The 72089-nt window shown below is 39.1% G+C and overlaps 4 protein-coding genes and 2 pseudogenes across 4 annotated transcripts; all 6 read left to right on the top strand.

Annotated features, from left to right (window-relative positions):
• The first annotated feature begins 5825 nt into the window (after positions 1–5825).
• On the top strand, positions 5826–6770 carry LOC131408714 (olfactory receptor 51F2-like). The gene has a single exon (XM_058545763.1). The coding sequence runs from the start codon at positions 5826–5828 to the stop codon at positions 6768–6770; it is 945 nt and encodes a 314-aa protein (XP_058401746.1).
• A 6878-nt stretch (positions 6771–13648) lies between these two features.
• Positions 13649–14617, top strand: LOC131408721 (olfactory receptor 51E2). Its single transcript, XM_058545768.1, has one exon. The coding sequence runs from the start codon at positions 13655–13657 to the stop codon at positions 14615–14617; it is 963 nt and encodes a 320-aa protein (XP_058401751.1). The 5' UTR covers positions 13649–13654.
• Positions 14618–28527: 13910 nt separating this feature from the next.
• On the top strand, positions 28528–29620 carry LOC131408715 (olfactory receptor 51I2-like; annotated as a pseudogene).
• Positions 29621–39455: 9835 nt separating this feature from the next.
• Positions 39456–40412, top strand: LOC131408708 (olfactory receptor 51I2-like; annotated as a pseudogene).
• A 12831-nt stretch (positions 40413–53243) lies between these two features.
• On the top strand, positions 53244–54200 carry LOC131408709 (olfactory receptor 51I2-like). The gene has a single exon (XM_058545758.1). The coding sequence runs from the start codon at positions 53244–53246 to the stop codon at positions 54198–54200; it is 957 nt and encodes a 318-aa protein (XP_058401741.1).
• A 9969-nt stretch (positions 54201–64169) lies between these two features.
• Positions 64170–65119, top strand: LOC131408712 (olfactory receptor 51I2-like). Its single transcript, XM_058545761.1, is given in 2 exon segments — positions 64170–64851; positions 64854–65119. Coding segments are annotated over 2 exon segments (948 nt in total).
• Positions 65120–72089: the final 6970 nt, after the last annotated feature.

Raw genomic sequence — 72089 nt, 5'->3', positions numbered from 1 at the left:
AATTTTGAACACCTACTGCATGCCGAGCACTGTATTAGGAACAGTGCACATTCTACCTTATAGGTGAGGAAACTGGATCAAAGAAAGTTTACATTACTTATAGGTGAAACAATAGTTTTTGAGAGCATGAGCATTGGAATTAAAAAGAATGGGGTTTAGAATCCCAGCTCCGGCATTCACTAGTATGTGTGATCCTGAATATGTTTGATAACCTCTCTGATACTCAGTTTCCTTATCAGAAAAGTGGATTTAAAGTGAATTTAACAATACTCGCCACAGGGTGTTATAATAAGAATCAAAAAATAGAATTTTTATAAAGTGCTTAGCACAGTAACATTCAAAGAACAAGTTGCAATAGATGATAGTTACTGTTATGAGTAATATTTTTTTATTAGCACTGCTATACAAGGTTTCAAAACTGGTTAGTGTTTGAGCTAGTATCTGAACCCAAATTAGTCACACATTCTAGCCATGCCATTGGCAATGGCTTGGATAATATTGATAATGCCATGTGGCCTATTTTGGTGGTTAAAGTCATAGCCACAAGCTACAGCTCATGACAGGGCAATGAAGAAGAGCATCACTGTGATCTGAGCAGACAGGAAAATTAGTTGAGAGACTATAGCCTATTTATCACAAGAGAAAATGAAGGTTGTGTATGAATTAGAGAGCATGGATTGAACAGATTCAAGGCTGATGGCAGTACAAAAGAGTAGCTTGGGGGAGTTTTAGTGCCTCTCCCTAATAATGTTCATTAGTCCTCTTTTATTCTTTGATATGAACAGTTACATTTTTTCAGTGAAAGAAATGCAATGAAATACAGCTTCAAGTACCCACTACCAAGCAGGTTGCTATTACTTAGCCTTCACATATAGACCTCCTGACGCTCTAGTTTGTGACATTTCAGAAATAGAATCAATACAAATTTAATGAATATTTGTATATAGAGGATAAGAGAGAGGGAGAAGAGTGTGTGAATATTTGTGCGAACAAGGGAGGTAATTCTAATTAGATGATTTGCTAGAGTTTGATGCCATTTGCTGATAAATGATGCACGAGAGAGAGCCAGGTAAGTAATGGGGGAAGGAATGAGTTCTGTTTGGCTCATATTGAGATTAAGATGTCTGAGAGATTATGGGTGGAGATGTCCCTCAAGGGTAGATAAAATAGTGAACTTTTTATTCAAGGACACTAAGCAGAGAGATTTGATTTGTTCTCCAAACTACTGCAGGTTATTTTTCTAAATTGCCAATTTGATCTCCTCACTCTAGTTCCATGATTTATTACTGCCTTCAAGTTTAAGCCAGAAACCTTATCACAACTCTAAAGATTCTGTCAACGTTTGAAATATAGAACTCAGGAGACGCCATAATTAGATTTCAGATTTGTGAGTTGTCTGGATATAAGTGCTATTTAAAGTCATGGGAATAATGAAGATATCCCAAGGAGGGAATATGGAGAGCAAGAAAAAGAAGAGGTGCTTCTTGGAAGAAAAACAGACTTCTAAAGAACACACCACCATTAGAAGACAGAGAACAAAGGCATTGTTTGGTAAACTGGGGGTGGGGGGGAACCCACAGAATAGCTATCATTGAAGCTAATGAGCGAAAGTTTCAAAGAGGAGGTGGTCAACACTGCAAAACAGTGAGATGATGGAGAGGAAAACAACTCTGAAATTACACTGGACTTGGTATTTAGAAAGTCATTGGTGACATCGGTTGGAGAATTTTCTGAGTCATTAGAGAAAGAACCCAGATTATTGCTCAGGGTAGAGGAATAACAAACAAAAGCAGACTGTTCTTCAGAGAACATTTTTTTTTTTTTGTCATTATAAAAGATATGACATGGGGCTGGCCCCATGGCTTAGCAGTTAAGTGCGCGTGCTCCACTACTGGCGGCCCGGGTTCAGATCCAGGGCGCGCACCGACGCACTGCTTATCCGGCCATGCTGAGGCGGCATCCCACATACAGCAACTAAGGATGTGCACCTATGACATTCAACTATCTACTGGGGCTTTGGGGAGAAAAAGGGAAAAAAGGGAGTAGGATTGGCAATAGATGTTAGCTCAGGGCCAGTCTTTCTCAGCAAAAAGAGGAAGATTGGCATGGATGTTAGCTCAGGGCTGATCTTCCTCACAAAAAGTAAATAAATAAAAAAATTAAAAAAAAAGATATGGCAGGGAATTGAGAGAGAAAGAGGGTTTATGTCTTATTTCCCTCACTAGTTAAGCACAGTGGCCAATTATGACAGACGTTCAATATATCTTGGTTGAATGTGTTGAAAATATCTATATAAAAGTGTGGGAGGCTTTCATTAATGTGTTGGGGTAAAACTTGAGTATTATAGAATGCAGAAAGTGATCTATTGGTATTAAATAGGATATTAAAGAAAGAAAGGAATTTTGTTGAAGTTAAATTAGAAGAGATGGAGAATAATTTGTTTATTTATTATAAAAATATTTGGAAATCCCTGGCTCTTGATGCTCTGTAGATAAAATCTAAGTTTCTTATCCTTTCCATGGAATTCAAGATTTTTATGTCCTGGCCTTCACTGATTTCTCTAGCTTCACATTTAAGGCTCCAGCATGTAAGTTTTCTTGTAGTTATTCAACAAACTGTCTTGTGTTATCATTTCATTCAGACTCAGCTCATGTTATCTATGTCAAGAACATCCCTTTCATGCTTTTCATCCTTGTGAACTCGCACCCACTCATCAAAACTTTACACAGTAATAATCTACTCTGTTAAGTAATCTTCATCTATTCTGTTAAGATTTCTTGGAACTAATCCCATTTGACATGCACGCAGACACATTCACGTACACACACACTCAGAATCTGTCACTCCACACTATCTCTGTCTTGTCTCTGAGAAACGTCTAGTCTTTAGGCACTCCACAACTAGTGGTGTTTCTTTGTCTCTACCTCCTCTGATATGCACTGTGCCTAATACAGTGCCTGGTATGTAGTAGATATTCAAAACTGGTAATGTTTCATTTTTCATTTTCATAAGAGTCATTGGGCTCTTGTTAAAGATAAGGTATTTAGGCTTATAAAGATTCAGCTTCTGACAATCTCTCTTGTTTTCTCAGGCACCAAACCACTATTATTTTGCTTGCTTCATATCCTTAGTGCTGACACAATACACAATGAGTTTCTAGTATATGTTTGATACTGAAATGAACTAAGTGTTTATGATGGATGATCAAGAGCTTAGGTGAAGTAATAACTATGAAATGGAATAAGGAATTCTCTGTGTCTGAGCCCAGCATGGATGAAGAGAGGGTACAGGAAGATATGGTTGTAGAGCGATGGAAAGGAAGGAATTTGAAGGAGTTCTTTTCTACCAGGCTCAGCACAGATCAGTTCAACCTATACTGTGTTTTTCTTCTGATCTCTCAGCAAGAAAGGGAAGGAAAAAAACTGACAATAAGAATGAAAATGAGCAATGAATAAAATGTTTGTGTTAATGTAATAATGTGAAGGGAGCCATGAAGAAGTTAGGGTGAAAGAGAAATTGTTCAGATAGCAATTCATTTAAAAAAGAAAAACATAAAATTTCCTAGAACTCAATGGCAAAAATTACAACTCAATCACTGCACCGTGATAATCATTGTGAAAATCACCATGATAGCCAGAATTAATCAGCATATATGGAGTCCCTCTGCACTCCCATAGCTATTTGTATTATTCATCATTGTACACTAGATATTGAAGTTATTTATAAACACTACTATTCTTTCTCCCTCATTTGATTATAAGCTCTTTAAGAGAGGTTTGTTTGTGATATGTCTTAGATTCTAACACCACTGTGCACAAAGTAGGTACTCAGTAAGTGTCTATAAGAGTGTAAGGCAGGAGCAAAGGAAGAGATGCTACAAATTTATTATGGCTCAACACTTTCACATACACCATCCTAAAAACCTTAGCATACTTCATCTTGACTTGCATGAAACGCAGAAATCTTTCAAGCACTGATTTCCCTACAAAGCCTCTCCAAATACCCCAAACCTTTTGTACATAGAATTGAAGTGTTCTCCTTTTTCAGAATTGCTTTACCTCCCAGTAACCCCAGGAAACTGTTAACTTAAAAAAAACAAGTACCAAGTTCTGTGAATTAGTTATAAATAAACAGGTCAAAAACTTGTGGAAAATGAGAGGTGAACCTACTATTTTAAATTTTCTTAAGTACTAATCACTTAAACGCATTTTTAGCTTGTCCTTCTGATCAATATGTATTTTTTAAAACTAAGTATAATTCCTAAAAATGTTTTTCAGAAATCAACCTATTTATGAAAACTGCTAATAGAATTTGTTAGCCTTTCACACTTTCACAATTAATTGTGAAATGCATGCCAGTCTAGCAAGACTGTATCCACTTTGTTTCTATATTATAATGTCGGTTAAATTCATGACACTCAATAAACAGTCATTGGAAGTTGTGTAAAAAAATATGTTCCCTTTCTTAATGAATGTTCCCTTTCTGTTAACTCTAATTTCCATTATGAGGTTTGATAATACATTTTTTGATAGTAATTTCATTGGTTTCTGAGGACACTCTCATTACTCTAAACTTGAGAGTCTAAAGTTATAGTTCACTTATTTGGTGAACTCATGTAATTTAACGCTTCTTTTTTTCTCTAATTATCCATTAATTTCAATTTAAAATTTCCCAATCTTTAAAACTAAGAGATTTATTTAGGGAATTTTTGAGGTGGCACTTTATCGGGGTGAACTTGTGTGGTCTAGAAACACTTCAGCTCCCCTGAAAAACAGTTACCTTACAATTGGCTGTTCTTGCTGATTGAGCCCTCTCCAGACACAGCTCTACTCTCTCTTTTTCCCCAGACACCTTCTTCCAATGCATACAAACTCATCTGCCTAGTCTACAATTCTCTACTCAGTGAAAAAAGAAATAGGATGCTTGTAATAAAGTTACGTATTTCCCTCCAAAGCAAAACAGTAACATTCTATTAGGTATCTCCTGAGAAGTGTGTCTTAACAAAAAGGATAATGGAAAAAATCTGTTCTGCAGAACAACTAGTCTTCAGGCATATTGAAGAGAGAAATACAATTGAACATAGCAGCACATTATATCACGTGAGGGGCAGAGGCCTCTGCAGGTGATAGGTCTGTGTTCTAACTTTCTATCTCTCCCAAATACGATGCCTGTGTCACATTGCAAGTATCACTTTAAAGGTTAGATAGAGTAGGCACATGCACATGATTACATTGGTACCTAAGCCATTTATTATTACTTCATATGTGTTACTTTGTATTGTAACTATCTCTTTCTCAATATTTTCTGGCTTCCCAAATTGTCTGTAAGCTTCTCTGATTTCTATACTTGTGGCCAACGTAATATTGCTGCTCTGTGGCCCCAATCTATTTTCCTCTGATGCCAACTATAGAGAAAAACTAGCCTGCTACCTCTTTATCACAATTTAAACATTCCAGAGAGAATGGAATATGATTGACCAATCTTGCATAAGGTGACTTTTCTTAGTCCAGTTATCTCTGGCTTAGAGGAGTAGGAGGAAAGATCACATAGTATAAAAATAGCTACCATCAAAGGGCCCCAGGGAAGATAACTCGTGGGCTGCGGCAAATACAAAATACAAAAAAGGTACCTACCACAGTAATTGAAATCATACAATGCTGTTATCAATTTAAATGAGCCATTCATATTTACACAGTGTATAGATATTCATCTTTGGTTAGCTTTTGGTTGGGTAAAATGATCTGTAGTTGCATTAATAAAAAAATATATATAGTTTTTTTGTTGTTCCAGAGTTTCATCTTGGATTTCTGTATTTTCAATCCAGCATGTCCAACTTCCAGAATACCACATCCTCTTCCATCATTTTCCTGCTAACTGGTGTTCCTGGATTGGAAGTCTTTCAAACTTGGATCTCCATTCCCTTCTGCTTTCTCTATATAACTGCTCTGTCAGGAAACAGCCTGATTCTCTTTGCCATTGTCGCTCAGCCCAGCCTCCATGAACCCATGTATTATTTCCTCTCCATGCTGTCCACCACAGACCTTGGCCTGTCCATATCCACTCTGGTCACCATGTTGGGTATATTCTGGTTCAATGCTAGGGAGATCAGCTTTAATGCCTGCTTGTCACAGATGTTCTTTATTAAACTCTTCACTGTCATGGAATCCTCTGTGTTGTTGGCCATGGCTTTTGATCGTTTTGTGGCCATCTCTAATCCTCTCAGGTATGCCACCATTTTAACTGACTCCAGAATGGTTCAAATTGGAGTGGCAATTGTTATCAGGGGGACAATAACGCTGACTCCAATGGTAGCACTTCTTAAAAGACTGTCCTTCTGCCGCAGCCACATACTCCACCATTCCTACTGCTTCCACCCTGATGTGATGAAGCTCTCATGCACAGACACCAGGATCAACAGTGCAGTTGGGTTGACTGCCATGATCTCTACTGTTGGTGTGGACTCAATCCTCATCCTCTTTTCTTATATTTTGATCATTAAGACTGTCCTCAGTATTGCGTCTCCAGAAGAGAGAAAGAAAGCCTTCAGCACATGTATCTCCCATATTGGGGCTGTTGCTATTTTCTATATTCCATTGATCAGTCTGTCCTTTGTTCACAGATTCGGGAAACAGGCCCCAGCTTATGCACATACTATGATTGCTAACACCTACCTGCTGGTCCCTCCTGTAATGAACCCCATCATCTACAGTGTGAAGATAAAACAGATACGTAGAGCTATGATAAAAATTCTCCATTCCAAAAACACATAGAATCATAGAATTCTAGAGGTGGTCTATGTCAGGTCACGTTATCAATTAAAAAACAAAACTGGTGCTTGAAGCTACGTGTACAAAATTTAAAATTAAAGCTGGAATATATTTAGAATATCAGCTAAACTGATCCCTTTATTTTATAAATGAGGAGCTAGAGACATGGGAATGGGAAGAATGAACAGCTCTAAGACTAAAATTTCTCTTCCCCATCACTGTTTGCTCTAAACTGTTGTTTATCCTGCCAATAGCCTTTCTCTTCTTACTTCATCCATTTCACAGCGGTTAAAGACATATTATGAAAAAATCACTCCTTTATGAAAAATAAGTAGTATTTTCTAACTGTAATAATAATTTTAACCAACTTTTATTTCTTTAACCAGTCATTGACCAGTTCTAAATACGTTTTACGTATATTAACACATTTTATATCCATAATAACATTATAAGGTAGTTACTTCCCTTATCAATGAGAAAATTGAACCCCAAAAATGTTAAGCAAATTGCTTAAACAGCTAGCTAGTGACAGAGCCATTTTTCACATCCATGCAAACTGACTCCAGCATTCCCCTCATTCTTAACTTTAATGCTATATTGTTGCGTGTAATATAAATATATATGTATATGTATTTGGTATATACACATATTTATCGTTCCATGTGATTTGTACTGGGGTACATGAAGAAGTCAAACAAACCAAAAACACAACTCTGTCCTCCAGAAATTTTCAACTAAATTACTGAGGAAAAACCCAAAACAACATTTTCAAGCTTCTCAAATGCATTTCTACCTGATGTTCTTTCCCAACTAAGCATATTCCAGAATTTTTCTCTGCCCTCCATCAACTTTCTGCCCTAGCAAAAACTGAAAAGAGACTATGAATAGCAAGTGAATTACCATTTGTGTCATTTAATCAGAAATTTTTAAATTTGTGGCATATATTTCACGTAATGGCTTAATCTAGCAAGTTTATTTTTTCCAACCTGGATATATCCATTAATTCTCAGATTTTTAAAGCATATATTTCAACGACACATTGGTATCACTCAGTAAAGGTGGGGCCTATATCTGGTATCAGATCCATCAATAAAGTAGAAGTAGTCATTCTTATCTACAGGGAAATTTATTAAATGACTACAGTATTGGCTATTTTATAATAAGGATGATGTCAAAATCCTCAATGTGTTTGACAATAACATTTTCAGTCTCAATTATTGTTAGTCTTCATCTCCCTGATCTTTGTATGTTGGTACGTCCCAGGACTTTGTTCTCAGACTTGTTTTTTTCTTTTATATTCCCATTTTTGGTCATGTCATCTAGCATCATGGCTTTAAATACCACCTGTATGCTGGCAAATCTCAAATTAATATTTATAGTCCAGACTCATATCCAACTGCCTATGTATCAGTATCTCCACTTGAATATCTAATAACCGTTCTAAACTCATCATGTCCAAAAACATATCCTAATATTTGCATCAAAGAAAAAACAAGCTCAACCACAGTCTTCCATGACTCAGAAACTCTGCCTTTCAAATTGCTGAGATAGAATGCCCGTCTGTCTCTCCCATTCCACATCAAACCTGTCGGCAAATGCTGATGACTCTTCCAGATATTAATGTCTGAAATTCAACTACTTTCTACCACCTCTACTGCCACCACCATGATTCAAGCCATCATCATCTTGGACCCAAAATATAATAGTCTCCTGGTGGATCTTCCTTCATCCACTTTTGCTTTACAGTCTATTTGCCCACAGTAGCTAGAGTGATTATTTTAATACACAAGACAGATCCCATCACTTACTCTGTTCAACGTTCCAGTGGCTTCTTGCCTTACCCAGGGAAAATTCACAGTCATTATAACAGCTTACAAAGATCGATATGATGTAACTCTCCTCCATCATTTCAACTTCACCTCCTACTACTCTCCCCTTTATTCACTCTACCAGACCCATACCAGCTTCCAAATATTCCCTTAAACTCACCCAGCATGCTTCAACATCAGACTTTGCGCTTGCTCTTCTGCCTACTTGGAATGGTCTTCCCCCAGATAGCCACGTGACTTACTGCCTCACTTCAAGCAGGTTTCTGTTTATGTGCCACCTTATTACAGGGCCCTTGACATTATAAAAAAAAATAATAACACCACCACCTCTCCCTCATTCCTGTCTGCATTCACACTCTTCCTTACCTACTTTGTTTTTAATTTCTAGCACTTTCATCCCCGACCCAAAAATGTTACATATCTATTTATTTCTTTTATAGTTTCACCATTACAAATAAGGTCTTTGAGAATAAGGACTGTTTCATTTATGCTGTTTTCCAGACCCTAAAACAGGGTGTTCCACGTAGTAAAAATAATAAAATTTCGGAATGACCTGACTCTATTTACTTCTCAAGTCTCACTGCTTCCCCTTTATACAATGCTCCAGGCACAAGAAACAACTTGCATTTCCTTAACCCTGGTGGCTGTATCTCACTTTCAAGCCTTTGACAAGTGTTACCTCCATCTATAGCACCCTCATCCTCTCCCTTTGCCTGACTTAGAAGTGACTGTCCTTCAGAGACTTTTCCCTGACTTCTCAAGTCTGCCTTATGTCCTTTCCAGGTGTTCCTGCAGCACCTTGTGCTTCTTTCTCATGACTTCCCTTTTCAGACTCTACTGCAACTATTCTCCCCACGACAGACTCTGTGCTCACTTCTCAAGACCAGAGACTGTTTCTTACTCACTGTTGGAAATAAGCGAGAAAGTTCAGATGATGTAGGCCTACAGATTGGATTTTTGTTTGTTTGTTTCCATGCACTGTATAAGATGGGGTACAGAGAAAAGGAGGAGAGAAAAAGAGCAACTTGCATTAGAGAAGAAGGTTGAGGGTACTCAGAGTCCTAAAAATGGGAAGGAGAAGAAGGAACCTTCCTCTCAAGAACCAGACAGCCAAGATGTTCACCCTACTTCTACAGATGTTTCTCCCCCTCCTTCCCTCTCCCACAGTAACATGAGAACAGCCCCACTGTCCAACAATCTTGGAAAATTATAGGCTTCCATCCCTAGGAGTGGGTAATTTGGACACTTTGGGAATGGGTGGTTTTCAGAGTAAATGTTGTCTCTGATGATGGTGAGCAAGTTCACAATGAATTGGAGACTTTCCTAAAAGCCAGAGCAGTAGTAGACACATGGCCACTGTTGTAGCTACTTGAACTCAGAGCCCAAGTAAAAATCCTTAAATGTCCTGAAAGTCCTCTGAGGCCCTATATGGTCCAGCTCCCATTACCTCTCTGACTCCATCTCTCTACATCTCTCTACTCTCTTGTTCTTTCTGCTCAGACACACTGGCCACCTTGTTGTTCTAAACCACCAGACACACTCCTTTCTCAGGAACTTTGTAGTTTCTGTTCCTTCTTCCTAGAGTGGTCTTCCTCAGATATCTCCACGGATATATTCCTCACTCTCTCAGGCTTCTCTTCAAATATTTCCTTACGTGAGGCCTTCCCTGGCAACTTCACTTAAAATTTCAACTGCCCCCTTGATATTTATCTGTTCCCTTCTTTGATTTATTTTTTCTCCTTAAGATGACTTAACATGCTATTTAGTTTTTCATGTTAACTCCATTTATTGTCTGTCTCCCTCACTAAAATGTATACTCTATGAGGGTGGGGATTTTTTTTGTCTATTTTTCTTGTTATATTGTAGACCCTTGATGAATATTTGTTGAATGTGAATGAATAGAGTCAGAATTCCTAGTTATCCAACCAATATTATCACTGATTAACCGTATAACCTAAGGCAAAGAACGTTTATCTCCTCTATCCTTTACCTGTAACACAGGTGCCATAAAGAGTGGCTTCCCTACTTCAAGGTCTATTTCATCAACTGAAAGAAAAGCTGGGAAAAGAAAAGCTGAAGAAGTGCATGCCCTCGTTTTGAATTATGGGACTACATTTTTGTGTACCCATCTTAGTTTTTAAAATGTCTGTAAACTCCTAGAGCCCAAGGATATAACTATATACCCACATTGGCTGCTGTGTCTAGCAAAGTGGCTAATGAGGAAAAGCACTAAGCAGCGTGGCTAACTGAGCTTAAGTTACTAGAAAGAGTGGAGATAGGCTGCTGAGAGCCCTACATGTGTGAGTGTGGAGCGATGGCAGAGGCAGTGGGCCCTTTGTGATTGCCTCCCCACAGACAGAAACACTGGAGAATGGCAGTGACACACAAGTGGACATGGAAATATTGTCTTCTGTCTACCAAGCCCCTGGGGCCTCAGTCCATGCTCCCACAGCCTGTTCCCGTGGGCCCCTAGGAGGCATTATAAATAGGCCTGTGCCTGAAAGGGCGAGCCAGCTCTAGCTGCTCTCTCAGTAGGACTGCACTGTTTTCAAGTGAGTGCACCCTCACCTGAGGTTGGGCAGCCCAAACTCCTGCCATCCTAAGGGACCTTGAAGACCCCACGGACTACCTCATGGCAGGGCAGGAGGAGGCCATTGTGTCCCACCCACACCTTCATAGCCTGAGAAGAAATATCCCAGACCATTAGCTGACAGTCCAGAAAGGCAAGTGAGAATGAATGCAACAGCCACATTCAGACTCAGAGAAGCTGAAATTGGATCTTTAGGCAGAAGGCCAGACAACATGGGAGGGAAACATGAGATCTTCTAGGATAGGTAACTGGGGAGATGAGATGGTGGCCCAAAGTCTTAGACTATGACCAGCAAAGCAGAAAAGATGCCCTGCGGAGAGAGGAGTCAGGAGAGTATCCAACTTTGAGGCCAACAGAGTCCCTCATATCTGTCAGTGCTGTAGGCAGGAGCATGGGCAAGTGACCTTGAGAAAGGGGACATATGTTACTATGCTCCCCTGCTCCCCCTTTATGCCTGCCCTGTTTTTCACCTGCTCCCCATTTCTCTTGGACACAGAGGTCCAGTGATATGGCCTCCTTCCAGGGAAGGTTCCCTAGCATTATGTCATACTTTTCAGCCTGATTTGTTTGGATTTCTGAATCTCCCTCCCCGAGCTATCTATGATAGATACATAGATGGTTGGATGGATACAAGATATAAGCTGTCTTTTATTTCACTGAAGGATGTAATTATTTGCCTTTGAAAAGAGCTTTTCATCCTCTGACAGCAGTGAGTGGCCAAATTTGGAATCTGATATTTGTCAAGGAGGGTAGCTGTTATGTCTTTGCACAAGTTCTGAGGATAAAGAAGAGTAAATAGTGGTCAGAGATGTGGATTTTGTGACCTTTGAGCCCTGGATCTGTTCTTCCTTGCTTATCCATGTTGGGGGATAATCAAAGTTAAATCTTTTAGTTCTGATTTTATCATATTATATTTTAAGACTGCTGGTCTCCAAACCCTCTCCACTAAGGCCAAATGAAAGAGCATCTCTCAGTTGCAGTAAGGACCCAGATTAGGAGTGAGGAAGAATCCTGGGGAGATGGACAGGTTAACCTGAATATCAATGATGAGAATCAACTGCCAAGTTTATTCCCAAGATTCAGAGGCTCTTCTTAAAGCCAAGCCCTTGGCTCTTTAGAGACAACTAGTTCTAAAGACCATGGCACCTAGGGAGCTTAGAATGGAAAGCATTTAATGAGGTCAGAGGTATTTGGGTAGGGGTGCAGGGCCACAGCAATACTGGGCTTTCAAAAAGGAAATGTCTCCTCTAATAATGAATGACTTGTTGGCAAAGGTTCCAGGAAAGACAAAGCTCTGGGAGTATCAGGACTCAACCCAAGTTCTCTATGGGGCAATGAGAGTGACCATGGAGGCAGCTTTCAGGTGTGCGGGAACCCATCAGCCAGGAGCAGAGAGAAGAGCCTTCACAAGGAACATGACAGGCAGCTAGGATCTGTTGGATGCCACATACCCTCCCAGCACCTTCATCTCCAGAGAAGTCATTGGAAGGAGCTACTGCCTTTCTGTTGATGACCCCAGATGAGTTTCCTTTTTTCCTTAACAGATTGACTTTTGCCTTTATTTCTTATGTTTTTTTTTTCTTTTCACTTTTTTTTTTTTTTTTTGAGTACTGTTGTATTTCTTTTCCCCCTCGCTGACCTTAAACTTGGAGACCTGGAATCCTGAAAATTTGGAAAAAAAAAAAAAAAAAGAAAACCTCCGTACCCTCACTGGCTTGGTATACCCTTTATTCTCGTCTCTGTTTGATTTCTGCTCATGTTTCAAGACTAAACAGAAGTATCATTTTTTTCAGAAAGGTTCTTCTGATCATGCCTCTCCCCCTCCCATGCATTAAATGCACGCCTTATGCTAACACCTATCCCAAAACTCTAATAATTTGGTTACTTGTCTATCTTCCACCATAGTAGGCAGGGAATCTGAAGGGCAAAAGATGTGTCTTTTACCTCTGTATCATCCAGAAAATAACCTTGTACATAGTAGGTCATATGAGTAAATTCTTATGGAATGAATAAATAATTGAAGAGAAGGAGAGGAGAGGAAAGGGGATGCAGCCCTGTCTGGAATGGGTTCCCAATATCTCTTAACACCTATCTGAGAAAAGGACCACCCAGGGTCCACACAATGAAGGTACGGGCCAGGAGAAGGAGTCTGAGGGAACTTGGGAAGAATACACTTTGGGATAAGCATTGTTCTCCCCAGGATCCCTTTAAAAAATGTAAATGGACCTTGAGAGTAGTGATTGATAAATAAATTTGAGCTGTCACTTTTCCCTTTGGAAGAGGACTTCAGGGCTTATCAGAGATCCTAAATGGCTTCAGAGAGTGGGAAAATAGAGGAGGGAGAGCTAAGGTACATTCAGTTCCCAGATTTCCAGGGCTGACATCTTTGACTGTGCTCCATGTCCTAGCAGGCTAGCAGGCTGCCAGTGTGACTTCATCCTCTCCAGTGCCACTTTTTAGTGCCAGCTATGAATTCCTGCAACTTCACACATGCTACCTTTGTGCTTATTGGTATCCCAGGACTAGAAGAAGCCCATTTCTGGATTGGCTTCCCCCTGCTTTTAATATATGCCATGGCAGCGTTTGGAAACTGCATCGTGGTCTTCATCGTAAGGACGGAGCGCAGCCTTCATGCTCCCATGTACCTCTTTCTCTGCATGCTGGCAGCAATTGACCTGGCCTTGTCCACATCCACCATGCCTAAGATCCTCGCCCTCTTCTGGTTTGATTCCCGGGAGATTACCATTGATGCCTGCATTGCCCAGATGTTCTTTATTCACGCTCTCTCAGCCATTGAGTCCACCATCCTGCTGGCCATGGCCTTTGACCGTTATATAGCCATCTGCCATCCATTGCGCCATGCCGCAGTGCTCAACAATACAGTAACAGCCCAGATTGGTATGGTGGCGGTGGTCCGTGGATCCCTCTTCTTTATCCCACTGCCTCTGCTCATCAAGCGGCTGGCCTTCTGCCACTCCAATGTGCTCTCACACTCCTATTGTGTGCACCAGGATGTGATGAAGTTGGCCTACGCAGACACATTGCCCAATGTGGTCTATGGTCTTACCGCCATTCTCCTGGTCATGGGTGTGGATGTCCTGTTCATCTCCTTGTCCTATTTTCTGATAATACGAACAGTTCTACAATTGCCTTCCAAGTCAGAGCAGGCCAAGGCCTTTGGAACCTGTGTGTCACACATCGGCGTGGTGCTGGCCTTCTATGTGCCTCTCATTGGCCTTTCAGTGGTGCACCGTTTTGGAAACAGCCTTGATCCCCTTGTGCATGTTCTCATGGGTGATGTCTATCTACTGCTGCCTCCTGTGATCAATCCCATCATCTATGGTGCCAAGACCAAACAGATCAGAACTCGGGTGCTAGCTATGTTCAGGATGAGCTGTGACAAGGACCTTCAGGATGTGGGAGACAGGTGACCCTTACCACTCTACTTTCTCTTATCCTTAATGGCTTGATATATTGATTTCTTAATGCTAGCTTAATTCCAGTTGCCTATAAGCATAGCAATGCTTGTCTGGTTTGGCCACCAAATTCTGCTTCTGCTCAGGGTGAAATTTGGGGAGCTAGGATTCCCTTCCATAGGTCAAAATGTTACTGATATCCTTATATAAAAAGTTTAAATTAGAAAATCCACCAATGCCCCAATAAGTAATTAAAAAAATAAAGAAGAGCGACAAAAAATACAATTGGCTTTGAAACAAGAGAAAAATTATTCTATCTGACTAATAATCCAAGAAACCTATATTAAAACAATAATTAGGCAGTTTAGGCAGTTTTGCTTATTAAATTAGCAGTTTTTATTAATGAAATTCACAATGAAAAAGGAGATTGTGTTGAAACACATATTCTTGAGTGTCACAGCTGATGGTGTAATTGGCAATATATAGCAAGAAATTTTTAAAAATTGCATGCTTTAGTGCTATAATCTCACCTTTGAAAATTTATCCTAACAAAATATCCCTAAACATAGAACACAGGTTTTTCAAAAAATATATTAGTTACACCATTATTTAGAGTAATCATATATTAGAAATTCTTGGATATGATCTATAAAAGTAAGGAAAGTAAACTCAAGTATTGTCCATTCACTTAATGGAATATTATGGGTAATAATCCGTATTAAAGGAATATTATGTGGACCTTTAAAGACTCTGCTATAAAATGAAACATGTATATAATGTTAAGAAAAACAATAAGGACACGTGATTGAAACTACCTTGAAAAACAACCTATGCCTTGAAGGAAATGTGCTCAAATTACTAATGACTTATTTTTGATCCTACTTTCTAAATTTATTTGTTATGGAGGTCTTGTTTAGTTGACACGTACAACTTTTAAAATGGGGAAAATGAAACTAATAATTTACATAAACCAGGGCTCGTGCCAGACCTCAGTGCTGGTTTACTACCCATTACCTGGGAATTTAAGCCCTATGTAATAATAACAATGGATATATCTTGAGTGCTTACAGTCTTTCAGTCACCATGATGAGTGCTTTATATGTTTTACCTGATCTTCACAGCAACTTTATGTGGTAGGTACCATTTTTGTCACTGATTACAAGTGACAGAAATGAAACAAGATAATTAAGTCACACTTTTGTGAGTGCTGTGCCAAGATTTGAAATTAAATTTGATAGCCAAATACAGTTATTTACAGTCCATGTTATATTGCTTCCTGTTTAACATGTGCCATTTATTTCCTCAGCCTGTGAAAATCCTGTAAAGCTTATGCTGTGTGCCTTAGAAGATGAATGACTGTATTTGTGTTGAGAGGTAACCGCACCCTTGCTATGGGCAACAAATCTAGATTACTCCTCATATTCTACAGCCACCTTGCATGTTCTACAGCCTGCTTCTTTCCAGATTAAGGGAGAATATTTTTGTCTATTTATCTCTTACATCTTCTCAATCATGTCTCTCTTTCTTTAGTGTAAGCTGTATCTTTCAAATATTTTGAATGTCTGAGTTTTAACATAGGTATAAGATATAATAAAATTTTATTTTAAATTTTGCTAAATGTTATGCTTATTACTTTTACATGTATAGAATCCAAATCTCAGATTTGGAGATGTGGCAACTTCCCTAGTCTTCTTTCCCACCAGTGCCGGAATTTGAATGCATCTTTTCTCAAGGTGGGCTATTCCCATTGTGTTGTTGAGCAGATCTGATGAGAAGCTGAAATCTCACTATCATTGTGCCTATGCATCCCCTCGGTAGCTTCACTGAACAAATCTTGGGTAGGGGACTTGAGTGGATAAACCATGGAGGAGACTCCAACCTACGGGCTCTTTCTTAGGAAGAGGGAACCCCAGACACTTAACCTCTCTCCTGGAGAAGGGCCCTCCTGGCATATGTATCTGTGAGCTTCCAATTGTGGTTCCCTGCTCAGAGACAGTAAAGTGGTTTCCAAAGTCATGCAGCTAATAAATGCAGATAGACCAGGGCTGAGACAAAGAGGCAGAATGGAAGAAATGGGTGACTTCCCTAAAGAAATGAAGGGATGCCCATGCTCTGTAAAAGTGGAGATTCAGGTATTGGGCCTCACCCCAAATAATGAGGTCAGGGGCCTCAGTTTACGACGTTGAACCCCCTTATGTCTCTCTCCACAATCTCCATCCTCTTCCATCTCCCTGTGCATTATTCTACCTCAAATCTTGCCCTCCTGCCTACTTCCATATGCCTAAGAACATGGCCAGATTGACAATTTAATAATGCATGTATCTTGCTCCCAAATCTCTTACTGTATCTACTGCAGCCCAACTTATTCATATTCTACTGCTGTCTCCCCTACCCTTCTCTCTCCCCTAAGATTTTCATTTTTTAAAAGTTATCCAAATACTTGTATGCCAATATTCATAGCAGATCTATTCACCATAGCCAAAAAGGGGAAAATAACCCAAATGTTTATCAACAGATAAATGGATACACAAAATGTAGTATATACATAGAATGGAACATTATTTAGCCATAAAAAGGAACAAAATTCTGATACATTCTAAACCATGAATGGACCCTGAGAACATTATGCTAAATGAAATAAGATAAGGTGCTTAAAATAGGCAAATTCATAGAGACGGAAAGCAGAATAAAGGTTACCAGGAGCTGGGAGGAGGGTAGGAGGAGGAGTTATTGTTCAATGGGTATAGAGTTTCAGTTTTGAGATGAAAAAGTTCTAGAAATGGATAGTGGTGATGATTGTACAACAGTGTGAATATACTTAACTCTAATTATACACTTAAAAACCTGTTAAAATGGTAAATTTTGTGTTATGTATTTTTTACCACAATAAATAATCATCAAAGAAAGAATGGAAAATATCTCATTATCAGTTTAATATCAAGACCATGTTGAAATGACTGTATTTTGGATATGTTGGGTTAAAGAATATATACTATTAAGGTTTTTTAAAAGTATCCCAAAGAGGATTTAATCCCTCATATTGAGAGGAAGACAGAACCCTGGGGTAGAATTTGGGATCTCTGAGCTATAGTTCCTATTCTGCCACTAGGTGGGTAACCTTGTCTAATTCACATAAACTCTTTGAACTAGCTCTATAAAATATAATGATTAAATTACATAATCTCTAAATCCCATCCCCATTCTAAATATCATGTGATCTGAACATTAAGAAGCCACGAACAATTCCAAAGGGACTGTAAGGCTGAAACCTTCAAGGGATTCCTTCGGAACTGCTTTCTGACTCACCTAAGAAAGCTAGCCCCCTTCCTTGAGGCCACACCTGCTGTTTGCCCAAAAATGGTATTTATCAACTTGATCTCCTACCCTCTGATTCTGCCAATTATGGTTCTTCCAAAAATCAAAACTGTTCTCAAAGATTGGCAATGTTCCAATCGAAGAGATAGGCTTTCTAAAAGGAAACCCAGTCCAACAGAAAGAGCAAACGGTTCTGTGGCTCAAGTCAATTCACCCTCTGTGAGGCTTGTTTTCCTCATCTGTTTATTAGAGATGATAATAGTATCTACCTCTCAGTGTTTTTGTGAGAATTATCTGCAATAATCCATGTACAAAATTTAGCACATAGTATGAATTCAGTAAATACTCATTATTCTTACCATGGATGGGGTGGGTAATAATCTCTGCTTCATAGCGATATTGAAGGGATAGAAATGCAGCAAGCAAGCCAAACAATATTTTTTGGGGGGAGGTGAGAAAGATAAGCCCTGAGCTAACATCTCTTGCCAATCCTCCTCTTTTTGCTGAGGAAGATTGGCCCTGGGCTAACATCCATGCCCATCTTCCTCTGCTTTATATGGGACACCGCCACGGCATGACTTGATAAGCGTGGCTTGGTGCACACCAGGGATCCTAACCTGAGAACCCCGGGCCACAGAAGTGGAGCATAGGCACTTAACCGCTGCGCCACTGGGCCGTCCCCTAAACAAAATTTTTTTTGAACACTCATCTGGTCACATTAGCCTGGGACCTTAACGTTTAAGAACTGGGCTTTCTCTCTCTCTCTCTCTCTCTCTCTCTCTCTCTCTCTCTCTCTCTCATACCTATCCCAGGACTAAGGTTGGGGGATGGGAAAAAGTAAGGGAGCATGGTGGATGGGGGAGTTGGGATTTAAATGAGATTCAGATGAGATTGAAGTGGCTGATGTTATGCACTAAAGGAGGAAGACCAACAGAAAGGCCATAGTTTTCAATGTTGTCCCAGGAAAATGAGATTGCGTTCTAGAAGGTGGCAAACTAAAGGGAAGTTAGGGCCATTGCTTACTCCTTGATCACGTGGACAAGTGTCCTGAGAGTGTTTGCCTTATGGTTCCCATTTATCTGAAACGGCTTCCAGAAGGAGGTCCTCTGGGTGCTTGGGGAGCTGAGTTAACTCATAGAGGTGGTCCCAGGCCACCCCTGTGTGAGAGGCCCCTGGGTCTCAGGCAACTGCTCACTGGAGTGAGAATATCTTTCCCAGCAAAAAAGTGTCTCCAGGGACCGAGGACCGTAAAAACACTGCCCTGTTCCCAGCCATGTTTATGTTGGCCTGGTCAATGGAGTGCAGCAGTTTAGGTAGCCAACTCCCCTTGAGAGCCAGAGAGTCTGAGGTTGCCCCGTAACTAGGACAGCTCCCATCTCCCAGAAATTTAATTTAGCCCCCATTTCTGAGCAGCATATCATTTATCCCAGGCTGGATTGACAAGAACTAAGGACAGAACATATGTTTGTTTGTTTCTAGGCATAGAAATTTCTCCAAGTCTTTTTTTATTATTGGAAGACAAGATTTACTCTCAATACGTATTTATGACTAAAGAGTACCAGCATCACATATTTGAGATTCTTTCCGATGATGATCACCGCCAAATCTCCAGCTGGTGCCAGAATTCATGCCCGGTGTCCATTTCTTTGATATCATTCAATGTTAAACATTCAAGAGTTGTTTACAATTTTACAGGCCCTGTAAAAGGTGAAGGGAATACAAAAATAAACAATAGTGGATATTATAGTGGGTGTCAGATATTATCCAAAAAGCAAAAGATAACAAATGTTGGCAAGGGTGTGAAGAAAAGGGAACACTTGTGTACTATTGGTGGGAATACAAATTGATGCAGTCACTATGGAAAATGGTATGGAAGTTACTCAAGAAATTCAAAATAGAACTACTGTATGATCCAGCAATCTCACTTCTGTCTGAGTATATATCCAAAGGAAACAAAATCATTACCTCAAGAGATATCTATACTCTCATATTCATTGCAGCATTATTTACAATAGCCAAGATATGGAACAACATAAGTGTCTGTTGATGGATGAATGGATAGAGAAAATGTGATATATGCGTATTATATATAATATATGAAATATTTTCAGCTTTGAAAAAGAAGGAAATCCTGCCATTTGTGACAAAATGAATGAAACTGAAGGGCATTATGCCAAGTGAAATATACCAGACAGAGAAAGACAAATATTGCATGTTATCACTTACATGTGAATCAAGGAGGAAAAAAAAGTCAAACTATAGAAACAGAGAATAGAAAGGTGGTTTCCAGAGGCTGAGGAATGGGGAAATAGGGAGAGGTTGCTAAAAGAATACCAACTTTCAGTTATAAGATGAATAAGTTCTGAGGATCTAAGTATAACATGGTAACTATAGTTGATAACACTGTATTATATGATTGAAATTTGCTGAGAGTGGAACTTAAATGTTCTCAGCTGAAAAAAAAAGGTAACTATGAGAGGTGATGGAGGTATTAATTAACTCAATGGTGGTGGGAGTCCTTTCACAATGTATACATGTATCAGATCATCACATTGTACACTTTAAATATATTATAATTTTATTTTTCTAATTTGTTGAGGTCATATCGGCTTATAACATTGAGTAAATTTCAGGTGTACATTATTATATTTCATTTTCTATATAGACTGCATTTTGTTCACCACCAATAGTCTAGTTTTTATCCATCACCATACATATGTGCCCCTTTACCCCTTTTCCCTCCCTCCCACCCCCTTCCCATCTGGTACCCTTAATCTGTTCTCCTTATCCATGTGTTTATATTCCACATATGAATTAAATCATACAGTATTTGTCTTTCTCCATCTGACTTATTTCACTTATGATAATAGCCTCAAGTTCCATCCGTGTTGTCACAAATGACACTATTTCATCTTTTTTTATGGCTTAGTAGTAGTTCACTCATCCTTATCCTTCTTCTTTATCCATTCAGCCATTGATGGGCACCTGGTTTTCTTCCATGTCTTGGCTACTGTGAAAAATGCTATAATGAACATAGGGATGCATAAATCTTTTTGAATTGTTGATTTCATGTCCTTTTGATAAATACCTAATAGTGGGATAGCTGGATCATATGGTATTTCTATTTTTAATTTTTTTAGAAATTTCCATACTGTTTTCCATAGTGACTATACCAGTTCACATTTTATTTGTTAATTATACCTCAATACATACAAAAATTAACTCAAAATTTATCACTGACCTAGATGTAAAAAAACAATTTAGTGTAAGCGTAAATCTATAAAATTTTTAGAAAAACATAGGAGAAAATCCTCAGGATCTAAGGCAGTGTTCTTAGTCTTGACACCAAAAGCATGATTCATTCAAGAAAAAAATAATAAATTAGACTTTTTAAAAATAAAAATTGCTGCTGCGTCAAAGACTCAGTTAAGAGGATGAAAAGAAAACTTACAAACTGGGAGAATGTATTTTCGAATTATTTATCCAGCAAAGGATATATCTAGAATATATAAAGAACTCTGAAAATTCAACTGGAAAAAAACAATCTAATTAGAATTAACCAAAAGACATGAAGGACATGTCATGGAAAAAGATATACAGATGGCAAATAAACACATGAAAAAATGTTCAAAATTGTTAGCCAGTAGAGAATGAAAATTAAAACCACAGCAAGAGGCCAGCCCCAGTGACCTAGTGGTTGGGTTTGGTGTGCTCCATTTCAGCAGCCCAAGTTTGGTTCCCGGGCATGGACCTACACCACTGGTTGGTGGCCATGCTGTGGCAGTAGCCCACATACAACACAGAGGAAGATTTGCAGCACATGTTAGCTCAGGGTGAATCTTCCTCAGCAAAAAAAAAAAGAAAAAAGAAACAGTGAGATATCACTACACATCTAGCAGAATGGTTTTTTTTTTAAGGTGAAAACATCAAATGTTGGCAAGGATGTGGGGAAACTGGATCACTCATACATTCCTGGTTGAAATGTAAAATAGAATAGCCAGCTACTCTGAAAAACATTTAGACAGTTTCTAAAAATACTAAACATGAAACTAACATATGGCTGAGCATTTGCACTCCTGGGCATTTATCCCAGAGAAAAGAAGAGAGATGTTCACCAAAAAGTTGTACACAAGTGTTTATAGTAGCTTTATTCTTAATAGCCAAAAACTGGAAACAGCACAGATGGTCTTCATCAGGTGAGTGGTTACACAAACTGCAGTACAGCCATGCTCTGTAATATTGCTCAGCATTTAAAAGGAAGGAACTGTTGATACACAGAACAAGCTGGGTAAATCTCCAGAGGATTATGCTGAGTGGGAAAAAACAAACAAAACCCACAATCCCAAAAGATACCATACTATATAATTTCATTTGTATAACATTTTTGTTATATAAATTTAACATTTTATATATAAATTTATATATAAATATTTATATATATTAAATAAATTTATATATTTAACAATTTATATAACATTTTTGAATGGATGACATTATAGAGAGATAGAACACATTATGGATTGCCATAATTAAAAAAGGGAATGGGGAGGGGCCAGCCCAGCGACGCAGAGGCTAAGTACGCGTGCTCCGTTTTGGCGGCCCAGGGTTTGCATGTTCGGATCCCAGGCGTGCACTAACGCACCGCTTGTCAAGCCATGCTGTTGCAGCATCCCATACAAAAAAGTAGAGGAAGATGGGCATAGATGTTAGCCCAGAGCCAATCTTCCTCAGCAAAAAAGAGGAGGATTGGCATTGGATGTTAGCTCAGAGCTGATCTTCCTCACAAAAAAGAAAAAAAGGGGGATGAGGAGGGAGAGAAGTAGGAGTGTCTATAAAAGCACAACATGAGGGATCCTTGTGGTGAAGGAAATGTTCTGTATCTCGACTGTAGCAATGTTAATATCCTTATTTTGATACTGTACTTTTATTTCCCAAGATGTTACCATTGGGCAAACTGAGTAAATGGTACATGGGATCTCTGTATTAAGTCTTACAACTACATGTAAATCTACAACCATCTCAAAACAAAAACTTTTTTCTAAAACAACATCTTAAAGGGTCTTAGGTTCCATGCTATGGCATTTAGATTATTTTTTCCTGTTAAGGGATGGGCAGCCAACAAAGTGATTAAAAGAGAGGAGAGGAGATTGACATGATGCCCCATGTGCCTTAGAATGGTCTCTCTGACAGAGTGTGGATGTAGGAGTGGAAGTGGGTAAGAGAGAAGGTGGGTTGGACAAGAATCTTAGAGAAGACACACTTGATGACCTCCATTTCCTGTGTGAAGTTAGGAGCTACTGAGAGCAGAGATGGCAGGTTGGATAAAGAGCTTGAAAAGAATGGTGACAGTTTAAAAACTGAAAGGAAGGAATTGAAGAGTGATGCTAGAGTCTCAGCTCAGGTTAATGACCACACATTTGTTTTGATATAAGATTTCAAAGTTTTATGGTTTTTCCATAAGTTTACTTATCACCTCCGGAGGAGAAAGGTAGACAGACAAGCTAGACCCAGTTCAGAGTGAGGGAGAGTGCAGCCAAAATCAAAGAGAAGAAAAGTCAAAAGTGCCCACTGAAAGCAGCTCCAGGTGAATGACTGTAGTCCAAATTGGTTTAGGAAAGAGCTGAGGACACAGCTATTTTGGGGTGGAATTCTCCAGAATGTGAGAAAGAATGGAAAAAGAGCTTGTATGCAGTGAGAAATAGATCAGGAATTTGAACCCAGGTCTGACTGGCTCTGTAGGTTATGTTCTTTCCATTGTCCAAGTTCCCTCCTTTTTGAACTTGTCTGATTCAGCAGCTCAGTCCCAGGCTAAGAGTGTGGGCAGAATCTGTGCCAGCCCCAGTCTGGACCTGCAAGTCCTGGGGTCTGTCCCAGAATGAGAGATGATTGTTTAGAATAGGGTCTGTAAGCCTTTTAGAAGTCTGCTCCGTCTCCACTTCCTCTAGGAAGCCTTCCCTGACTCCTTTAGGCCAAGTTAGGCCAACACTTCTAGGCTCCCAACATATTGATGCATATCCCTACCCTCTGCAAGGACTGGGAACTCCTGCAGGACTCCTCCTGGGGCCTCACTGGGAATGTTGTCCTGGAAGGATTTCAAATGCAGATGAGATGTTGACAGTCTTTGAAGATAATTAAACATGGTGGGATTTTGTAGAATCTATGATCCTGTCTCCCTTTGCCCCTTATTATTTAGTCACTCCAAACACTTCCTCTGATTCCAAAGTAAACCCACCTTTTCCATTCCCCAGGGACCTGAGTGGAGTGATTCTTCTCTGCCCCAGGCTTGGCCTTCTCTGGAGATAGGCACTGCTGCCAAGCTATCCCCGTGCAGTGGGATAAAACCAAATCCCTCTTCCACAAAGACATCCTGCAGGATGTGGAGTGGCAGAGCAGCCTGGGACAATGGCCAAGGTGAGTAACCTGGAGCCCCAACACACCCCCTTCTTCACTTCCCAGATGGATGACTGCCAGCACCTCAGCCTCAGATGGAGATATCAGTGGGAAGGGTCTGGAAATAATGCAGAAGGAGGAGAAATAATCAGTCTTAGACAATGAGAGATAGTAGTCCCATGTACTGCTTGAAGAAGACAGCCTGAAGAACACTGCCTTCCTGAGGTTTGGGGAGTTTACAGCTCAGAGATGAACTGGAATTCTAGACCACACCTCCAAGGAGGTATGTCCTTCACCGTCTTGAGAGGGAGTAGATAGAGGATGTGTCAATGTCCATCTGGCATTCTGAGGTCATCTGAGCACTGGTTCAGTATCTCAGCCAAGCTTGTCCTTGTCTGGACTGGCATTTCTCTGCAGGCATGCCTTGTCACACTCATCTGCTGAGAGGGCCCCGGGGTGGCCACCTCATGAGGCAGAATAAACCTGATTGCCAGGACTCTGTGAACCAAGTGGGGAAAAGAGGGCTGGGCAGCCTCACCTTTTCTCAATTGCCTTGTTTTCAATATGGTTCCTCTTTCACTTCTGTCTGGCATCTCTGAGTCCAGAACCTTGCTAGTAGAATTTTCCAGAAAGTAATCTGTCTTCTGCAAGAGTGTACAGTACAAGAGAGGGAATCTTACAGCTGCTCTTTACAAAATCATCCTGTTTTCAATCCCACTCCTCACTCTTGCATTTATCTACTCTAACCCCTTAGGCTTTTTCAAGTGGATCTGTAGCATAACTTCCTCTCCATAGGAACTCAATCTTCTATTTCTACAGGTTTCTTACAACTCTTCTTATTTTTATCGATCAACCATAGTATTGTTGATATGCCTTATATCACATTCTGTTCTTCTGTTACTATGAGAAAATATTTTTTTATTATTTACTATCATTTAAGTGGGGTTTTGGAGAGAGTGGAGATAAATGTTTGTGTGCAATTCACCATGTTTAACTAGAAAACTCTTCCCATTAAATGTTGTTACTTGTTATAGAGAAAACTATTGATTTGCTAATATTTTCTTATGAAAAAATTCAAAAATACTCAAAATTAGAAAGAGCATAAAATCAATCTCTATATGACTATATCCAGCTACCATAATCATCTGCTCGCAGCCACTCTTGCAGCTTAGCGCCACACAATTCCCTCAGGTGTCCCCCACTCCCCCAATTATTTAGAAGTCAATCTAAGTCATTATGTCATTCTTATTTTGAAAATATTTTCAGATATTAAAACACAGCCATAATGCTATAATCACACCAAAATAAAACATCATTATCAAGAATTCAACCAGTATTCATGTTTCCCCAATTATTCCAGAAAAGTATTTTTGGTTCTTAGTTTGCTCACTTTTTATATTTGATTCGCTCAAAACAATATCCTAATGAGGTTCATATGTTGCATTTGGTTGATATAAGTCTCTCTTAATCTATAGGTTTTCCCTCTTCCTTTTTTATTTTCTTGTAATTTATTTGTGGAAGAAGCTCGAATTTTGTTCTGTCAAGGTTTTGGGGTTTTTTTAATTTGGATCTTTCTCACTGCACCACTTGGTGTCTTGTAACGTGTCTGCTTGGCTGCTGTCTCCTATATTCTCTATAAATTTGTAGTCAGATATGAGTTAGGCTTGTTATTTTGGTAAAATATCTAATTTTCTCTCATTTTTCTGATGCTATCAGCACTTGAAGATTTTTTTGCCATTATTTCATTGGATTTGTAAAAAAGAAATACTTTAGTTCTATTATTTCTTAGTAGCTGGAACACTTCTGTAGAGAGAAACTTTCTTTCATCAATTTTTTTTCTTTACACCAGACAACAATTTGTAGAAAAAAGGCAGGTTATTTGCAGTTTTCAGAGTACTGACTACCTAGCCTTGGTGACCTCATCCTCACACACACACACACACACACACACACACACACTTAATGTATTTCAGTCTACTGCAGTAATTATTCTCTTTGATGATCAATTGACCCATAGTCGGCAAGTGGGAGCCTCTTAAGTTGACTTCTTTGTCTTTTTTAAATGATCCTAATTTTCTTTGGTTGGTTCCTTGTTTTCTAGTATTAAAAGATATCCAAGCTCATCTGGTATATTTCCAGCCCAAGGCTTGAAATCAGCCATTTATCAAAGGCTATCTGACTCCTTTTGGGGGAGTAGGGTGTTTAGAGACCACGTCTAAGCATTAGGTGTGTTCCTTGCTACTGAGTTGTTCTTGTTTGTCACTTTCTGTGAATAAAGCTGAGAAATACATATTAGTTAAAAGAGAAATATTTCTTGAGCATATTCTTATATTTCCATCTCAACTTTATGATTACAGCATTTTAATTAACTTGTTTGATTTTAGATATGTATCCTTTATTCTTAATCTGAAAATTCTAGTTCCAAGGGCATTAAAATAATTACTCAAATGATTTATCCTATAATAATGGTCCATATTTGAAATAATAATTAAAATATTGACTTTGATGTATTTTTTCCTTTTCCACCTGAACAACATTCTAAATGTATTAGGAATACTAGATTACATCAATTTTTCCACAAGTCTCTGTATACATTGATCCTTTTTTTGTGGTCTAGTGGTCTTAAGAGATTTCTGGGCTATCTGACATTTTTCCATTTTGAGATTTGTGGCTTCTATCAGAGTGCTTATATAATTTTCATTTCTCCTTACAATATAATAACTGTAGCTAGATACATCTAGATTTGCTTATTTGTCAGTATTTATTTTCTGGTACATTATAAGCAATTTGATATAAAGGTTTAGGTTTTTTTCTTTCATCTTTCAGAAAAATATTTTTTGATACATTTGAATATTTTTCTGTTTGTCATTTTTACTTTACTCCTATTCAAGAATGCCTATGTTTCCAATTCCACTGTTTATTTGGCATATCTATTATGTTACCTCTAATCACTTTTATCATTGTTTTAATTTAATTTTGTTTTATTATTCATAATTCTATTCTATATCTCTGAGTATTTTAAGCAGTACACCTTTTCGTAATGAAAATATTTTCTATTTCATGATAGCTTTTATAATTTTCCTCATGTTATTTTCTTTGGTTTACATTTTGATTTTCATTTTCTTTTTTATTATCAACTCATTATTATACTCTAATATCAAAAATTTTAATTTGGTTCCTGATTTATTTATTTAGAAAATTTTTATAAAGAATTTTCTTCTCTTTCCTAAATAATTCCTTATCTCAAAGAGTATTTTCACATATCTTTAACTTGTTTTATGCCTTTTAATTTTTATGAACTATGTCTGCACAAATTCTATGTTGGAACTTCTCCGTTCCTCATCTTTGAATGAGGTGACTTCCATTAGAACTTGATATTTGCTCAGAAATAGTGTCTGAAAGAGAAGGCGTGGAGGGTGACAAAACTGACACTGTCAGCAGCTTTACTTGACTATGCTTTCTTTCAAAACCTTCTACCAAAAGATGCACAATTCTCTGCTCTAGAGGCACAATGTATGTCACTCCCGTTCCAAAAGAAAAGAAAAAAAAAAGGTCAGCCTTACGTTCAGAGTGAGCTGATTCCATTGGCTAAATACGGCATAACTGTAGACCCCAGCGTTCATACTAAAATTCCTTTTGTCTCACAGACCTATTTTTGATGGGTTTTAAAATCTCTGATAAAAGATATTCCGGTGGCTGTTTCCCTTATGTTCTTTTATTGAACTACCTTTTGAGTGTTTTTTGTTTGCTTATTTACTTGTTTGTTTGTTTTGGGGGGGATTTAAAGGTGAAACCAAGAAAAGAAAAATAATAAGTCCATGCTGTCAACACATCAGGCATCTACAGTATGTTTGGAATTTATTTCCATAGGACCACTGTTGCTGGCTTAAAATAGAGATTTCTGATTAGACTCTATAGAATTATCTCACATATTTTTAAAGAAAACATTACTTTCATCAATATGCAAAGAAATCAGTGTTCCACCCTACCAAATGATATTTCATAGTCAATCAGCTTAAATAATAGTTATTCTCCAATTTGCTTTTAGATAGAGTATGTTCTTAAATCTCCTTCACATTTCATATTTGCTATCGCATGTGAACTCAAGTCACCTAACATCAGAGTCGGTGTTTTTTCCAATAATTTTGTCTTGTCTTCTTAGTTTTCTGCTCAGTTTAAAGAGGTGACATCTTGCTGGAGAACTCATCTGTCCTCCAAGGATGCTCCCTTCCCAGTCCTATGTCAACATCTCTTTCTTCCAGCCACCTGCCTTCCTGATGAATGGCATCCCAGGGCTGGAGGCCATTCACGGCTGGATCTCCATCCCCTTCTCTGCCATGTATACTGCAGCCCTCACTGGAAACTGCCTGATCCTCCTGGCTGTGAGGAGGACTCCCAGCCTGCACCAGTCCATTACTACTTCCTGTCCATGCTGGCCGTCGCTGATGTGGGCCTCACCTTGTCCATACTGCCCACCACCCTGGATCTGCTTTGGTTTGACCATCAGCTCATCGGCTTCAATGCCTGTCTGGTCCAGATGTTCTTCCTCCACTCTTTCTCTGTGGCAGAGTCCTCAGTGCTCCTGGCCATGTCATTTGACGGCTTTGTGGCCATCTCCAATCCCCTGCGCTATGCAGCTGTCCTCACAAATAATGTCATTATCAGGATTGGGCTGGCCATTGTAGTTCGAGCCACTGTGTCTCTCTTCCCACTGCCATTCTTGCTGAAGCGACTGAACCTTTGCCCTGGCAAGATCCCCCTGTCCCACTCATTCTGTTTCCATGCAGATGTCATGAAACGGGCCTGTGCTGACATTACTGTCAATATCCTTCTATGGGCTGTACATAGTTATGTCCACAGGAGGTATAGACTCCTTGCTTGTTGTCCTGTTTCATGCCCTTATCCTTCGCACGGTGATGGGTTTAGCCTCTCCAGGGAGCGTGTCTGGGCCCCCGACACTTGTGTTTCTCATATCTTAGCTGTTCTGATTTTCTACTCCCCAGTCATTGGAGTATCCATGACCCACTGTTTTGGGAAGCACCTACCCCTCATTGTTCATGTTCTTGTTGCCTATGTGTACCTAGTGGCGCCCCCTGTTCTCAACCCCATCATCTACAGTGTGAAATCCAAGCCCATCAGGGAGGCCATGCTCAGGGTGCTGATGACGTAAGGCTAACAGAATCTGAGAGAAAACATGGTAGGTCAAATTTTATGTCCAGATAGCCCTTATTCAGAGCCTTGACCTAGATGCATTATCAAGAGTATGACAAGTAAATGGATAATCTCAGACTGATGGGTGAAGAACAGTCTTGATTCTTCATTCATTAACATCAGATTTTTTTTAGTGTTTACTTGTGCAAGAATCTGTGTATTAGAGCTTATTAAAATGATATTAAACTTTAATATTAAAATTTAGAAATATTATAATGAACCATACATGATGTCCTCCCTCTGTTGGAGGACCGAGGTCTGTAAATACACAATTATAATAAAGTTTAATGGGGCTGCAATAGGTACACACAAAGTACTATAGGAACCTGGAAGAGGGTTTACTGCCTTGACAAGAGGAAATGAGAAAGGTAGCAGGTAAGAAGGAGGCTGAAATGTGAGTAGGAGTATGTCAGGTAGAAAAGATAGGCAAGGGGATGTAAAAAAACCCCTTGAAAAAGGGAAAAGAATGTAAAAAACACAAAAACTAAAAACTGAGCTGTGGAATAATTTGCTATGCTCCTGGAAAGGTTAGTAATCATATGTGGCTCAGAATAATCTTTGTGTGTGCTGGAGGGAGAACGATAGGAGATGAGATAGAAATGATGGGCAGTGGTGAGGTTTCTTGGGGCTGCTCAGAACTATCGAAACATTTGATCTTCATTTTTTTTGTTTAAAAGCCAGCCATGGAAAGGCTATTGCATTGTTAAAGGTTGAACAGTCTTAACTGTGCATTACAGATTAGGAAGGTGAAAGTGGAGGAGAAAAAGAACCAAGGAAACCATCTAAGAGGTTGCCGTAACAGACTAGGAAAAAGAGAATGGAAGCTAAAATAAAGTCAGCGTCATCACTGGTGGAAAAAAGTAGATATATTATAAAAAAAATTATCTCTCCATTTCCTTTCTTTGTCTTCTGAAAGTGCCCAGGAGCAATGACACCAGTAGCAGTGAGCAGAGCTAGCACCCACCTCCTGCTTTCTAAATACCATTCCCCACTACAAATAACCCGGGATTCTTGGAACAATAGTAATTCCAGGTATGACTCAGGGAAAACATAAGCTGATACTGGAATAGCTTATGCCTGAAGCAATAAATAATACAAAGACAATAGGGCTGTGTAAAAAGAATACACAGAAACTCATTTGAAGGGTCTACCATTGGCCAAAGGTGGGTCAACTGGAACATTAAAAATAATTTTGACAGCAATTGATGATCATGAATTGAGTTTTTTGAAAATATGAGTCCATGGTGATATTTAAAACAAAGAGGGAGAATAGAAGAAGGAAAAAAAAAAAGAAAACTCTTCTTAATAGAAGAATGTCATGTAATAAATGCTAAAGTATTATAATAGATTCAGAAAATTACCTTTTTGCAGTTTTTAATGTAATTTAAAAAATAATCAAAAAATTCATAAAAGATGGGAAAAAATATTCATGCAGTCTCAAGGTATCACTGCAAAATTTACTTACTAAATAGAAAAAGATGAATGTACCTTAACAATAAAAAGACTGGCAGTTACTACCTTAAACATGTGGTTGAATTTAGCTTAACCAATAATGGGATAATATGACCTTATGTACCTTCTGAGATGAACAATAAGAACACAACAACACATGTATAAATTCCTACCAAAAATGTTCAATGTGAATCTCATTAAGAGGAAACTACCAGAAAAATCTTAAATATGGGAAGCATCACACACACACAAACTAGCCTGAAATCTTTAAAAAATGCAAAGTTATAAAAACTATGTCAGAGAAATTAATCTAAATTAAAAGAGATTAATCAGACATAATGACTGAATACTAGAATTAACTAGTAATTATTAGGACTACTGTGAAATTTGAATATCTATAGTACATTGATGATATTATTAGGTTAGTATAATTTGCTTAGGTTTGAAAATGGTTTTATGGTTATGTAAGAGAATCCATTTTTAGGAGGTGTATACCTACTATCTATTAAGAAGGGCTATAACGTTTACAGTTTACTTTCACATGAGTCTGCAGAAAAGTCTCTGTGTGTGTGTGCATGTGTGTGTCTGTGTGTGTGTGTGGAGAGAGGAAGAGGGAGAGAAAGAGAGAAAGATAGAGAGGGAAACCTTCACGCTCAGGATCCTATATATTAAGAGAGATAGGACACTCTCTCGGATGATTATTGAATGCTAGGAGAGGACCTAAGACTGACCCTGGATAAGCTGATCCATGGGTGTTGAATGCAGAAGTAGAATGTGGAGGAAGCAAAATAATTGTATTTCCTCTTGATTAGAATGTGATTTCCATCATTAAGACTTGAATTGAGACTTTGCCCACTCCAACCCCAAGCCAAGTCAAGGGTTTCAACAGTGATCCCTCAGCACCCTTGCTTCCTTCAATTGTAGGACTTACACGCTATATTGTAATTATAAGTGATTGCATATGAGACCGTGAAATCCTTGAGGCTGGAGATCAGGGACTATGTTTTAGTTCTCTCTGTGTTCTCAACGTGGGCCTGGCACATAAAAACTCACTGCTCAGTAAATAACGTTTTAATGAATGAATTAAGACGCGGAAGAATGTATCATAGGGTCTGTGGGTCTTGTCAGAAATGAAAAATCTCTGGGCTCAGGGTCTAGCATTCCTCCTGCCATTTACCTCCAAATGTAGGCAGCAGAGGGATGAACCCATAATTGCACAGCCCTGGGGAATGGATCTCCCAGCTTTCTTTACTGCTATAGTACTCCCCTACTGCTTTCTCCGTCTTCACTGGAAGACTCTAGTCCTTCCAGGAACCGATGAAATGTTCTGTCCTCTGTGTCCTGTTCCTGGAATTTTCTCTCTTCTACTCCCCTTGCAGCTTGGATACATCCCTCTTAGGGCACGTATCACTTGCTACTAAAATCGTCCTTTGTACTGATCTATTCTAGCTCCTTGAAGGCAGCACTGAAATCTGATTCACATTGAATGCCTTCATTACTCAGAAAAGGGATTGACCCAGAGGTGGCTTCAGGAACATTACTGGAATAAACCTATTTATGAATCATAATATACTCTGAAGTTTATTCATTCGTTTATTCAGCAACTAGTTACTAAGTTTATACCATATTCCAAGCAATGGAAGTGGTAGATACAGCTCTTCACAGCTGTGGATCAAATGGGAATCCCTTGCTCCAAAAGAACATGTCTTTGTTCCAGAATGGCCTTCCTCTGGTCTTCCACTACTGCCTGAGTGTATAATATTTGAGACTCTACACTTTAGTACACATCATTCTCTTCTGCCTCACCTCTTAAAATTCAGTGTCCCTTGCATAGAGACACTTCCAAGGTCATTCCAAAGAGACCACTCAGGCAGGCACTTTATTCACTGACACACACTGGCAAAAACTTGGGGAGTGATAATTTGAAGGCCAATGTTTGGAAACAAATGTTCTCTTATGATGCTTCTGCACATATACCTTTGAGATTCTGATATCCATTCTTTTGGGTATATATTTAGAAGTGAGATTGCTGGATGATGTAGTAGTTCTATTTTTAATTTTGGGGGGAGCTCCATACTGTTTTCCATAGTAGCTGCGCCAGTTTACATTACCAAAAACAGTGTACAAGGGTTCTAATTTCTCCACATCCTCATCAACACTTGTTATTTTTTTTTTAATGATAGCCACCCTAATGGTTGTTAGGTAATATCTCATTGTGGATTTAATTTGCTTTTCAAAAATAATTAGCAGTATTGAGTACCTTTTAATATACCTATTGGCCTTTTTGTGTCTTATTTGGAGCAATGTCTATTCAGTTCCTTTGCCCATTTTTTAATGAGGTCATTTGTTTTTTTGCTATTGAGTTGTAGATGTTCCTTATGTATTTTCAATATTAATCTCTCATCAGGTATATGGTTTGCAAATATTTTCTCCAATTTTGTAAGTTGTCTTTTTACTCTGTTGCTTATTTCCCTTGCTGTGCATTAACTTTTCAGGTCGATGTAGGTCCATTTGTCTAATTTTGCTTTTGCTCCTTGTGCTTTTGGTGCTATGTCCAATAAAGCATTGCCAAGTCCAATGTCATGGAGGTTTTCCTCTATGTTTTCTTCTAAGAGTTTTATAGTTTCAGGTCTTATGGTTAATTCTTTCATCCAATTTTAGTTGATTTTTGTGTATAGTGTGAGATAAGTGTCCAATTTCATTTATTCGCATGGGGATATCCAGTTTTCCCAACACCATTAGTTAAAGAGATTGTCCTTTGTCCATTGTATATTCTTGGGACCCACTTCAAAAATAAGTTGACTGTGTATGTGTGAGTTTATTTCTGGGATCACTATTCTACATGTCAGTTTTTATGCTAGTTCCACGCTGTTTTAAACTACTAAAGATTTGTAAAATATTTTGAAATAAGGAAGCGTGATGCCTCCAAATTTGTTCTTCTATCTCAAGATTGCCTTGGCTATTTAAGGTCTCTTGTGGTTACATATGAATTTTAGGATTGTTTTTTTCCATTTCTAGAAAATATGACATTGAGATTATCATAGGAATTGAATCGAATTTGCAGATAACTTTGGGTAACGTGGACATTTTGACCACATTAACTATTCCATCCATGATAATGCAATGTCTTTCCATTTACTTGCGTCTTCTTTAATTTCTTTCATCAATGACTTGTAGTTTTCAGTGTACAAGTCTTTCACCTCCTTGTTTAAGTTTATTCCTAAGTGTTTTATTCTTTTTAAATCTTTTTGAGGCTATTGTAAGTTGGATTATTTTCTTAATTTCATTTATGGGTAGTACATTGTTAGTGTTTATAAACACAAGTGGTTTTTGTATATTGATTTTTTATCCTGCAACTTTACTGAATTTGTTTATTAGTTCTAACAGTTGTTTAATGGATTTTGGGGGGTTTTCTACACATAAGATCATGTTATCTGCAAACAGAGATAGTTTTACTTCTTCATTTCCAAGTTAGATACCTTTATTTCTTTTTCTTGTCTAATTGCTCTGGCTAGAACTTTCAGCACTATGTTTAACAGAAGTGGACAGAATGGGCATACATGCCTTCTTCCTGATATTAGAGGGAAAGCTTTCAGATCTTCACTGTTGAGGATGATGTTCATTGTGGGCTTGTCACATATGTCCTTTCTTATGTTGAGAGACATTCCTTACTTATCTAGCATTCCCGTGTTAATTGCAGCATTCTTCACAATAGCCAAGATATTGCAATAACCCACAAATTTATCAACAGATGAACGTATAAAGAAAATGTGGTATACACACACAGTGGAATATCATTCAGACTTAAAAAAGATCCTGCCATTTGCCACAAGGAAGTTTTTGGAGGAGATGAATATGTCTATTATCTTGATTGTGATGATGATATCATGAGTGTATGCATATATCCAAATTCATAAAACTGTATACATTAAATGCAGTTTTTTGTATATCAATTATGCCTCAATAAAGGTATTCACACACACACACAAAGACACACACACACACAAAGATGCTTCTGCATTACAGCCCTGGGGCCTCTTCATGTTTTAAATTCATTTCACTCTTTTAGAAAGAAAGGAAGGCCCTGGGTACAGAACAAGATAGCAAGAAAAGTTTCCTACTTTGGAAGACACTCTGCCTTTCTAAGAACATAAAAACAGAGATATGGAAGAGCTCCCTGTAATATGCCTGCCACTGTTCATCTCTCCATGTCTTAAGGCCCTTTCTTCCTCATCTACCTCCTCTGATTACCCAATACATATTTGCTGTGGAACAGAATGGGGCTTTCATAATGTCACATGAGGAACAGACACAAGAGGTGGGGTGGCTTAACCTGTTTGAAAACCCTGGGGAACAAGGAGAGAATGGAGGGAAAAGTCACACATAAACCTGAATATCTGAAAGGTTGTCACTTGGAGGGACCAGAAAGTATTCTGTGTGACTGCAAATGGCAAATCGGATATCACTGAAGAACACAGTAAAAGAAAAGATTGACGTGCCCAATAAAATTTCCTGCAGATGTGGTAGAATGGATGAACCTAAAGAGGATGATGATTCTAACTTTCTCCTCCTCAATGCAGTTGCTCAAATATTTCATTTCCCTTATAACTCTCCAACTCAACGGTCATATCCCACACATTCTCCATTGCCCAGGAAAAATTAAGCAAAGAATATCCTCTGTGGCCTGTTGCCTGTGGTCTGGACATCCCTGGGGAGCAGAAATTCACTAAGGCATCCAGCCAGTGGTATAAAGGTAGTATCTTAGCTTCAGAGTTTTCCTGGGCTCCTTCAGGATGTGGAGAGGTAGAGAAAGAGGCTGTGACAACAAGTAGGGTGAGTAACTTGGGACCCAGATGCAAATTCTTCTACACTAATTGGAAATATCGGGGCCTGGTTACTGAGTCTGAGATCCCTCTTCTGTCAGCTACTGTCAGGTGGAGGAGCCAATTTGCTGGGGGATGAGCAGGTGTCAGAAGGAGAAGAAGAGGAAGAGAAGTAAGGAGGCCTGGACTTCCATAGATGGCAGATCTATGCCCTTAGATAAGGGAGAGGAAGTAAAGAAAGCTACTTTACTAAAGCCGAGAGATTTCTCAATTCAGATAATTATTCAGAAACCCAGACTCTGACTCCAAGAAGATTAGCACCGTTTTGTTTCTCTAAGTAGGACAACAGTATAAAGGGTTTCTTAAAACCCCATCCCACTTAGCATCCCATGAGTGATCTGAATCTTTGCTTGGTGTCTCAACTCTCACTATGAGATGGTCCTTCACTTTCTTCTGAGTGAGAAGAGTTTTTAGAAAAGCATGTGGCTTATATATTGCAAAATGATTACACTATAGTGATGGATAACACCTCTATCAGGTCATATGATTACCATTTCTTCCTTGTGGGAAAGAAAAATAAAAATACTTGGATTTTGGTAAAGTAAAGAAAGAATGGAAGTTTCATCCTATTGTTTCCAGGCAACTTGACTTTCCCAGATACACCCACACACAAGTTAACAGAATTCCAGAGTGCTAAAATGGAAATGATTTAACTCCTCGTGGGAGAACTATGATTTGTAATATCTTTGACCCTTTAGTGTCCTGGAGATAATAATAAAAGACCAAACCCGGTCTGATTCCCGGGTTCAAATGATTTAATATAATGCTTTTTGACTTCTTGGAAAACAGAAAACAGGACAATCCAACTTGACTAATAAATTGGGCATTTTAGTAAAGCAATAAAAAAAAACCTGTCCTTACCCCACACAGAATCCTTTCTCAATGATAAGCCCCTCCTAACACTGTAATATTCACAAAACATGAAAAGGGATAGAAAGGCCATTATCAAGAGACAAGGGAGAAACTGGCTTGACTGTGTAAGAGTTGCCCCTAATTTTTGTCAACCTGTCTTAAATGGAATCCTATAATTTTACCCTTTTGAGCTCTAAGCTCCTTATTATATTCAGCTTAATTTAGCATTTGAATCCTTTTACCGTGATCCACAGCAACAGATCACACAAATACCCAGAATTCAAAGGACCTACATATAAACCAAGGAACACAGGCAAGTTCTAAGATAAGGGATGGAGGATTCATGAATTACTCAATAATAGATTAATCAATGCAGGATGAAAGAAAGAGAACTGTGACATTAATCCCTGGTAAAATTAATCCAGCACGTTAAAAGGAGAGCCCAGAATTCACCCTCTATTCTGATTTAAGATACCAATGACGAAGAGCATTTTCTGGATTTATCCTAAGTAAACCCAAATAAGATTGAATGAAAATAAATATTAACTGAAGGCACCACTGGTCTTTACTATATACAAACTATCTAGTATAAATTGTGAACATACACACCTATGAGGTGGTGTATTAAGGGTGGGGTGGAGGGGAACTGGATTATAAAATTATAGAGTCTTCAGTTATTCGTTTATTCATTGTGCCTGAAAAACAAAAACAAAAAACAGAGGACAGAAATTTTGAAATCATCAAAATCAGAACAGATATTAAGTGAGGTTTCTGAAGAAACACAACTTGGATTAGTAAAAATAAAAGCAGGAAGGAGGAGATAATCAGCACAGTAAAAGGCAAATGGCTGTTTTTTTTTCTGAAGAAGATTAGTCCTGCCCTAACATCTGTTGCCAATGTTCCTCTTCTTTTTTTCTTTTTTCTCACCAAAACCCCAGTCCATAGTTGTATGTCATAGTTGTAGAGTTATAGCTCTTCTATATGGGACGCCACCTCAGCATGGCTTGATGAGCAGTGCATATGTCCATGACCAGAATCTGAACCGGCAAACCCCGACCCACGGAAGTTAAAAGTGGGAACTCAGCCACTATGCCACCAGGCCGGCTCCAGCAAATGGCTTTATGAGAAAGATCCAAAGGCTCACAATGAGGAGTAAAAAGATTTTTGGAAAAATAGGAAGGGGCTTCATTTACAAAGTCCCAAATCATGTCACCAGGAAACATCACAAGAAAACAAACTCTTCCAGATGATCTGATCCCACCAACCCCACAATTTACAAATCTGCAGTCTCCAAAACAGCCCAAGGCCAGTATAGGCAGTGTGAGGCTGCTGAAAGCGTTCAAGCCAAACAGACCTGAATGTGAATTTGGACTCATTTTCAGCATGACCCAGAGGAACTCACTTTTAACATTATCCTTATTATTGTTATTAGTATTATTTGATAAAGAGCTACAATAATGCTTACTTTATGTGATTTTTGTGAGACTGAGATATTATTTACAAACAAAAAAGTGAGAAGTCTAATATCTGAAACATAAGAGACACTCAATAGTTGATAAATTAGTAAATTCATTTACCCATCATCAGATAGTAAAATCAATGACATTACTGGGACAGATCCCACTGAACGCTAAAGGAACCTAAATTTATGCCTTTGATTCATGTTTTCACTTGGTGTCTTTCAAAATTCTAACCCCCCAGCTAGGACAGATGTCAGTACTGAGCGATTTAAAGGGAGGGACAATGAAGGAGTAATCAAGACCTCAAGATGGGTGTGCTAAAGGGCCAAACAAAATATTGAGCTGATATTCTAAAGGTTGTGGGGAATGTTGAATGAATAGAGTGAGGGGATGATTCCTGAAAAGCAATGTGTAGACTGGATTACGAGGGCATCCAATGAGTGAGGCTGATGTTCTCTGGACGAGGCACAGATGGACCTAAAATATGTAAGTGTTCTCAATGACCTGGTGAGAATTAGATGTCTCTTCATTTACCAACACTTTCATAGTATTTATTTGCATTTTCAGCCTGGGACTTTATCATTCCTGGGATCTGATTAAAAGACAATGTCATAGGATTTGTACCCAAACCCTCCAAACACAAAAAGATCTTGAGTTCTAATAACGGGTTTAGGGGAAAGCTACATTGTTTTCTTCCTTTGATGGATTTAAGAATTTCTCTCCTTTCAATTTAGTCAAGATATCTCCCTTCTCTGTCTATCAGCAAGGTAATTGTGAGACAACCTGACACAGTTATGTGAAAACACTTAGAATACTGCAAAATGCAGTGACCATGGATTAACAATAAGGACAAGGACAAAGACTAAGATGATGAGGATGATGAGGATGATGATGATGAGCATTTAGAGGGTGCTTTACATGTTGAAGAGTATTAACGAACATCACTTCATTTAATGAAGACACTGCATGGTAGGGAATAAACAGTACAGAATCTATATTTGGAAACAACTAAATTCTAAATCCACTTTAGTCACTTATTTTCTGGCAATCATGGAGAAGTTAAACCATACCCTACATTTTGTATTTGTCTTGAGGGCATATTAGCTGATATGCATTGATAAAAGAGCTAATAACACAAAATAAGAGGCGGGAAAATGGGAAATAATTAATGATAAAGCCTATACAGCATAAATAAATGTCTTCCTAATGACAGCTGTCTTGTCAGAGTCTTTCAGTCTGCCCAGATTGAAGAGGTCACATCTTTCTGGAGACCTCATCTGTCCTCCAAGGATGCTCCCTTCCCAGTCCTATGGAAACCTCTCCCTCTTCCAGCCACCTGCTTTCCTGATGATTGGCATCCCAGAGCTGGAGGCCGTTCATGGCTGGATCTCCATCCCCTTCTCCGCCATGTACACTGTGGCCCTCACTGGAAGCTGCCTGATCCTCCTGGCTGTGAGGAGGACTCCCAGCCTACACCAGCCCATGTACTACTTCCTGTCCATGCTGGCCCTCACCGATGTGGGCCTCACCTTTTCCACACTGCCCACCACCCTGGCTCTGCTCTGGTTTGACCATCGGCTCATCGGCTTCAATGCCTGCCTGGTCCAGATGTTCTTCCTCCACTCTTTCTCTGTGGTGGAGTCCTCAGTGCTGCTGGCCATGTCATTTGACCGCTTTGTGGCCATCTCCAATCCCCTGCGGTATGCAGCTGTCCTCACAAATAATGTCATCATCAGGATTGGGCTGGCCATTGTGACTTGAGCCTCTGTGTCCCTCTTCCCAGTGCCCTTCTTACTGAAGCGACTGAACTTTTGCCCTGGCAATATCTCCCTGTCCCACTCATTCTGTTTCCATGCAGATGTCATGAAACGGGCCTGTGCTGACATTACTGTCAATATCCTTTATGGGCTGTATGTAGTTCTGTCCACGGTGGGTATAGACTCTTTGCTCATTGGCCTGTCTTATACCCTTATTCTTCGTACAGTGATGCATCTGGCCTCTCCCAGGGAGTGTATCCAGGCCCTTAACACTTGTGTTTCTCATACCTTAGCTGTTACGATTGTCTACATCCCAGTCATTGGCGTGTCCATGATCCACCATTTTGGGAGGCACCTGCCGGCCATTGTTCATACTCTTGTTGCCTATGTGTACCTGGTAGTGCCCCCTGTGCTCAACCCCATCATCTACAGTGTTAAATCCAAGCCCATCAGGGAGGCCATGCTCAGGATGCTGATGAGGCAAGGCTGACGAAATCAAGAAACAAACAAAGGGGGCAGGCCCTATGGCTTATCGGTTAAGTGCGCACGCTCCGCTGCTGGCGGCCCGGGGTTCGGATCCCGGGCGCACACCGACGCACCGCCTCTCCGGCCATGCTGAGGCCGCATCCCACATACAGCAACTAGAGGGATGTGCATCTATGACATACGACAATCTGCTGGGGCTTTGGGGGGAAAAATAAATAAATAAATAAAATCTTTAAAAAAAAAAAAAAGAAACAAGCAAAGAATCTGAGGGAAAGCATGTCCAGATTGCCCTTATTCAGAGCCTTGACCTAGACACATTATTAAGAGTATGGCAAGTAAATGGATAACCTCAGGCTGATGGCTGAAGAACAGTCTTGATTCTTTCTTGCACTCATTTACTTCGGATATTTTATTTAGTGTTTCCTTGTGCAAGAATCTGTGCTCATTACTAGAAATATTAAAATGAACTGTACATGGTCTCCTCCCTCTGTTGGAGGACAGAGGCTTGCAAATAACATTTATAATAAAGTGTAACGGGGCTGTGATATGTACACACAGAGTGCTATAGGAACCTAGAAGAGGGCTTACTTCCTTGTCAAGAGGAAATGAGAAAAGTGGTAGATAAGAAGGGGGCTGAAAGGTAAGTAGGTGTTTGTCAGGCAGAAAAGGTATGGAAGTGATGGGCATACGTAAGAAAGGAAAAAAAATGGAAAAAAAACAAAAACTGAGGTGTGGAATAACTCGATGTTCTAATGGAAAGGTGAGTAGTCATATGTAGCTCAGAAGAATCTGTGTGTGTGTTAGAGGGAGAACAACAAGGGAAGAGCTAGAAATGACAGGCAGAAGTGAGACTTCCTGGGGCCTTTCAGACCTATTGAAATATTTGACCTTCATTCTTTGTTTAGAAGCCAGCCATGGAAAGGCTATTGCATTGTAAAAGGTTGCACAGTCTTAACTGTGTATTACAGGTTAGAAAGGTGAAAGTGGAGGAGGAAAAAAAACAAGGGAACCATCTAAGAGGTTGTTGTAATAGACTAGGAAAAAGGGAATGGAAGCTAAAATAAAGTCAGCGTCATCACTAGTGGAAAAAGTAGATGTATTTTTAAAAATTGTATCTCTAGGGCCGGTCCCGTGGCTTAGCGGTTAAGTGCGCGCGCTCCGCTGCTGGCGGCCCGGGTTCGGATCCCGGGCGAGCACCACCACACCGCTTCTCCGGCCATGCTGAGGCCGCGTCCCACATACAGCAACTAGAATGGATGTGCAACTACGACATACAACTATCTACCGGGGCTTTGGGGGAAAAATAAATAAATAAAATCTTTAAAAAAAAAAAAATTGTATCTCTACATTTCCCTCCTTTTTCTTCTGAAAGTGCCTGGAAGCAATGACACCAGTAGCAGTGAGCAGAGCTAGGATGAACCTGTTGCTTTCTAAACACCATTTCCCACTAGAAATAACCTGGGATCAAAGGAGCAATGGTAATTCCAGGCATAAAGTGGGAAAACATAAGGTGATACTGGAATAGCTCATGCCTGAAGCCATAAAGAATACAAAGACAATAGGGACTTGTAAAAAACATATATATACACAGAATCTCATTTGAAGGGGCCACCAGTGGTGAAAGGTGGGTCAACCGGACCATTAAAAATAATTTTGACAGCAATTAATGATCATGAATTGAGTTTTTTAAAAAAGTAAGTCCGTAGTGATATTCAAAACAAAGAAGGAAAAAAGAAGATGGGGGGAAAAAAAAAGAAAACTCCTCTTTAGAGAAGAATGTCATGTAATAAATGCTAAAGTATTGATAAATTTATAAAATTACCTTTTTCTAGTTTTTAATGTAATTTAAAAATAATCAAGGGGCCGGCTCGGTGGTATAGCAGTTAAGTTTGCACATTCCACTTTGGCGACCTGGGGTTTGCAGGTTCGGATCCCAGGTGCAGATGCACCACTTGTCAAGCCATGCTGTGGCGACGGCCCATATAAAGTAGAGGAAGATGGGCACAGATGTTAGCCCAGGGCCAAGCTTCCTCAGCAAAAATGTGTAGGATTGGCATTGGATGTTAGCTCAGGGCTAATCTTCCTCACCAAAAAAAAAAAAAAAAACCAACAAATGCATAGAGGATGTTGGGAAACATCACACAGTCTCAATGTACAAATGCACAGCCAACTAACTAAGTAGAAAAGGATGAATGTAACTTAACAATAAAAAGATTGGCAATTACTACCTTAAACAAGTGATCAAATTTAGTTCACCCAATAATGAGATAACATGACCTAATGTACCTTCTGGGCAGAACAATAAGAATACAACATTACATGTATAAATTCCTACCAGAAATATTCAACATGAGTCTAACCATGAGGAAATTATAAGAAAAGAAATCTCAAATATGGGAAGCATTGCACACACACACACACACACACACACACTAGCCTGAAATCTTTAAAAAATGCCATGTTATAAAAACTATGACAGGTGAATTAATCTAAATTAAAAGGGATTAAAGGGGCATAATAACCAAATACTACCATTAACTAGTCATTATTAGGACAATTGTGAAAGTTGAATATGTATTATGTATTGATGATATTATTAGATTAGTATAACTTGCTTAGGTTTGAAAATGGTTTTGTGGTTATGTAGGGAAATCTATTTTTAGGAGGTACATGCTTACTATTTATTAAGTAGGGTTGTAATGTTTACAATTTACTTTCAAATGTGTCTGTGGAAAAATCTGTGTATGTGTGTAGTGTGTGTGTGTGTGTGGAGAGAGGAAGAGGGAGAGAAGGAGAGAGATGGAGAGGGAGACCCTCATACTCAGGGTCCCATATATCGAGAGAGAGAGGACATTCACTCAGATAATTATTGAATGCTAGGAGAGGAACGAAGGCTGATCCTGGGTAAGCTGATCCATTGGTGCTAAGAAGGCAGAAGTAGAATGCAGAGGAAGCAAAATAATTGTATTTCCTCTTGACTAAAATGTGATGTCCATTAAGACTTGAATTCAGACTTTGCCCACTCTAACCCCAAGCCAAGTTAAGGGTTTTGACAGTGATCTCTCAGCACGCTGTGCTTCCTTCAATTGTAGTACTTACGCACTACATTGTAATCATAAATAATTGCATATGAGACTGTGAAATCCTTGAGGCTGGGGATCAAGGACTATATTTTATTTCTCTCTGTGTCCCTGATGCTTAACTTAGGCCTGACACATAAAAACTCACTGCTCAATAAATAACGTTTTAATGAATGAATGAAGATGTGGAAGAATGTATCATAGGGCCTGTGGGTCTTGTCAGAAATGAAGATATCTGGGCTCAGGTTCTAGCATTCCTCCCCCAGTATACCCCTAAATGTAGGCAGCAGAGGGATGAGTTCATAACTGCATAGCCTTTGGGAGTAGATCTCCCAGCTTCTTTGCTGCTATAGTACTCCCCTACTTTTTTCTCCATCTTCACTGGAAGACTCTAGTCCTTCCAGAAAGAGATAAAATGTTCTGTTCTCTGTGTGCTTTTACTGGATCTTCTCTCTTCTGATCCCTTTGCAGCTTAGATACATCTCTCTTAGCACCATTCTCACTTGCTACTGAAATCATCCTTTGTGCTGATCTGTTCTAGCTCCTGCAAGGCAGTACTGAAATCTGATTCACATTGAATGCCTTCATTACTCAGAAAAGGGATTGACCCAGAGGTGGCTTCAGGAACATTACTGGAATAAACCTATTTATGAATTATAATTCTGGAATAAATACTCTGAAGTTTAATCATTTGTTTATTCAACAACTGGTTGCTAAGTTTACACCATATTCCAAACAATGGAAGCTGTATCTACAGATCTTCACAGTTATGGAGCAAATGGGAATCCCTTGCTTCAAAAGGACACATCTTTGCTCCAGAATGGCCTTCCTCTGGTCTTCCACTATTGCCTTAGTGTATAATATTTGAGACTCTACACTTTGGTTACACATCCCTCTCCTCTGCCTCACCTCTTAAAATTCACTGTCCCTTGGATAGAGACACCTCAAAGGTCATCCCAAAGAAACCACTCAGACAGACACTTTATTCGCTGGCACGCACACTGGCAAAAACTTGGGTGTGGTAAGTTGAAGCAGGATTTGGGGGCCAATGTTTGGAAACAAATGTTATCTTCTGATACTTCTGCACATACCTCTTTGAGATTCTGATATCAATTTTGGGGTTCATATTCAGAAGTGGGATTGCTGGATTATATGGTAATTCTATTTTTAATTTTTTGAGGACCTCCGTACTGTTTTCCATAGTGGCTGCACCAGTTTACCTTACCAACAGCAGTATACAAGGGTTCCAATTTCTCCACATCCTCATCAATCCTTACTTTTTTTTTTAATCCCTTATCAGGTATGTGGTTTGCAGATATTTTCTCCCATTCCATAGGTTCCCTTTTCACTCTGTTGATTATACTTTTTTAGTTTGATGTAGTCCCACTTGTGTAATTTTGCTTTTGTTGCTTGTGTTTTTGGGTATGTCCAATAAACCATTGCCAAGTCCAATGTCATGAAGCATTTCCTTTATGTTTTCTTCTAGGAGTTTTATAGTTTCAGGTCTCATGTTTAAATCTTTAATCCATTTTTAGTTGATTTTTGAATATGGTGTGAAATAAGGGCCCAATTTCATTCATCTGCCTGAGGTTATCCAGTTTTCCCAACACCATTAGTTAAAAAGCATTCCCTTTTCCTATTGTACATTCTTTGGACTCCTGTCAATAATCAATGGACTATGTATGTGTGAGTTTATTTCCGGACTTTCTATTCTACATGTCAGTTTTTAGGACAGTTCCATACTGTTTTAAATTACTAAAAATTTGTAAAATATTTTGAAATCAAGAAGTGTGATGCCTCCAGCTTTGTTCTTCAATCTCAAGATAGCTTTGACAATTTAAGATCTCTTGTGGTTACATGTGAATTTTAAGACCGTTTTTTTCTATTTCTGTAAAAAATATCTTTGAGATTATGATAGGAATTGCATCAAATTTGTAGATAACTTTGGGTAACATGGACATTATAACAATATTTAGTCTTCTAATCCATGATAACACAACGTCTTTCCATTTACTTGTTGTCTTTAATTTCTTTCATCAACACTCTGTAGTTTTCAGTGTATAAGTCTTTCACATCCCTGGTTAAGTTTATTCCTAAGTGTTTTATTTTTCTCGAGGCTATTGTAAGTTGGATTATTATCTTAATTTCCTCTATGGGTAGAATATTGTTAATGTATAGAAACACAACTGATTTTTGTATATTGATTTTCTATCATGCAACTTTACTAAATTTGTTTATTAGTTCTAACAGATTTTTAATGGAGTTTTTGGGGTTTTCTACACATAAGATCATGTTATCTGCAAACAAAGATAATTTTACTTCTTCATTTCCAAGTTAGATAGCTTTATTTCTTTTTCTTGTCTAATTGCTCTTGCAACAACTTTCAGTGCTATGTGGAATAGAAGTGGACAGAGTGGGCATACTTGCCTTGTTCCTAATCTTAGAGGAAAAGCTTTCAGTTTTCATCATTGAGTATGATGTTCATTGCGGGCTTGTCACATATGTCCTTTATCATGTTGAGAGATATTCCTTACTTATCTAGCACTCCCATTTTCATTTTGCAGCATCATTCAAAATAGTCAAGATATTGCAGCAACCCAAATATTCATCAATAGATGAATGGATAAAGAAAATGTGTTATATGCACACAGTGGAATATTATTCATACTTAAAAAAATTAAAAAATCCTGCCTTCGGCAACAAGGAAGCTTTTGGAGGGGATGAATATATCTATTACCTTGATTATGATGATGATTTAATGAGTATATGCATATGTCCAAATTCATCAAACTGTATAAGTTAAATAATTCAGATTTTTGTGTATCAATTATACATCAATAAAGCTGTTACACACACACACACAAAAAGACACACACCCACACACAAAGATGCTTCTGCATTTCAGCCTGGGGCCTCTTCATGTTTTCAAATTATTTCACTCTTTTAGAAAGAAAGGAAGACACTGGGGACAGAACAAGATAGCAAGAAAAGTTTCCTAGATTGGAAAACACTCCGCCTTTCTAACAACATAAAAACAGAGATATGGAAGAGCTCCCTGTAACATGCCTGCCCCTGTTCATCTCTCCATTTCTTAGGGCCCCTTCATCTTCGTCTGTCTCCTCTGATTACTTAATGCATATTGGTTGTGGAACAGAATGGGGCTTTCATAATGTCACATGAGGAACAGACACAAGAGGTGGGGTGGCTTAACCTGTTTGAAAACCATGGGGAACAAGAAGAGAGTGGAGGGAATAGACAAAATAAACCTGAATATCTGAAAGGCTGTCACTTGGAGGGGCCAGAAAGTATTCTGTGTGACTGTAAATGGCAGATCTGATATCACTGAAAAACACAGTAACGGAAAAGATTGAAGTGCCAAGTAAAATTTCCTGAAGATGTGGTAGAATGGATGAACTTAAAGATTTTGATGATTCTAGACTTCTCCTCAACTCAGTTGCCCAAATATTTCATTTCCCTTATAACTCTCCAACCCAACACACATATCCCATGCATTCTTCATTGCCAAGGAAAAACTAAGCAGAGAATATCCTCTGTGGCCTGTTGCCTGTGGCCTGGACATCCCTGGGGAGCAGCAATTCACTAAGGCATCCAGCCAGTGGTATAAAGGTAGTATTTTAGTTGCAGAGTTTTCCTGGGCTCCCTCAGGATGTGGAGAGGTACAGAAGGCTGTGACAACAAGCAGGGTGAGTAAATTCGGGCCCAGATAGAATCCTCTCCACACAATTTAGAAGGATCAGGGCCTGGTTAGTGACTCTGAGATCCCAGTTCTGTCAAATGCTGCCAGGTGGAGGAGCCAATGGGATGGGGGTTGAGCAGAGGTCAGAAACAGGAAGTGAAGCAAGGAGGCCTGGACTTCCATAGATGGAAGGTCTATGCCCTTAGATAAGGGAGAGGAAGTAAAAAAGGCTACTAAAGCCCAGAGATTTCCCAATTCAGATAATTATTCAGAAACCCAGACTCTGACTCCAAGCAGATTAGCGCCGTTTTGTTTCTCTAAGTAGGACAACAGTATAAAGGGTTTCTTAAAACCCCATCCCACTTAGCATCCCATGAGTGATCTGAATCTTTGCTTGGTGTCTCAACTCTCACTATGAGACGGTCCTTCACTTTCTTCTAAGTGAGAAGAGTTTTTAGAAAAGCACGTGGTTTATATATTGCAAAATGATTACACCATAGTGTTAGATGACACCTCTATCAGGTCATATGACTACCACTGCTTTCCTGTGGGAAAGAAAAACAAAAGAATTTGGCTTTGGGTAAAGTAAAGAAAGCATGGAAGTTTCACCCTATTGTTTCCAGGCAACTTGACTTTCCCAGATACACCCACTCACAAGTTAGCAGAATTCTAGAGTGCTAAAATGGAAATGATTTAATTCCTAATGGGAGAGCTATAATTTGTAATATCTTTGACCATTTAAGTGTCCTGGAGATAATAATAGAAGACAAAACCGGTCTGATTTCCAGGTTTAAGTGATTTAATATAATGCCTTTGGACATCATGGAAACCAGAAAACCTGTCAATCCAACCTGGCTACTAAAATGGGCATTTTAAAAAGAACAGAATAAAAAAAAATGTCATTTACACACAGAATCCCATCCCAATGTCAAGCCTCTCATAACACTGTAATATTCATAAAATATGAAAAGGGATAGAAAGAACATTATCCAGAGACAGGGGAGAAATTGGCTTCATTGTATAGAGTTGCTCCTAATTTTTGTCAAGCTGTCTTAAATGACACCCTATAATTTTACCCTTTTGAGCTCTAAGCTTCTTGTAATATTCAGCTTAATTTAGCATTTGGATCCTTCTACCACTGCCAAGAGCAATAGATTAGACAAATACCAAGACTTAATAGGACCTGCATATCAACCAGGGGACAAAGGCAAGTTCTAAGGTAAGGGATGGAGGATTTGTGAGTGCCTCACCAATAGACAAATCAATGAAGGATGACAGAAAGAGAACTGACATTAATCCCAGGTAAGATACATTCTCAGAGTTATGCAAGTTAAATGGAGAGCCCAGAATTCACTCTCTCTTCAGCTACCAGTGACAAAGAGCATTTCCTGGCTTGATCCTAAGTAAACCCAAATAAGATCAGATAAAAATAAATATTAACTATATTAATCTCAAGGCGCCACTGGTCTTTACTATGTACAAACTAACTAGTATAAGTTGTAAACATATGCACCTAGGAGGTGCTATATTAAGGTTTGGGGTGGAGGGGAACTGGAGTATAAAATTAAAGAGTCTTCATTCAGTTATTCATTTATCCATTGTGCCTGAAAAAAAGCAAAAAAAAACAGGACAGAAATTTTGAAATCATCAAAATCAGAACAATGAGATTGAAAGAGATTTCTGAAGAAACGTGATTTGGATTAATAAAAAGAAAAGCAGGAAGAGGAGATAGTTAACAAAATAAAATGCAAATGGCTTTATAAGAAAGACCCAAAGGGTCACAATTAGGAGTAAAAAGGAAATTTTTGGAGAAATAGGAAGGAGGTTCATTTACAGAGTCCCAAATCATGTCACCAAGAAACATCACAAGAAAACAAGCTCTTCCAGATAATCTGATCCCACCAGCCCCACACCTTACAAATCTGCAGCCTCCAGTACAGCCCAGGGCCAACACAGGCAGTACGAGACTACTGCAAGTGTTCAAGCCAAACAGACCTGAATGTGAATTTGGACTCATTTTCAGCATGGCCTAGAGGAACTCACTAAGCCTCTCCCCTCCAGTTTTATTTACTTTGTAACATTATCATTATTTTTTTTTTTTGGTGTTGATGTTTTATTTTAAATTCAATAGTTTAAAATTATCATAGAAGGAATACACAGACATGATAAAAGAACAAACTGTTTTTATGCTACAGACACCACATAGTCACGTAACTGCTTCTGTTTTCCTCTGGATTGGCTACGAGAAAACTCAGAGCCACATTAGTAGCCCATCTCTTTGGATGTACAGCATCCTCGGGAATGACTATTTTATACTAAACTAAGCCCTGGGTTAGTTCTATTTTTTCTGATTTTTTTTTTAATTTTTTGTTTATTGCAGTAACATTGGTTTATAACATTGTAAAAATTTCAGGTGTACATCATTATACTTCTATTTCTGCATAGATTACATCATGTTCACCACCAAAATATTAATTACAACCCATCACCACACATATGTACCGAATTATCCCTTTCACCCTCCTCCCTCCTCCTTTCCCCTCTGGTAACCACCAATCCAATTTCTGTCTCTATGTGTTTGTTTATTGTTGTTATTATCTACTACTTAAAGAAGGAAATCATACGGTATTTGACCTTCTCCCTCTGACTTATTTCACTTTGCATAATACCCTCAATGTCCATCCATGTTGTCACAAATGGCTGGATTTGATCGTTTCTTATGGCTGAGTAGTATTCCATTGTGTATATATACCACAGCTTCTTTATCCATTCGTCCCTTGATGGGCACTTAGGTTGCTTCCAAGTCTTGGCTATTGTGAATAACGCTGCAATGAACACAGGGGTGCATGTACCTTTACAAATTGGTGTTTTCAAGTTCCTTGGGTAAATACCCAATGGTGGAATAGCTGAATCATATGGTAGTTCTATCCTTGATTTTTTGAGGAATCTCCACACTGCTTTCCATAGTGGCTGCACCAGTTTGCACTCCCACCAGCAGTGTATGAGAGTTCCCTTCTCTCCACATCTTCTCCAACACATGTTGTTTCCTGTCTTGTTAATTATAGCCATTCTGACGGGCGTGAGGTGATATCTCATTGTAGTTTTGATTTGCATTTCCCTGATAGTTAGTGATTTTGAACATCTTTTCATGTGTCTGTTGGCCATCTGTATATCTTCTTTGGAGAAATGTCTGTTCAGGTCTTTTGCCCATTTTTTAATTGGGTTGTTAGTTTTTTTGTTGTTGAGATGCATGAGTTCTTCATATATTTTGGAGATTAAGCCCTTATCAGATGTATGGTTTGCAAATATCTTCTCCCAATTGTTAAGTTGTCTTTTCATTTTGTTGATGGTTTCCTTTGCTGTGCAGAAGCTTTTTAGTTTGATGTAGTCCCATTTGTTTATTTTTTCTATTGTTTCTCTTGCCCGGTCAGACATGGTGTTTGAAAATATGTTGCTAAGACCGATGTCGAAGAGCGTACTGCCTATGTTTTCTTCTAGAAGTTTCACAGTTTCAGGTCTTACATTCAAGTCTTTAATCCATTTAGGCCCACACCAAAACACATCATAATCAAAATGTCCAGAATTAAAAATAAAGAGAGAATCCTAAAAGCCACAAGAGAATGTCAAGTTACATACAAAGGAAACCCCATAAGGCTATCGCTGACTTCTCAGCAGAAACCTTACAGGCTAGAAGAGAATGGCATGATATATTTAAAGTGCTAAAAGGAAAAAACTTACAGCCAAGAATACTCTACCCAGCAAGGTTATCATTCAAAATGGAAGGAGAGATCAAAATTTTCCCAGACAAGCAAAAATTAAAGGAGTTTGTCACCAAGAAACCAGTGCTACAAGAAATGTTAAAGGGACTGATTTAAGGGGAAAAGAGAAGACCACAAATAGGAAAAATTATCTATTTCCATGATAAGAACGTAATGGATACAAATGCACAAAAAAGAGGTTAGATATGATATCAAAAACATAAAAGGAGGGAGGAGAGGAGTTAAAGAGTACAGCTTTCAGACAGAGGCCAAACTAAAGTGACCATCAATTCTGTCTAGAAGAAGAAAGGAACAGAGAAGGACTACTAAAACACTGAGGAAAAAAAAAAAGTTAAAAAATGGTAGTAAGTACATACTTATCAATAGCTACTTTAAACGTCAATGGACTAAATGCTCCAATTAAAAGGCATAGGGTGGCTGACTGGATAAAAAAACAAGACCCATATATATGCTGCATGCAAGAGACACACTTCAGACCTAAAGACACTCACAAACTGAAAGTGAAGGGATGGAAAAAGATACTCCACGCAAATGGCAATGAAAAGAAAGCTGGGGTAGCAGTACTCATATCAGACAAAATAGACTTTAAAACAAAAACTGTAAAAAGAGACAAAGAAGGACATTACATAATGATCGAGGGAACAATCCAACAAGAGGATGTAACAGTTGTAAATATCTACACACCCAACGTAGGTGCACCTAAATATATAAAGCAATTATGAACAGACATAAAAACAGAAATAGACAGTAACACAATAATAGTAGGGGACTTTAACACTCCACTTACACCAACGGATAGATCATCCAAACAGAATATCAATAAGGAAACACTGGCCTTAAACGACACACTAGAACAGATGGACCTAGTAGATATATACAGAGCATTCCATCCAAAAACCGAAGACTACACGTTCTTTTCAAATGCACATGGAATATTCTCCAGGATTGATAACATTATCATTATTATTGTTATTAGTATTATTTGTTCAAAAGCTACAATAATACTTACAGCACATGGTTCTTTTTGAAACTGAGAGATATTATTTACAAACAAAATGTGAGAAGTCTAATATCTGAAACATGAGATATTTAATAATAAATTATTAAATTTATTTGCCCAGCATCAGACACTAAAATTAATGACGTTACTCAGACAGATCCCACTGAACATTAAAGGGGCCTAAATTTATGTCTTTGATCCCTGTTTTCAGTTGGTGTCAGTGGAAATTCTAACCCCTCAGTTAGGACAGATGGCAGTGCTGAACGATTTACAAGGAGGCGCATTCAAGGACAAGTCCAGACCTCAAGATTTGTGTGCTAAAGGCTGAACAAAACATTTGGCTGATATTCTAAAGGTTGTAGGGAATGTTGAATGAATGAAATGAGGGGATGATTGCTGAAAAGCAATGTGTAGCCAAGGACATCCAACAACTCAGGCTGATATTCTCAGGGCAAGGCACAGATGGACCCCAAATATTTAACTGTGTTCAGTGACCTGATGTGAATCAGTTCTCTCTTCATTTACCAAAACTTTCATAGTATTTATTTTCATTTTTAGCCTGGGACTTTGTCATTACTGGGACTTGATTAAAAGAGAATGTCCCAGGATTTGTACTCAACCCTCCGAACACAAAATAATCCTCAGTTCTAATAATGGGTTCAGGGGAAAGCTGTACTGTTTTCTTCCTTTGATGGTCTTAAGAAGTTCTCTCCCTTAACTTTAGCTAAAATATTTCCCTTCTCTTTCTATCAGCAAGGTAATTGTGAGAAAACATGAGATAATTATGGGAAAACATTTAGAATACTACAAAATGCAGTAACCATGGAATAATGATGAAGACAAAGACTATGATGATGAAGAGGTGATGTTCATGATGGTGATGATGATGAGGAGCATTTAGAGGGTGCTTTACATATTAAAGAGTATTAACAAACATCGCTTAACAAAGACACATGATAGAGGGGAAAGAGTACAGAATTTACATTTAGAAACAACTGAATTCTAAATCCACTTCAGTCGTTAATTTTCTGGTAATCATGGAGAAGTTAACCATACCCTATATTCTGCATTTGTTTTGAGGTACATTAGCTAATGCATGTACATTCCCGGAACAGTTGAAAATACAAAGTAAGAGCTGAGAAAATGGGAAATAATTAATGATAAAACCTATACAGCATACATAAATGTCTACCTAATGACAGGTATCCTGTCAGTGTCTGTCTGTCTGCCCAGATTGAAGAGGTCACATCTTTGTGGAGACCTCATCTGTCCCCCAAGGATGCTCCCTTCCCAGTCCTATGGCAACATCTCCTTCTTTCAGCCACCTGCCTTCCTGATGATTGGCATCCCAGGGCTGGAGGCCATTCACAGCTGGATCTCCATCTCCTTCTCCACCATGTACACTGCGGCCCTCACTGGAAACTGCCTGATCCTCTTGGCTGTGAAGAGGACTCCCAGCCTGCACCAGCCCATGTACTACTTCCTGTCCATGCTGGCCCTCACCGATGTGGGCCTCACCTTTTCCACACTGCCCACCACCCTGGCTCTGCTCTGGTTTGACCATCGGCTCATCGGCTTCAATGCCTGCCTGGTCCAGATGTTCTTCCTCCACTCTTTCTCTGTGGTGGAGTCCTCGGTGCTGCTGGCCATGTCATTTGACCGCTTTGTGGCCATCTCCAATCCCCTGCGGTATGCAGCTGTCCTCACAAATAATGTCATCATCAGGATTGGGCTGGCCATTGTGATTCGAGCCTCTGTGTCCCTCTTCCTTGTGCCCTTCTTACTGAAGCGACGGAATTTTTGCCCTGGCAAGATCCTCCTGTCCCACTCATTCTGTTTCCATGCAGATGTCATGAAACGGGCCTGTGCTGACATTACTGTCAATATCCTTTATGGGCTGTACGTAGTTCTGTCCACGTTGGTTGCAGACTCCCTGCTTGTTGTCCTGTCTTATACCCTTATTCTTCATACAGTGATGCATCTGGTCTCTCTCAAGAAGTGTGCCTGGGCCCTTAACACTTGTGTTTCTCATATCTTAGCTGTTCTGATTGTCTACATCCCAGTCATTGGAGTGTCCATGATCCACCATTTTGGGAGGCATCTGCCCGCCATTGTTCATACTCTTGTTGCCTATTTGTACCTGGTAGTGCCCCCTGTGCTCAACCCCATCATCTACAGTGTGAAATCCAAGCCCATCAGGGAGGCCATGCTTGGGGTGCTGATGAGGCAAGGCTGACGAAACCAAGAAACAAGCACAGAGTCTGAGAGGAAATATGTCTGGTTTGCCCTTATTCAGAGCCTTCACCTAGACATATTATCAAGAGTATGACATGTAAATGGATACCATCAGACTGTTGGATGAACAGTCTTGATTCTTTCCTGCACTCATTAACTTCAGATATTTTTTAGTGTTTATTTGTACAAGAATCTGTGCTTATTACTAGAAATATTAAAATACATTATACATGGTCTCCTCTCTCCATTGGGGCCAGAGGCCTGTCAATACACAATTATAATCAAGTTTAATGGAGCTGTGATAGGTACACACAAAGTGCTATAGGAACCTAGAAGAGGGCTTACTGCCTTGTCAAGAGGAAATGAGAAAGGAAGCAGGTAAGTAGGCCGAAATGTGAGTATGAGTTAGAAAAGATAGTCAAGGGGGGGACACACCTAAGAAGGGGAAAAGAATGTAAAAAACACAAAAACAAAAAACTGAGCTGTGGAATAACTTGTTATGCTCCTGGAAAGGTTAGTCATTATATGTGGCTCAGCAAAAACTATGCTTATGTTGGAGGGAGAAGAATAGGAGATGAGCTATAAATAAATGATGGGCAGTGGAGAGACTTCTTGGTGCCTCTCAGACCTATTGAAACATTTGACCTTCATTCTTTGTTTAAAACCCAGCCATGGAAAGGCTATTGCATTGTTAAAGGTTGCACAGGCTTACCTGTGCATTACAGATTAGAAAGGTGAAAGTGGAGGAGAAAAAGAACCAAGGAAACCATCTAAGAGGTTGTTGTGACAGACTAGGAAAGAGAGAATGGAAGCTAAAATTAAGTCAGTGTCACCAGTAATGGAAAAAAGTGGATGTACTTTTAAAAAATTGTATCTCTACATTTCCTTTCTTTGTCTTCTGAAAGTGCCTGGAAGCAGTGACACCAGTAGCAGTGAGTACAGTTAGCACCCACCTCCTGCTTTCTAAATACACTTCCCCACTACAAATAACCTGGAGTCCTTGGAGCAATGGTAGTTCTCAGCATGAATCAGGTGATACTGGAATAGCTTATGCCTGAAGCAATAAAGAATACAAAAACAATAACGTCATGTAAAAAATATATATACACAGAATCTCATTTGAATGGGCTACCAGTGGCCAAAAGTGGGTCAACTGGAAGACTAAAAATAATTTTGACAGCAATTGATGATCACAAATTGAGTTTTTTAAAAAAGTGTGAGTCCACAGTGATATTCAAAACAAAGAAGGAGAAAAGAAGAAGGAAAAAAAGAAAACTCTTTTATAAAAATATGTCATGTAAGAAATGTTAAAGTATTGATGGATTTATAAAATTATCTTTTTGCAGTTTTTAATGTAACTTAAAAATAATCAACAAATGTGTAAAGGATGTTGGGAAACAGAATATTCACATAGTCTCTAAGTAACACTACACAGCTTACTTACTAAATAGAAAAGGATGAACGTCCTTTAACAGTGAAAAGATTGGCAATTGCTACCTTAAGCAAGTGATCAAATTTAGCTTAACCAATAATTTGAATAATTTGACCTTATGTACCTTATGAGATGAACAATAAGAACATAATATCACATATGTAAAATTCCTATCAAAAATGTTCAAGGTGAATCTAACCATGAGGAAATTATCAGAAAAATCTCGAATATGGGAAGCATTTCAGACACACACACACATACTGGCCTAGAATCTTTTTAAAAATGCAATGTTATAAAACTATGTCAGGGGAATTAATCTAAATTAAAAGAAATTAAAGGGACATAACAACTGAATACTAGCATTAACTTAGTCATTATCAGGACAATTGTGAAATTTGAATATGTATTGTATACTGATAATACTATCAGGTTACTATAATTCATTTAGGTTTGAAAATGATTCGGTGGTTTCGTAAGAGAATCTCTTTTTAGGAGGTGCATTCATAATATTTATCGAGAAGGTTGCAATGTCTACAATTTACTTCCAAATGAGTCCGCAGAAAAAAATGTGTGTTTGCATATGTGTGTGTGTGTGTGTGTGTGTGGAAAGAGGAGGTGGAGAGAGAGAGAGGGAGACCCTCATGCTCATGGTCCTATATATCAAGAGAGAGAGACACTCAGATAATTACTGAATGCTGGGAGAGGACCCATGACTAAGCCTGGGTAAGGTGATCCATTGGTGTTAAGAGTGCAGAATTAGGGGCCGGCCCAGTGGGGCAAGCGGTTAAGTGCGCGGGCTCCGCTGCAGTGGCCCGGGGTTCACCGGTTTGGATCCCGGGCGTGCACTGACGCACCGCTTGGTAAGCCGTGCTGTGGTGGCATCCCATATAAAGTAGGGGAAGATGGGCATGGATGTTAGCCCAGGGCCAGTCTTCCTCAGCCAAAAAAAAGGAGGATTGGCAGATGTTAGATCAGGGCCGACCTTCCTCACAAAAAAAAAAAAAAGAAAGAGTGCAGAATTAGAATGCAGAACAAACAAATTAATTCCTCTTGATTAGAATGTGATTTCCGTTAAGATTTGAATTGAGACTTTCCCCACTGCCATCCCAAGCCAAGTCAGGGGTTTCAACAGCGATCCCTCAGCACTCTTGCTTCCTTCAATTGTAGGACTTAGACACTATATTGTAATTATAAATAATTACATATGAGACTATGAAATCCTTGAAGATAGGGATCAGGGACTGTGTTTTAGTTCTGTCTATGTTCTCAAGGTTTAACTTGAGCCTGGCACATAAAAACTCACTGCTCAATAAATAACGTTTTAATGAATGAATTAAGACGTGGAAGAATGTATCATAGGGCCTATGGATCTGGTCAGAAATGAAGACCTCTGGGCTCAGGGTCTAGCATTCCTCCAGCCGTTTACCTCCAAATGTAGGCAGCAGAGGGATGAACCCATAACTGCACAGCCCTGGGGAATGGATCTCCCAGATTTCTTTACTACTATAGTACTCCCCTACTGACTTCTCCATCTTCACTGGAAGACTCCTGTCCTTCCAGGAAGAGATAAAAGGTTCTGTTCTCTGTATGCTGTTCCCAGATCTCTCTTCTGCTCCCTTTGCAGCTTGGATACATCTCTCTTAGAGCACTTATCACTTGCTATTGAAATCATCCTTTATACTGATCTATTCTAGCTCCTGTTAGGCAGCACTAAAACCTGATTCACACTGAATGCCTTCATACCCAGAAAAGGGATTGACCCAGCAGTGGTCTCAGGAATATTACTTGAATAAATCTATGAATAATAATTCCTAAAAAAATACCTGGAAGCTTATTCATTCATTTAGTTATCAACTAGTTACTAAATTTATAGCACTTTCCAAGCAATGGAAGCTGTAGATACAGCTCTTCACAGCTGTGGAGCGAATGGGAACCCTTTGCTCCAAAAGGGCAGCTTTTTGTTCAAGAAAGGCCTTCCTCTGGTCTTCCACTATTGCCTGAGATTATAATATTAGAGCCTAGACTTTAGTTACACATAACTCTCTTATCCCTCACCTCTTAAAATCCATTGGAATTGATGTCTTTTGGATAGAGACGCCTTCTTTCCACCGATGTCCCAAAGAGACCACTCAGGAGGCAATGTCTTCACTGGCGGGCACACTGGCAGAAAATTGAGGAGTTGTAAGTTGAAGCACGATTTGGAGGGCAACGTTTGGAAACAAATGTTCTCTTAAGATGCTTCTGCAGATATCTCTTCGAGATCCTGATATCAGTTCTTTCGAGTATATATCCAGAAGTGGGATTGCTGGATGATGTGGTAGTTCTATTTTTAATTTTTTGAGGACCTCCATAGTGCTTTCCATCGTGGCTGCACCAGTTTATATTACCAACATAGTGTACAAGGGTTCCAATTCCTCCACATCCCCATCAATACTTACCTTTTTTTTTTTTTTTTTAATGATAGCCATCCTGATAGTTGTGAGGTAATATCTCATTGTGGCTTTGATTTGCTTTTCACAAATAATTAGCAATGTTGAGCCCCTCCTCATATACCTGTTGGCCATTTGTATGCCTTCTTTGGGAAATGCTTATTCAGTTCCTTTTCCCATTTTTTTAATCAGGTGTTTTGTTTTTTTGCTATTGAGTTGTAGGTGTTCCTTTTCAATACCAATCCCTTATCAGGTATATGGTTTGCAAATATTTTATCCCATTTCATAGGTTGCCTTTTCACTGTCGATTGTTTCCTTTGCTTTGCATTAACTTTTTAGTTTGATATAGTCCTACTTGTCTAATTTTTCTTTTGTTGCTTGTGTTTTTGGTGTCATGTCCAATAAATCATTGCCAAGTCCACTGTCATGAAGGTTTTCCCTTATGTTTTCTTCCAAGAATTTTATTTAACCAGGTATTATATTCAAATCTTTTATCCATTTCTAGTTGATTTTTGTATATGGTGTGAGGTAAGTGTCCAATTTCATTCATTTGCATGGAGATATACAGTTTTCCCAACACATTGGTTAAAGAGATTATCATTTGTCCCTTGTATATTCCTGGGACACATGTCAAAAATCAGTTGACTGTGTATGTGTGACTTTATTTCTGGGCTCTCTATTCTACATGTCAGTTTTTATGTCAGCACCATACTATTTTAAGTTAGTACACATTTGTAACATATTTTGGAATCAGGAAGTGTGATGCCTCCAGCTTTGTTCTTCTATCTCAAGATTGCTTTGACTATTTAAGGTCTTTTGTGGTTACATATGAATTTTAGGGTTCTTTTTTCTTCTTCTGTAAGAAGTGTCATTGATATTTTGATAAGAATTGCATTGAATTTGTAGATAACTTTGGGTCATAAGGACATTTTGACAAAATTAAGTCTTCCAACCCATGATAATGCAATATCTCTCCATTTATTTCTGTCTTCTTTAACTTCTTTCTTCAAAGATTTGTAGTTTTCTCTCTATAAGTCTTTTACCTCCTTGGTTAAGTTTATTTCTAAGCATTTTATTCTTTTTGACACTATTGTAAATGGAGATGTTTTCTTAATGTTCTTTTTGGGTAGTTCATTATTATTGTATAAAAACACAATTGATTTTTGTATATTGATTTTGTATCCTGCAACTTTACTTAATTGGTTTATTAGTTCTAACAGTATTTTTATGTGGTTTTGGTGTTTTCTGTACACAAGATCATGTTATCTGCAAACAGATATAATTTTACTTCTTCATTTCCAATTTTGGTGCCTTTATTTCTTTTTCTTGTCTAATTAGACTTTCAGTACTATATTGAATAGAAGTGGACAGAGTGGTCATCCTTGCCTTATTCTTGATCTTAGAAGAAAATATTTCGTTTTTTCACTGTTGAGTATGATGTTCATTGTCAGCTTGTCACATATGTCCTTTATTATGTAGAGACATTCCTTACTTATCTAGCACTCCCGTGTTGATTGCAGTATCATTTCAAAATATCCAAGATATTGCAACAAACCAAATGTTCATCAACAGGTGAATGGATAAAGAAAATGTGGTATATGCATACAGTGGAACATTTTTTAGCCTTGACAAAAAAAAGAAATCCTGCCATTTGCAACAAGATAACTTTTGGAGGGGATGAATATGTCTATTATTTTGATTGTGATGATAATTTCATGGGTGTATGCATATATCCAAATTCATCAAACTGTATCCATTAAATAAATGCAGTTTTTTGTATATCAATTATACCTCAATAAAGCTGTTACACACACACACACATACAAAGATGCTTCTGCATTTCAGCTCTAAGGCCTCTTTATGTTTTAAATTTATTTCACTCTATTATAAAGAAAAGAAGCCCTTGGAGATGGAAGAAGATAGCAAGAAAAATTTTCTAGGTGGAAGACACTCTTCATCTCTAAGGATATAAAAACGGAGATATGAAAGAAATCCCAGTAAACACATCTGCCCTCATTCATCTCTCTCTGTCTTAAGGTCCTTAATTCCTCATCTATCTCTTCCTATTATTCAATACATATTTACTGTAGAACAGTATTGGGCTTTCACAATGTCATATGAGGAACAGACACAGGAGGTGGGGCTGCTTGACCTGCTTGAACAACCCTGGGGAACAAGGAGAGAGAAGAGGGAAATAGAAACAACTAAACCTGAGTCTCTGAAAGGCTGTCACTTGCAGGGGCCAGAAAGTATTCCGTGTGACTGTAAATGGCATATCTGATATCACTGAAGAACACAGTAACGGAAAAGATTGAGGTGCCAAGTAAAATTTCCTGCAGATGTGGTAGAATGGATGGACTTAAAGATGATGATGATTCTAGCCTTCTCTTCCTCAACTCAGTTGCTCAAATATCTCATTTGCCTTATAACTCTCCAACCAAACACACATACCCACACATTCTCCATTGCCCAAGAAACACTAAGCAGGGAATATTCTCTATGGACTGTGGCCTGTGGCCTGGACATCCCTGGGGAGTGGCAACTCACTAAGGCATCCAGCCAGTGGTATAAAGGTAGTATCTTAGTTGCAGAGGTTTCCTGGGCTCTTTCAGGATGAGGAAACTTAGAGAAGGCTGTGACAAGAAAGGTGAGTAACTTGGGGCCAAGATATAATCTCTTCTACTCTCTTTAGAAGGATTGGGGGCCTGATTAGTGAATCTGAGATCCCTTCTCTGTCAGCTGCTTCCAAGAGAAGGAGCCAATGGGATGAGGGATAAGCAGATGTCAGAAACAGGAAGAGAAGTCAGGAGGCCGGCACTTCCACAGAAGGCAGGTCTATGCTCCCAGTTAAGGAAGACGAAGTGAAGAAGGCTACTTTCCTGAAGCACAGAGTTTTCTCAATTCACATAATTTTTGAGAAACCCAGACTCTTTGTCCAAGCAGATTAGCACCCCTTTGTTTCTCTAAGTAGGGCAAAGATAAAAAGATATTTTGGATTTCCATCCCAGTTAGCATCCCATGAGTGATGTGAATGCTTGCTTGGTGTCTCAGCTCTCACTATGAGATCGACCTTCACATTCTTCTGAGTAAGAAGAGCCTTTTCAAAAATAATTTGGCTTATATATTGCAAAATGATTACACCATAGTGTTAGATAACACCTCCATCAGATCACATAATTAGTTTCTTTTTTGTGGGAAAAAACGAAGAAAGAAAACAAAAGCACTTGGCTTTTGAAAAGAAAGTGTGGTGGATTCATCCTTTTGTTTCCAGGCAACTTGACATTCCCAGACTCACCAAGTTAGAAGTTAACAGAATACTAGAGTGCTAAAATAGAAATTATTTAATTCCTCCGAGGAGAGCTATAATTAGTAATATTTTTGATGCTTTAGTGTCCTGGAGATAATAACAGAAGACCAGACCTGGTCTGATGTCTAGGTTTAAGTGATTTAATATAATGGTTTTGGACTTAATGAGAACCAGAAAATATGTCAATCCAATGTGCATACTAAAGTGAGCATTTTAGTAAGAGAATAGAAAAAAAAAACAATTGTCCTTTCACCACGCAGAACACCCTCCCAAAGTCAGACACCTCATAATACCATAATATTCACAAAACATGAAAAGGGATAGAAAGGCCATTATCCAGAGACAGGGGAGAAATTGGCTTGATTGTATAAGAGTTGCCCCTAATTTTTGTCAACTTGTCTAAGTGGTACCCTATGATTTTACTCTTATGAGCTCTCAGCTTCTTGTAATATTCAGCTTAATTTAGCATTTGGATGCTTATACCATGGTCAAGAGCAATAGATAAGACAAACACCCAGAGTTCATAGGACTTACGTATCAACTAGGGGACAAAGGCAAGTTCTAAGATAAGAGATAGAGGATTCATGAATTACTCAATAGTAGATAAATCAATGCAGGATGAAAGAAAGAGAACCATGATATTAATCCCTGGTAAAATTAATCCTCTGAGTCCCGTAAATTACATGGAGAGCCCAGATTTCACCCTCTCTTCAGCTACCAGTGACAAAGAGCATTTCCCGGATTGATCCTAAGTAAACCCAAATAAGATTGGATAAAAATAAATATTAGCTGTGTTAATCTGAAGGGGCCACTAGTCTTTACCATATACAAACTATCTAGTATAAATTATGAACATACGCACCTTAGAGGTACTGTTTTAAGGTTTGGGGTGCAGGGCAACTGGATTATAAAATTAAGGAGTCTTCATTCAATTATTCATTTAGTCACTGTGCCTGAAAAAAAAAATAACAACAGAGGAAAGAAATTTTGACATCATCAAAATCTGAACGAGATTTCTGAAGAAATGTGACTTTGATTAGTAGAAAGAAAAGCAAGAAGTAGGAGATAAGCAGCACAATAAAAGACAAATGGCTTTATGTGAAGCACCCGAAAAGTCACAATGAGGAGTAAAAAGAAGATTTTTGGAGAAATAGGAAGGAGCTTCATTTACAGAGTCCCAAGTCATGTGGCCAGGAAACATCACAAGAAAACAAGCTCTTCCAGATAATCTGATCCCACCAACCCCACACCTTATAAATCAGCAGCCTCCAGTACAGCCCGTGGCCAGTATATGCAGTATGAGACTGCTGAAAGTGTTCAAGCCAAATTGACCGGAATGTGAATGTGGACTCATTTTCAGCATGGCCCGCAAGAACTCACTAAGCCTCTCCCCTCCAGTTTTATTTATTTTTTAACATTATCATTATTATTGTTATTAGTATTATTTGTTCAAAAGCTACAATAATACTTACCTTACATGGTTCTTTTTGAGACTGAGAAATATTCTTTACAAACAAACAGACAAAAAAATGAGGAGTTTAATATCTGAAACATATGAGATATTCAGTAATTGATCAGTTAGTAAATATATTTGCCCAGAATCAGACACTAAAATTAGTCACACTACTAGGACAGATCCTACTGAACACTAAAGGAGCCTAAATTTATGTCTTTGATTCATTTGGTATCTGTAGATACCAAATGGTTTTCAGTTGGTATCTGTAGAAATTCTAACTTTGGGAAAACTTCAGGGTCTTTGACCCTCCAGCTGGGACAGATATGTGTGCTGAGTGATATACAGGGAGGCACACTTAAGGGAAAATCAAGACCTCAAGCTGGGTGTGCCAAGGGGCTGAACAAAATATTGCGCTGGTATTCTAAAAGTTGTGGGGAGTGATGAATGAGTGGAGTGAGGGGATGATTCCTGAAAAGCAATGTGTAGGCTGGATTACAAAGCCATCCAATGACTCAGGCTAATATTCTCTGGGCAAAGCACAGATGGACCCAAAATATTTAAGTGTTCTCAGTGACCTGGTGAGAATCAGTTCTCTCTTCATTTACCAAAACTTTCCTAGTGTTTATTGTCACTTTTAGCCTGGGACTTTATCATTACTTGATTAAAAGAGAATGTCCTAGGTATTGTACTCAAACTCTCCAAACACAAAAAGATCTTGAGTTCTAATAACGGGTTTAGGGGAAAGCTACATTGTTTTCTTCCTTTGATGGACTTAAGAATTTCTCTCCTTTCACTTTAGACAAGATATCTCCCTTCTCTGTCTATCAGCAAGGTAATTGTGAGACAACAAGAGATAATTATGTGAAAACACTTAGAGTATTGCAAAATGCAGTGACCATGGACTAACAATAAGGACAATGACACAGACTAAGATGATGAGGATGATGATGATGAGCATTTAGAGGGTGCTTTACATGTTGAAGAGTATTAACGAGCATCACTTCATTTAATGAAGACACTGCGTGATAGAGGGGAAACTACAGAATTTACATTTAGAAATAACGGAATTCTGAATCCACTTCAGTGACTTATTCTCTAGTAATCATGGAGAAGTTAAACTATACCCTAAATTCTACATATTTTGAGGATACATTAGCTAAAGTATGTACATTCTTGGAACAGTTGACAATACAAAATAAGAGCTGATAAAATGGGAAATAATTAATGATAAAACCTACACAGCATAAATAAATGTCTTCCTAATGACAGGTGTCCTGTCAATGTCTTTCTGTCTGCCCAGATTGAAGAGATCACATCTCTCTGAAGACCTCTTCTGTCCTCCAAGAATGCTCCCTTCCCAGTCCTATGGCAACATCTCCTTCTTCCAGCCACCTGTTTTCCTGATGGTTGGCATCCCAGGGCTGGAGGCTGTTCATGGCTGGATCTCCATCCCATTCTCCGCCATGTACACTGCGGCCCACACTGGAAACTGCCTGATCCTCTTGGCTGTGAGGAGGACTCCCAGCCTGCACCAGCCCATGTACTATTTCCTGTCAATGCTGGCCCTCACCGAGGTGGGCCTCACCTTGTCCACACTGCCCACCACCCTGGCTGGGCTGTGGTTTGACCATCGGCTCATTGGCTTCAATGCCTGTCTGGTCCAGATGTTCTTCCTCCACTCCTTCTCTGTGGTGGAGTCCTCAGTGCTGCTGGCCATGTCGTTTGACCGTTTTGTGGCCATCTCCAACCCCCTGCGCTATGCAGCTGTGCTCACAAATAATGTCATAATCAGGATTGGGCTGGCCATTGTGGCCCGTGCTACCCTATCTCTCTTCCCAGTGCCATTCCTGCTTAAACGTCTGAACTTCTGCCCTAACAAGATACTCTTGTCTCACTCATTCTGTTTCCATCCTGATGTGATGAGGCAGGCCTGTGCTGACATCACCATAAACATTCTCTATGGGCTCTATGTGGTTGTGTCCACTGGGGGCATAGACTCCCCGTTCATTGTCCTGTCCTACACTCTCATCCTGGGCTGGCTTCTCCCCGGGAGCGCATCCAGGCCCTCAACACCTGTGTCTCCCACATCCTGGCTGTCTTTGTCTTCTACATCCCAAGCACAGTAGTGTCCATGATCCACCATTTTGGGAGGCACCTGCCCCACATTGTTCATGCTCTTGTTGCCTATGTGTACCTGGTAGTGCCCCCTGTGCTCAACCCTATCATTTACAGTGTGAAATCCAAGCCCATCAGGGAGGCCGTGCTCAAGGTGCTGAGGAGGAGAGGCCAGAGCTAATGATGCAGGATGTTTGCAGGATTGGGGTCCCTGAAAAGAGGCTGTTAAACCAAAAATACAAATCCTGGATAGATCAAGTCCCACTCATAGTTTTCTGATGGACACGTGGGAAGAGAGGTGATAGCTAATGGTGAGAAATTGTTTTCATTTATATATTCTCATGTTTTTTTCACATGTATTTTCTCAAGGCTAGCTAACTTTTTTCAGTTCCTAAGCTAGGTACCAGGAACACAGAAATCATTTGCACATGGCCTTGACCTTCAAAAACTCACGCCTGAGTATATACAAAACCCATAATTACGAAAATATTTCATACAGCGTAATTAGTGCATTGCTAAACTTTTGTTCAGAGTTCTGGGTAAGCAGAGGAACTAGTGATTTACTTCAGTACACTTTGGTTTCCTCTACCATTAATTGGGAATATTGTAATGTCTAGCTTATAATGTTGTGTATGTATATGCGAAGTGATATATAATATATAGTAAACACCAGTAAAGTTTTTCTGTTCTTCTTATTGCATTAATTAGTCATTGATTCTTCACAACAAATATTTGACCTGTGTCTATTTAAGGCTCTGAGACCTCAGAAATGAATAAGACTCAACTTTGTGCCTTTGAAAACCTCATACTCTATTGGAGTAGAGAGAAAAATAAGCAGGCAACTACAATGACAAGTAATAAGTTCCTGATACAGGGTAGGCATGAGGATGTGCAAAAACAACAAAAAAGAAGTATGAGGTTCAGGAGTTTTCTGGAGGCTCTGTTTGGGCTGGATCCTTTAAAAAAAGAGGTATACTATGCAGATGAGGGAATAAGGACTAGTGTGAGGAAAGTGGAGAAATAGTGGAAGAGGACATTGCAAATGGAGGAATCAGTAGCTTTGCTTTCATGGAAGAACAAATGGTTAAGCACGACTAGAAAAGAGACTGACGTGGCAGAGGATGAGGCTGGAATGGAAAGCAAGGCTCATGCAATAAAACCTTTTAAAATCTGTGCAAAGGGTGTTGGATCTGATCCTGCGCATGACCATAGTGCTGTTTCCATGGTCCATTCTCCACTCTGAAGGGCCAATGGGATCCTAAAGTGAGATCCCAAAGGGATCTTTGTACCTTTATACAGCACTTACTATCATCTACTTTATAGTCTACTGATAATGAATTTGCAACAACTCCCACATCAAGGATTTTTTTCTTATTTGTCTCCTAGAAACACATGGCCCAGCAGAGAATTTCTGCATGGTGAAGATTTGCCAAAGTGAATTTTGCAAAGACTAAAGTGGCAGAACCACACTTGGATGAGAACTCAATATTCTGGCTCTAATAACACTTTAACTGGAGATTTTTGCTAAGTTGAAATAGGCTACGGACAGAGGGAAAGAATATTGGACTGGACATCAGAAGACTTAGATTCTAGTACTGACTTTGATGTGATTTTTCCCTGTGTTCTCTTGAAAAACACTTTCTCAAGTCTGAGTATTAGTTTCCGCGTTTGAACTAGAGGGATAATAATACTTCCTCCATTCTGCCACAAGAGGGATAAGATAATAAAATGAAGAAAAGAAATAATGAATTTCTTGAAATTCAAAATAGAGTAAACATATTTATTTAAGCAATTAGAGTTCCTAAAGATTCATTTCCTCTCCTACTTTTTATATTTTGTGAAATTTAAGGAAAACAGCCCTATGACCATTGGTCGAAGTTTCAAGGGCTACTCTTAGAGGAAATCACAGTGGACATAGGAAGAGGAAGATTGAGAAGCTAAATGGCAGTTTGGAAAGTATCTCCTTCCTAAATTCTAAAACTGATAGGACTGTTTATAAGACACTTAGGTTCAATTTCCCCAGAAGCAAATTTTGAGACAAGATTTAATTACAAGTTGTTTATCTGAAAGGTTTTCCCAGAAAGTGTTGGTGAGATAGAGAAATGAGCCAGAGAAGTAAAAGAAACCAATAACAGTGAGTGATGGAGCATGTCACCTTTGTGGATAACTAGAATTAAAACTCAACAGGAAATTTCAAAACACAACGTAGAATATGCCTCAGAGCTATCCCACCTGAGGAGCCAAGAAGGTGAGATATTTGTCCTCCAGTTTGTCATGGGCTGAGAGCCACTCCGTAGCACTTCATGTCTGCCCCATGTGACAGAAAGAAAGCTTCCAAGTGGAGAGTCACATGGGGATTCCAGTAGGATGCTTCCAGAATAGAACAGTTAGTGCTAAAGGGTTATGGGAGGATATTCACAGTGTACACCACCCTCTTCACCTTTCATCACCCTGATCCTAGGTTTACATTAAATTAACTGCATCCATCACTGATCCTTCTTGGTGGTGGCAATTTCAGAAAAAGAAAAAGAATAAAGATTTACACCTAAGGGTCGAGAGGAAAAAGCTAGAGGCCCTGTTAGTGTGATTGGTTCCAAGATATTAGTAATATTCATAATTTCCCTCCTTTATCATCCACTCTAGATTCCCCTCATTCGTGGGCAGACTTCTGCTTGTTCGGGTTGCTTGCCCAATAGCAAGCAACCTAGACCTTTGTCCCTGAGGAGTTGGAGCCTCTGACTTCCCAAGTCAGGCCATGGCTGCTGCAATTGCCCATTTAATCATATCACAATTCATGGAAACATTGAAAAGTGCTCAGTGCACCTCCTGCATTCTAAATCTGCCCTTCCCTGCTTCCATTATTTAGAAGCAACCCTAGATTCTTCATGATAAATTCCATTATTTTTCTGCATGATGACTAGCATGAGCACCCCAAAAATGACCAGTCAGCAGCCACAGCTTTAGAATTAGTGGAATCTTTCTTGTGCCTTGATATAAGCATCCCCCTAGGGGAAGGAAAACAACTAGACACAATCTAAAGTTTAGAGGTCAGGAAGCAGCGATTCCACAGATGGGTCACTAAGGCAGAGTCTATTTTCCAAAAAGTCACAGAATATTCACAGTCTCACACACTCTTCTAGAACATTTCTAACTCCTTTATTAAGATAGAGAATCTATTCCACCTTTTCTTAAAACTTGATAGTTAATTTTGCCCACCTCAATGAATAAAATTAGGTAGAAATGGGGCTGACCTGGTGGTGCAAGCGGTTAGGTGCACGCGCTCCGCTGTGGCTGCCCGGGGTTCGCCGATTCGGATCCCGGGCAGCGCACCTATGCACCGTTTGGCAAGCCATGCTGTAGCGGCATCCCACGTAAAGTGGAGGAAGATGGGTATGGATGTTAGCCCAGGGCCAGTCTTCCTCAGCAAAAGAAGAGGAGGATTGGCAGATGTTAGCACAGGGTTGATCTCCTCACAAAAAAAAAAAAAAAAAGATTAGGTATAAGTGACGTTGCATGACTTCCAGGACTAGGCCATTAAAGGTGATATAGTTTCTTCTTGACTTTTTCTCTCTTGGGACATATGCCTTTGGAGCCCTGAACTACCATGTCAAAACTCCAGCACCTTCATGCCTTCACATGGAGGAAACCCAAGACCATGTGGAGGAACAACAGAGAGAGAGAGACTCAGGGGAGTCCAAGCTGTTTCAGATCCCCATTTTCCCTCTTATAATGGTGGTATCCATACAGGTGATACAATTTTTATCACACCATTTCATAACAGGTATGTGGAAGACAGATAACTTTTCTCTTTAGTTCACAGGTCTTCAGATTGAGAGAACTGTACTTGAAGACTGTACCTGAGGAACACGATCCATCAACACCTGGACCTAATTTAGATGACAAGGTTCTGGATCTAAAGCCTGTACTTTGATGCTGTAATGAGATAACACTGGGGATTGAGATATGGACCATTGTATTTTGCACTGCATATTAGGAGTGATATAAATTGTTGTAATCAAATAACAGATTGTGGAAAAAATGGGCACAGCAATATTTCTAGTCCCACATGCTCTTCCAGAACCTTGTCAATACACCATGAAAAGATAGAATCTATTTTCTCTCTCCTTCAAACTGAATGGGCCTTTATGGCTTCTTTGATGAGCACAATGCAGCAGAAGTGATGCTGTGTCACTTTCATAAGTTATTTGTTTTACTTTCACCTACCTACTAAGCCACCCCAACCAATAACCATCAGGCTCAGGTTACTTGCTCCTCCATTAGCTAGATATAGAGAAATCCCCATGAGACCATAGGTGTCAGCTGAGGAAGAGGCATTGATGCAAAAGATATAGGTGACAGGAAATCTGGGCCACCTGTTTATGTAACTCACTTGTGCCCTCTAAACTTGTGTCTATGAAACAAATAATTGATTGTTACTGTCTGCACTCAGCCTTACGACATGGGTGGGCCTGACAATAGCCATATAAATTAGGCAATTTTAGTTACATAGTTACTTGATGCCTCATGCTTGGGTGTTTAATCTTTACTAGGGTCCAATAACATTCCAACTCCTGCTTTTTGAACAGAGAGAATTCTCTACTACAGACAGCATGGCCTTGCTCCAGAATCTTAGGTGTGCTGCAGCATTCCTACTAGGACTTGATGGAGACTTCACATATATTTTTCTACCACAGATATGACTGGCACCACGGTTTTACCAAGTTATATGGCCCAAGTGACATAGATTCTTGCATCACAGACTGAACCTGCTACATAGCTCTCTCTTGCTCTAGGCGCTCTCAAAACTGACAGCCTACTATGCACCTGATAAATAGGTCAAAGAGTTATTCTCAAGTGTATTTGTGCTATCTCTAAAAGCCAAGGAAGACTGACAGGTGTTGCGCCTCTTTGCTGATGGTAGGAGGCACAAGGTGCAATAATCTGTTCTTTACCTTGGAGAGGATGTGCTGGCAGGACACAGAGCACTGAACCTATAATTACTTCACTAATGAAAGCGTGTCTCAGAGAGGGTAGGGCTAGATGACCAAAGAGTTTCTACATTCCAGAGAGTTCTGATTGTTCATATCTCTAATCTCTCTGAGCTTTCTTTTCTCCTCACAGCTCTCTCCAGCCTCCTCCAGACTCCTTACTATCTCATCACATGTCCTTGTCCCAGAGGTGGAGCTCAACAGAGAGTACTTCTCTGTGACACAAAGCTTGATGTCCCTGGAGATTGGCTGCATTTCTCTGCAGCAGCAAGGAAGAGGAGTATCTCGGCTGCAGGGCCTTCCAGCCTTCTATAGAACGTGGTACAACAAAGCAACCTGAGGCAGCAGACACAGTGAGTAGCCAGGGCCCAGACTCAGACCCTTCTCTATTTCCAGAGTCCTGGAGGGCAATTCTGTCACCTTCTGTTCTCTTCCAAAGGAAGAGTCAAAGAGAAAGAAATGACAGAAGGCAGAGGTAGCAGAGAAATCTGGAGACCTGGGTATTGAGTACCCCCAGCTGGCAGTTTCTTATCCTTATTCTTTCCCTTATTCCCTTATAAGGGAAAGGAGATCAAGGAGGATCTCTTCCTGTGGCTCAAGGATTAAGTAGCTCAGAGTAGGGCTCAGAATCCCAGACTCTATTTCTAAGAATGATGCCTATATTGGTGATCCAAAGTGGTAGTGGTTAAGGGAACCAAAAATCCCTTCAGGGCTGGTATTCTAGAAAATTACAGATATTCATGCTTGGCAATATGCAAGTATGATCCACAAATTTCTCCAGTGATTTTTTCATTTATTCATTCATCAAAACAACTAATTCCTAAGATGTACCATACAGTGTGCTGAGTGGAGCCTTATCAATATAAATCAGAATTACTCTTCTTGGGAAGCTCAGGCTTGAGTGAAGAGAGAAATTAGAAATTACTATGTAAATGACTGAATGATTGAATGGAGTTTTTAAGAGACGTGAATGAACAAAGAGAAGGAAAGAAAAATATGTCTCAGGGGGGTTGGTTGGTGTAGCAAAAAGAAAAAGTTAGGATCTAGAAAACCAAAGAAAAGGAGATTCAGAGGGAAAAAATAAAGTAAAGTAAAGAGATATGAAAGTAAAAAAGTAACTGTGTTTTAGGAATACTGGATCTTGCGATCATAGAATGCTAGAGTTAAAAAGACAGATAATCTATTCCAATTTCCCTGAGGAAATTGAAAACCATAAAGATAAATTCACATATTTTTAGTAAGCCTGGAACCAAGTGTAATCTGTGACAAAGAGTGTGGCTTATTTGAAAGAACAAGGTATTTGGTGCCAAACAGAACCAAGATTAAATCATTCTACCATGTCTCCTTGCTAAACACTTGATTTCTCTAAGCTTCAGTAGCTTCATCTGTGTATGTGGGGAGAGTTAGATCCATCTCACAATGTTGTTTCAGAGCTGAGGGAATTCATTGTTCATCAAAACTTGACTAATTCCTAATATGTGTCATATATAACCAGCAAAATGCAATGATATAGTGGCATACCTGGATCCAGAAGCTTCTCTTCTAATTCTCTACATTAAAATAAGTTGCAATGTACCGTATCTGCTTCATGCTGTGTGTTCGTGTTACTTTAGCAATTACAAAGCATGGAAAGAGAACCTGAGGGTCTCTATAGATACAATTTTTCCAGAGATTCTAGTTCTAGAGCCTTGAACGGATGTGTACCCAAGTGACAGTACAGAGCTCCAGCTGAATGCACTGATGGATGGGCCTAGAAAATGAGGATGAAATTCAATGGAGAAGGATGTGCCAAGGTCGATGTGGTGCCTTAGGAAAACTGAGCTGATTGCAACAGTTTGAGAGATCTATAAGGGGAGGTAGGTGGCAGTGTATGTTGAGGGATAGATGCCAGCCAAGCAGCTGCCCTAAGAAGCTGTAAGAGAAATGATGAGATTATGAGCAATTGATTTACAGACTGAACAATGGGAAGGAGGGCAAAGATGAAAGCATATTAGGCAGATAGAATGAGTGGATGAGAAGACGTCCATCAGCTTTACTCTTATGCAGATCATCCAACAATAAGGCTGTAGATACACATGTGTCTGCAGGAGCCCCCATTACACTTCTCAAAACAGGGTATGGATAGACCTAAATACTCAGGATTCATTGTTGACATGTTCAGAA

The sequence above is a fragment of the Diceros bicornis genome, chromosome 7 (genome assembly GCF_020826845.1).
Source record: "Diceros bicornis minor isolate mBicDic1 chromosome 7, mDicBic1.mat.cur, whole genome shotgun sequence".
Classification (NCBI taxonomy): domain Eukaryota; kingdom Metazoa; phylum Chordata; class Mammalia; order Perissodactyla; family Rhinocerotidae; genus Diceros; species Diceros bicornis.
This window is presented reverse-complemented; position numbering and strand designations above follow the sequence as displayed.

What these genes read in the sequence shown, in the direction of transcription:
- LOC131408714 (XM_058545763.1), top strand. Translation starts at nt 5,826, where the DNA reads ATGTCCAACTTCCAGAATACCACATCCTCTTCCATCATTTTCCTGCTA.
- LOC131408721 (XM_058545768.1), top strand. Translation starts at nt 13,655, where the DNA reads ATGAATTCCTGCAACTTCACACATGCTACCTTTGTGCTTATTGGTATC.
- LOC131408709 (XM_058545758.1), top strand. Translation starts at nt 53,244, where the DNA reads ATGCTCCCTTCCCAGTCCTATGGCAACATCTCCTTCTTTCAGCCACCT.